The sequence below is a fragment of the Arachis ipaensis genome, chromosome B8 (assembly GCF_059453495.1).
Source record: "Arachis ipaensis isolate K30076 ecotype BB chromosome B8, ASM5945349v1, whole genome shotgun sequence".
Classification (NCBI taxonomy): domain Eukaryota; kingdom Viridiplantae; phylum Streptophyta; class Magnoliopsida; order Fabales; family Fabaceae; genus Arachis; species Arachis ipaensis.
Genome location: NC_142443.1, coordinates 16,615,461 through 16,686,685, shown reverse-complemented (window position 1 = coordinate 16,686,685; position 71,225 = coordinate 16,615,461). Strand labels below are relative to the sequence as shown.

Below are 71,225 nucleotides of genomic sequence, written 5' to 3'. Positions count from 1 at the left end.
TGGCAGATTCTTTTTGCTCCATTTTTTGCCCTTTTTTTGGCATAGAACATAAAACTGACATATCCTCATCTTTGGATGTTTCTTTTTCGAATTAGTGGATATTTTCTTCTTGAATTAGTGGATGTTTCTTTTTTGAATTAGTGGAAATTTTTATGTTGAAATAGTGGATGGTTCTTTTCTAAATTCGTGGATGTTTTTTCTAAATTAGTGGATGTTTCTTTCATTAGAGATTGGATGTTTCTTTTAGTTGCACTCTAGGTCCTGGATGTTTCTTTTGTTTGAATTTTGAATGTTTATTTTAGTTTTACGCTGCTCTCTCCAACATCCTGCAGCGGCGACCATGGCGCCGCGACCCAAGGAACGGTGACGCAGCAATAGTAGCTCCATGGGGGGCACAATCGCGTCACTCGCGCATAAGGATGGCAATCGAGCCAAAACCCGCTGGGCTGACCCACGTAACCCGCCAAAAAGGCAGGTTGGGTTGAAAATTTGAGACCACCAAACTTAAAAAGCTCGCCTAACCAGCACTGTCTAACCCATGGGCTTTGGCAGGTTTCGGCGGGGTGGGGCGGACTTCTCTGCTGGTCCAGGCGTTATTTTGGTCGGGCTATTTTTTTTTTACAAATTTCGATGATATTATTGATCTATAAGAGGATGAAGATGATAATTGAAAATGTTCTAAGTTATATTTTGGATTATGTTTTATGTTTGATTGATTATAAACTTAAAGATGTTTAATTATATGTTTTGGACAATATTTATTTTGCTTTGGATAATATTGGTTTTATTATTTTGTTTTTGACGGACTTGGCCGCCTACCCGCCAACTCGCCGTTAGGCAGAACGAGGAAGAATTCAAGATCGCCTCACTAGACGGAATGAGGAGGAGCGGGCTTCCCCATTTGCCACCCCTACTCGCGCAAGAACTCCCTGTAGCGGCAACGTGAAGGACGTGAAGGAACACACGTACAACAATTCGCGCGAGAACTCCCTCTAGCAGCGATGGCGCGGCACATTGCGGAGGCATAGATGGGACGGGAGCACAAGATCTATATATGCGACGACTGATTGACACTATGAAAGAACTCTTGTCCACACAATGATTTCTTCATATGTGTTTAGAGGATGTTACGTTATCTAATCTTAATTATTCAAAATGTGATTAATCCTATAAAATTTAATTTTTTAAAATATTTTAAAATTAATTTTTAAACAAATTATTTAAATTTGCTGGTAGGTATGTTGGTCCTTATATTTTTTCTGTCTTGTTTATTTTTTAAAGTGCTATTTGTAAATGGGTATTATATTTTTAAACATTTGATTTTAGCAAAATGTGCATAGTACCAATTTTGTTATGCTTTTGGTGGCTGTTTGATTTGATTTAAATGTGATTTATGCTTTGTTCTTATATGATTCACATCTAATTTATATTTATATATTAATTATACATATTAAATATATTTACTATCACCTCAAACTTATCTGATTCTTTTGGTGATTATTCAGTAATTCAATTTTTGTCAAAAATTACAAAAGTTATTGGCTACTCAATAAGATGTTATATCTTGTGAGAAACTAAGAATGAAAACTCCGGAAGAATTTTGTTAGTTATAAGATTTTTTCAACAATTATTATGCAGGTTGGTGATATCGTTCAACTTTCAACAATTATTATTGCTCTAGACATTGTTAAAAATATTAGGTATGCATTTCTATATCTTTTAACTATATTAAACTATTATTTTTAAGTAATGATTTGAAGTAGATTTTTTATGAATTAAAAGACAACCTTATTTAAATGATATTGCAGGCATTCCACTGAAAATGTTAAAAATCCAATAAGGATGCATTCTGATATTTAATTTTTTAATAGTTTCATTTGGCTTTTTCTTTTTTTTTTTTTTAACATTATACTCATTTAGTTCAAAATATTTATTTTTAGGATTAATAGTCAAACTAATTCCTAAAAAATAAAATATTTTTTAAATTCATCCGTAAAATTTTTTTTTCAATCAACTTGGTCATTTAAAGATTACAAATTAATCACATTTATCTTTCAGTGGCACCATTAACAATTTTTATCAACAATTAATGATAGAAAATATTAATTGACAACATACATAATACTTGACATGTCTAATTGGACGTTAACTATATATATTAATCAAAATCTATTAATTTAGTCCCTTTTTTCTAATTACATAAACTATATTTCCAATATGACTTAATGACTGAATTGATAGATTTTCATAAACATATTTGGTCAGCGTCCAATTGAACATGTTAAGTATTATATATGCTATTAGTTAATATTCTACATCATCAATCGTTAACAAAAATTGTTAATGAAGTCACTCAAAGACAAATATAATTAATTCGTAATATTTAAGAGATCATTTTAATTAAAAAAATCTTTTAGAGATGAATTTAAAAAATTCTTCATTTTTTATAAACTAATTTAACTATTAACCCTTTCTTTTTCAACATTATGTATATATTACTTAATTTAATATTTTTTATTATTGTGGATACTACTTATAGGAATGTGGGTATTCCCTATCATCTTGTATGATGTAATCCTGTGCTAAGCAATATCTATATTATGATCTTTTTTATTGTTTTTATTGTTGTAATTTATTTTTCATAATTAGCTACGATTTTTACTATGGTCATTTCAAGTTAGTCACAAAAATGTGATAAAACAATTTGGGTCAGTCACGAAAATAACATGGCTCACTATATGAAAAATATTGGGTATCGTCAAATTTAGCGTCGTAGAGTAGCAGCAGATTTACCAGTAGTAACTATGTCAGAGTAGCAGCAGATTTACCGGCAGTAACTATGTCAGATTCGTAAGGTTTTTCAATTACCAGCAGATTCTGTTTTTTGACGGTAAATCTGTCAATAATTTTTGGAGAAAAAATAAATTAAATTAGCGTGTCCTTTACCATTGGGTTTACTTAATTTAGTGAAACGATTCGTTGGTGACCCGCAATGGTGTACCATTAGAATTTTCCAACAGTAAAGGTGGCTGATAAACTCCAATTTTGTGGTTTATCTTGTGCTTAATTTAGGGGATTTTATCACCTTTTCTCATATTTATTCAATGAAATAGCATGGTTTTGTAATTCTCCCTTAATTTGTGCTTAAGTGTAAAAACATACTTTTTAGGCCCTTAAATTGGTGATTTTAATTCCATTCGATGCCTTGATGTATTTGTTGAGTGATTTCAGGTTCATAAGGCAAGTATTGGATGAAAGAAGTGAAGAGAAAAGCATGTAAAGTGGAGAATTCATGAAGAAATGAGCATTTAGAGAATTAAGGGCCACGCGCACGCGTCATCCACGCGTACGCGTGAGTTGAAGATTTGCAAGCCACGTGCACGCGTCAATCACGCATACGCGTGAGGAGGAATTTTGGCCAGCGATGCGCACGCGTCACCCACGCGCACGCGTGACGCTGATTACGTGACCTCATTAAAGTGAAAATGTTGAGGGCGATTTATGAGCTGCCTAGGCCCAAATCCAACTTATTTCTGAGGGTATTTCATGCAGAATTCAAGCTTGGGTAAAGGGGGAGCACTTAATTGTAGGATAGCATTATGTAGGTTAGTTTCTAGAGAGAGAAACTCCCTCTTCTCTTTAGAATTAGGGTTCTCAGGGTACTTTGCATCTTAGATCTAGGGGTCAATTCTTGTTTTCTTTTAGTTTGCCTTGTAATTTCTTGTTCCTACATCTTAATTCTCTTAGTTTGTAGTGTTAATTTCCCTTTTCATGCCTCCTTTATGTTTATGAACTCTTTGTTGGATTTGAATTTCCTTTTAATGCAATTAAGGTTTTATGTTTCTTTCTTGTTTAACTAAGTTGTTATTATTGTTTCCTTGCAATTGGAGGTTGGTAGATTTTATTCTTTCTTGCAATTTATTATGCTTTCTTTTATGCCTTTCAAGTGTTTGACAAAATGTTTGGTAGGATGTTAGAGTAGATTTTTTAGCATTCTTAGCTTGGAAAGAGAAATTAGGCAATCTTGAGTCATTAAGACCCAACATATGTTGGTGATCTAGAGTTGTTGGCTAGTATTGTTTCCATTGACTCTAATCTCTTGCTAATTTAATTAGTGAGTTGATTAAGACTTTTGGATTGAGATTAGCTAGTCTTATTTGACTTTCTCCCTATGTGAAGATAACATTATACCTTCTTCCATTGTTGGAGTTGATGAAATAAGATAAATTCTTATTAATCATTGTTATGATTAGTGACTAGGATAGAAAGTCTATATTCTCAATCCTTGCCATGAATGTCTCTCTTTATTAATTGCTTTCTTTAATTGTTTTCTTTACTTTTCTTGTCATTTATTTTCTGGCCCCTTTTATCAATCAAACCCCCTTGTTCTTCATAGCCAATAATTGATCAATTCATTGCGATTCCTTGTGAAACAACCCGATATTTAAATACTTCGATTAATTTTTATTGGGATTTGTACTTGTGACAACCAAAAATACTTTTAAAATTTGATGTGAGGATCGATTATCGGTTTGGGCTATGCTCACAACGAAATTATTTTGCTAAAATTTCGAACCGGTATCAATTCTTAACCATCAAATTTTTGGCGCCGTTGCTGGGGAATTACAATGGTGCTATATTATTGGCTATTGTATATATTGTGAATATGTGAATATGTTTGCCTTTTACTTCTTTGTTAGTTGTTATTAGTTGTAGGACTTTGCTTTCTTTGTTTCTTGTTAGCTTTTGTTTTTGTTTTCTCTTACTACTATGAATTCTCATCACTTTGGCTATGAGTTTGGTTATAATTATGTTGTAGGGAATGAAAGCTTCAATGAGGAACCACATTGTGGGAATGGATATCAATTTAGGGAGGAGCCACATGCTTATGGTCAACCTTTATGGCAACACCCTCCTCCAATCTCTCATGGCTACAATCCACCCCATGATGTACCCAATAATGAACTAAACCCTCAACATTGTTGTCAATTATGCTCACTGTTTCGAGGGTTACCTGAAACTATAGGTCGATCTCGGACGAGATCTTCTGTACTTGGTCGGAGCTAACGTGTCCGGCTGGTGAGTGGCGGCCGGAGCTGTGGTATCCGACTTGTTGGACTAGCTATGCCGCTGATCCTTTGTCACCGGAGGATGGTGGTACCTGCAAGGGACTCCGATGCTTAAGTTAGCAAGGGTATTAAGCAGGTTTCTAGTAGAATCAGAGTATGAGTTATACCTGGGTGCTCCAGTGTATTTATAATGGTGTGGAGTGACCTTTTTAGATAAGATAAGTTAGTTATCTTATCTTATTTTATCTTTGAGTGAGGTCATCTTATCTTCAAGGGAACCGCCCTTATCTCTACAGGCTCGGGCTGCCTTTGGATTTGGGTCGTGTTCCTCTATTTGGGCCCTTTATTGGGCTTTCCTGGCAATTTGGCCGAGCTCTTTGAAAAGAGGTCGGATAGTCTGACCTGAAGAGGTCGGTCGCCTTGTCGCTAAACATTCCGGGTCGGACGGTTCGACCTAGGGTATGAACAGTGCCCCTACTCGAGTTTGGTCCTTTTTTGAGGTCGAGTCTTGGTTTTAGGACTTCGATCCTTCTCTGGTGAGGCCGAACTCGAGCATTTTGTCGACTTCGTTGAAGCTTTCGAATGTGAAGCATTTTCTTCGTTTTCTTTTAAGCGCGCCCTTTTTGAATTTAGCATCCTTGCCTTGGGAATGCGTGAGGGTTTAATACCCTCATTAATTGATTTTAATGTCCCGTTTCTCTTCTTCCTTTATTTTGAATTTTACACTCAAAAAACGGTTTTCTCTTCTCTGTAACTTTCCCTCTTTTCTCTCTGTCTTTCTGTTTTGCATTTATGCTTTTTCTCTGCGACGCTTGTTTGGTACTTTGTTGGTGCGTTGCTTGAGAGGCGTTTTTTCCGGTTTTGTCGCTCCGGCTTTCAACCTTCTTCAGAGCTTTCCCCTTTTTTCAGGTTAGTTCTTCCTTCCGCTTCTTTACTTCCTTCGTCGCTTGCATTGTTTTATTTCTGGCTTGACTTTGTAAAGTTTGAACCTTTTTTATTTCGCCGTGCATCTGCTGATTACTGCTGTGGGGGTATTTTTTTATTTTGAAATGATTCTTCTGTATTTCTAGGGTTCTTGCCGTTTATTGCTTTCTAGTTTGTGTTCTTCTTTTATGAACTGCATGTTTGTTATTGGGGCTTATGAATCTGTTCGCTCTCTCAAAGATTGCTTCTTTGATGACTTTCGCCATGTTACTCTTTTCTTTGCTGATGAACTTTGTAGAAGATAGCGATTTTCTAGTGGCTTGTTTTGATTTTTCTTGGTGTCGCTGCTTTAGTTGAAAAAAGGTTATTATCTTCCTGTTATGACGTATAGAGATGTAGGCTTGTAGATTTTTCTTGAGCCCTTGTCCCCTGATTGCCTCCAAAGGATGCCCCTGGGTCTTTTGGTGTGGATCCTGGGGTGTCCTTTTGCTGTTTGTGTTGCTCTTAGTCATTTTTGTCTGAATTGATTTATTCGTTATGGTCGAGTTATTTATTTAGTAATTCCTCTCTTTTTCTTTGTTGTAGGATTAGTTGACTATGTCTTCCTCTCGCAAAAATATTGTTGAGGTCTCCTCCAAAGTCCCTGATGGCATGGCCGACTGGGTGGATTCTATGGTTCTTCTGTGTATTTCACTGGTTGATTCTGAATTTTGTGAGCAGCTTAGGAAGTTTCATAGGGTTTGTAGTAATAGTAGTGAGGAAAAGAATTATGAGCTTGTATCTCCTACTTCTGAAGAGAGAGTTTGTTTTTCTACTCGGGTTGTTGGAGACTGTCCGTTTTTCTATGCGTATGACTTCTTTTTTAGTCAGATGAATATTACTTTTCCTTTCACTCCTTTTGAGACCAACCTGTTGTGGTCTTGTAATGTAGCTCCATCCCAACTCCACCCCAACTCCTGGGGTTTTATGAAAATCTTTCAATTGCTGTGTCGTGAACTGGGTGTCCATCCTTCCCAATCCCTCTTCTTTTATCTTTTTGTTTTAACAAAACCTGGGGTGGTTAAGAAGAAGGCTACTTGGATTTCTTTTCGAGCTTCTCAAGGAAAGAAAGTTTTTTCCATGTACGACAAATCTTTCTGTGATTTTAAAAATTACTTTTTCAAGATCCGAGCTGTTGAAGGAGCTCGCCCCTTTTTTCTGGAAGAGAATGATGAACCTACTTTTCCTTTAGAGTGGCAAAAGAATGTTGTTGTGTCGAAGTATTCGTGGGAGATGTTGGACGAGGTCGAGCAGGCCTTTATGAGTGTGTTGGAGGAGAATTAGGGGAAACCTCCTTACCTTGACACTAAGAGGTTTTTACGGGACCCTTCGCTTCTCCGAACTGAGCTGGGTAGTGGTCGACTGCATTTTTTCTATCTGTTTTTACTTCTTTTCAAATTTGTCTTCTTTTCTGATTTGTAACTTGGCTTTGCTGATCTTCTGTTTGTTTCAGAGATGGCCAAGACTTCAGATTCTATGAAGGCCTTTAAGAAGGCCAAGAAGGCCACCGCAGCTCAGCTTGCTTCGTCCAAGGCTGCTGGCGAGGGATCTTCCCAGGTTCCTCCTAGGAAACCAGTCTCAGTTGCTTCAGGGCCGGGAAGGATAATCCCTACCCCTTCAACTCGTTTAGTTGATCCTCCTCAGTCTTCTGGTGCTAACTCTTCTCCCACCGGCGCTCCTCCTCTAAAAAAGCAAAAAACGGCCGAGCCTTTTAACCTTGATGCCCCTGACTTCGATGCTGTTGAGTTTGTCGACCAGCAGATCGGTCCTTATGGTACCATCCCTACTGATGATGTTTCTCTTCTTCGCCATCTGGATTTTATTACTCGAAGTAGCATCAAGATGGCACACATGGGGGCGGCCTTATATCGGACTGCCCAAGATCTTCCTCTTCATGCTACGAAGGCCTTTATAGAGGAGGCCAAGTTGGAGTTTGATCGGATGAAGGGTTTGAAGGAGGAGCTCGAGGTGAAGGTGACCAAGCTAGAGAAAAAGTTGGAGGGTGAGAAGGCTAGTTATGTTGCCTTGGCGGCTTCTGTGAAGTTGGCTGAAGACACGGCTTTGAGGCACAATGATGCGTCTCAGGGATGATCTAGAGTCTGCCCGAGCTAACTATACCGAGCTCCATGGTCACCTTGTAGGCAGCGTAAATGATGCTTATGAGAACCTGAAGGAGTAGGTTCGGGTTCTTGCACCCGAGCTCGATCTTACTCTCTTCAGTTTGGACAACGTTGTGAGGGACGGCAAAATTGTCCCTGATGACCCTGATGATGATGATGATGATGTCGAACCTCCTCCTGTGCCTGCCGTCAAGACTTCTGTTGTGCCGACTTCATCAATTCCTTCAGCTGAGGCTGGTCATCCCCGGTCGGATCCTGATTGCCAAATCTTGAACCGGGATGATGGGACAGTGGATGCGGTGCCTCTTCAGACTCGCCCTCCTTCACCCTGTGTTGATGCTGCTGAGAAGCCTTCAGATCCTCAATGATTATCCTGGACATTTGTGTAGATAGCCCGGCTTGTGGGCTTTGAACCTTTTATATGTTGTAATTGGTAGCTCTGACTTTTTGATACTCTCTTAGTTGCTTGTTTAGCAACTTTATTTTGAAAAACAAAGTGGTTTCTCAAGCTCTTTGGGGCTGACTTTTGATAGCCTCTTGAGTTTGTTATTATTATAACTTGTGCTTTTTCATAACATGTTTGTCTGTATCTGTTTGGGAGCGTTGGAGTCTTATTGTCTGACCTCTTTGGATTGCCTTTGTATTTTCGTACTTGTCGCTTGATTCTTTTGAGTTTGTGGATGTTTGAGTCCAACTTGTATGTTGACTTCCTCACTTCGATATGAAGTTATTTCTAGTAATCTATTTTCTGTGGGCCTTTGTTCAGGTCTCTTTCAGGGATTATTTTCATAACTTGATGTTCTGGGCCGACTTCATCATGTCGGGCCCTTCTAGGTTATTTTAGTAATCCTCTTTCTCTTTCAGGGATTACTTTTATGTTTTGGGCCGACTTCATCATGTCGAGCCCTTCTGAGTTATTTTAGTAATTCTCTTTTTTGGACCTTGCTCAGGTCTCTTTTCAGGAATTACTTTTATAACTTTATTTTTTGGGCCGACTTCGTCATGTCGAGCCCTTCTAAGTTATTTTAGTAATCCTCTTTTTTGGACCTTGCTCAGGTCTCTTTCAGGGATTACTTTTATAACTTTATGTTTTGGGCCGACTTCATCATGTCAAGCCCTTCTAAGTTATTTTAGTAATCCTCTTTTTTGGACCTTGCTCAGGTCTCTTTCAAGGATTACTTTTATAACTTTATGTTTTGGGCCGACTTCATCATGTCGAGACCTTCTAAGTTATTCTAGTAATCCTCTTTTATAGGGCTGGCCAGACCTCTTTCCAGGGATTTACTTTTATAACTTTGGTTTTGTGACTGATCCGACTTCTTTACGTCGGCCAGTCTTTAAGTTATTTTATAGCAATCCATTTTATTAAGACCTCGTCAGGTCCTTTCTATGGATCACTTTTGATAACTTCTTGCATTATTTTGTCTTCATCTTTGCCGATTTTGTAGAAATTGGGTTTAATCCCCGTTTGGTCGACCTTTTGAAGAATTTGGTTTTCATCTTTGTTGGTCTTTATCGTGATCGTGCAGTGAACTTGGTTTTCACTTTCTGCCGATCTGTGGCTTTATAATCGGACGATGAGCATTTCAGATTAATGCGTCTTGAGAATTTGTAGAGGATCTAAACAAATTTTATTCAAAAGAAAATGCAGATATATACATGTGGGGGTTTTATCCCTCTAAGTCGGGCAATTTGTAGGTCTTTGGCTTGGCACCTCATTAAAAAAATCTTTTCAGGAAAATGAGTGCGCCTTATCCTAAGATCCTTTATCACCCCTAACTATAGTACCTTCTCAGGTTGCAGGCGTGCCACGACCTAGGGAGCTCTCACCCTTCGAGTTCGGACAGTCTGTAGTAGCCCTTTCCAAGCACTTCTATGACTCGGTAGGGTCCTTTCCAGTTTGCTGCCAGCTTTCCTTCTCCAGGTCAAGCTGTTTCGATATCATTTTGGATTAGGATGAGGTCGTTCTCGGCAAAACTTCGCGGCACTACCCTTTGATTGTATCTCGAAGCCACTCGACGTTTCAATGCCTCTTCCCTAATTCGAGCTCTTTCTTGGATTTCTGGAAGTAGGTCGAGTTCTTCCCTTTGAAGTTGGGAGTTGGCTTCTTCATTATAGTGGATCACTCTGGGTGACCCTTCTTCAATCTCTACTGGGATCATTGCCTCCATTCCATAAGCTAATCAAAGGGTGATTCCTTTGTGGTGGAATGTGGCATTGTTCGGTATGCCCATAGGACTTGTGGAAGCTCTTCAGCCCAGGCTCCCTTTGCGTCCTGTAATCTCCGTTTTAGCCCAGCCAATATGACTTTGTTGGCAGCTTCGGCTTGTCCATTGGCCTGGGGATGTTCTACGGAGGTGAATTGGTGTTTTATGTTCAAGTCGGCCACTAACTTTCTGAAGCCTGCATCTGTGAATTGGGTGCCATTGTCTGTGGTGATGGAGTATGGAACCCCAAACCTTGTGACAATGTTTCTATATGGGAATTTTTGACTTCTTTGAGCAGTGGCGTTAGCTAGAGGTTCTGCCTTGATCTATTTTGTGAAGTAGTCTACCCCTACTATGACAAATTTGACTTGTCCTGTTCCCTGAGGGAAAGGTCTGAGCAGGTCGAGTCCCCATTTTGCGAATGGCCCGGGCGAGGTTACGCTGATGAGCTCCTCTGGCAGAGCAATGTGAAAGTTGGCATGTTTCTGACATGGTGGACACGTCTTTACGAACTCTGTGGCTTCCTTTTGTAGAGTTGGCCAATAAAATCCTGTCTGGAGTACTTTTTTGGTAAGTGCCTGCGTTCTGAGATGATTGCCACAGATGCCACTGTGTACTTCTTCTAAAACTTTCTTTGTGTTAGAAGTCGGTACACATTTTAACAATGGTATTGAAATCCCCCTTTTATATAGAGTATTGTTTATGATAGTGTAGTATTGTGCCTCCCTTTTTAGCCTCTTTTTCTCCTTCTCATCTGTGGGGAGTGTTTCTGTTTTGAGGTAGTTAATTATGGGAGTCATCCATCCTTGATCCAGGCTTGTTATGGCTAGGAATTTTTCTTCTTCCGAGATTGACGGGTTCTGCAGCATTTCCTGGATGAGGCTTCTATTGTTGCCCCCTGGTTTGGTACTGGCTAGCTTTGAGAGTGCATCACCTCGGGCGTTTTAATCTCGAGGTATGTGGCGGACCTCATATTCCCCGAGTTGTCTGAGATGTTCCCTGGTTTTGTCCAGGTACTTTTTCATGGTGGGATCTTTGGCTTGGTAGCTCCCTATTATTTGTGAAGTGACTACTTGTGAGTCGCTGAAGATGATAAGCTTTTGAGCTCCAACCTCCCTAGCCAGCTTCAAACCAGCTAGTAGCGCCTCATACTCAGCTTGGTTGTTTGAGGCAGGGAACCCGAATTTGAGGAAAATTTCGATTTGGGTTCCCTGATCGCTTTCAATTATCACACCCGCGCCGTTTCCAGTTTTGTTTGAGGAACCGTCTACATAGAGATTCCATTCTGTAGGGATTTTTGGGGTGTCTGTAAATTCTGCAATGAAGTCAGCCAAATATTGGGATTTGATGGCTGTCCCAGCTTCGTATTGAAGGTCAAATTCAGACAACTCGACTGCCCATTGTAAGATTCTTCATGCTAAATCTATTTTTTGAAGAATGCCTTTTATTGGCTGATTGGTCCGAACCCTGATGCTATGGGCTTGGAAATATGGACGAAGTCATCGAGATGTTAAGATGAGAGCATAGGCGGATTTTTCTATTTTTTGGTAGTTCAGTTTGGATCCTTGTAGTGCCTTGTTAATGAAGTATACAGGTTGTTGCCCACTGTCGCTTTCTCAGACCAATGCTGAGGCTACTGCCCGACTTCCTACTGCGAGGTATAATACGAGGGGTTCTCCTTCCCGTGGCCGAGTTAGGATATGAGGTTGTCCCAGGAATTTTTTTGAAATCTTGGAAGGCCTGTTCGCACTCCGTTGTCCATTCGAACCTTTTTCCCTTCCTTAGAGTAGCATAGAAGTGAAGAGATCTTATCGCTAATCCCGCTAGAAATCTGGACAAGGCTGCCAATCTTCTATTGAGCTGTTGTACCTCTTTGACGCAAGTTGGGCTTTTCATATCGAGTATGGCCTGGAATTTATCTGGATTTGCCTCGATTCCTCTTTGTGTGAGCATAAAACCCAAGAATTTGCCATCTTCTACTGCAAAGGTGCATTTTGCAGGATTAAGTTGCATGACATGCCTTCTTATAGTGTCGAATACTTGGGTGAGATCGGACAGTAACGTCTCTTTAATTTGTGTCTTTATTAACATGTCGTCCACATAGACTTCCATGATTTTTCTGATGTGATCCGTAAAGACCTTATTCATCAATCTCTGGTAAGTAGCTCCTGCGTTTTTAAGTCAAAAAGGCATGACGATGTAGCAGTAGTTTGCTTTTAGGGTTAAGAATGAAGTTTTTTCTTGGTCGGGTAGGTACAGTGGGATTTGATTGTATCCTGAATATGTATCCATAAACGAGAGGTATTTATATCCGGAGGAGGCATCCACCAGAGCGTCGATACTTGGGAGTGGATAAGGATCTTTTGGACAGGCTTTGTTGAGATCAGTGTAGTCGGTGCACATCCGCCACTTTCCATTTGATTTTTTTACCAAGACGACGTTAGCTAGCCATAGTGGGTACTTGACTTCTCTTATGAATCCTGCCTCCAGTAGAGCTTGTACCTGCTCTTCCACAGCTTGGGATCGTTCTGGTCCGAGCTTTCTATGTCTCTGTTGTACTGGCCGAGATCCTGGGTAGACTGCTAGCTTGTGGCACATTAACTTGGGGTCTATGCCTGGCATGTCTATAGCCTTCCATGCAAAGAGGTCGACGTTATCTTGTAAGAACTGTACGAGTGATTCTTTTGTGTCTTCTTTTAGAATTGTACCGATATTGGTTGTTTTGTCTGGGATATCTCTGATCTGGACTTTTTCTACTTCGCCTTCGGGTTTTGGGCGGAGTTCTTCCCGCCTCTGAATTCCATTGAGTTCGATGGTGTGGAATTCTTCTCCTCTGCCTCTGAGGTTTAGACTTTCGTTGTAACAGCGGCGCGCTGTCTTCTGGTCTGCTTTTATTGTAGCTATCCCTTCTGTAGTTGGGAACTTCATGCATAGATGCGGAGTCGAGACTACTACGCCGAGCTGATTTAAGGTTGTCCGACCTATTAAGGTATTGTAGGCTGAACTCACGTCGACCACGATGTAGTCTATCTTGAGTGTTCTTGACTGGGTTCCTTTTCCGAAGGTCGTGTGTAGTGAGATGTATCCAAGTGGTTGAACTGGAGTGTCTCCCAGTCCGAACAGGCTGTTCGGATATGCTCTGAGTTCTTTTTCTTCCAGGCCGAGTTTGTCGAAGGCAGTTTTGAACAAGATGTCGGCGGAGCTTTCTTGGTCTACCAGTGTGTGGTAGAGATTTGCATTTGCCAGTATAATAGTGATGATCATGGGATCGTCGTATCCTGAGATGATGCTGGATGCGTCCTCTTTGGTAAAAGTGATTGTGGGGACGTCGGGTGCTTCCTCTTTTCCCTCGACATGATATACTTCTTTAAGATATCTTTTGGGAGATGATTTGGAGATTCCTCCTCCCGCAAATCCTCCGTGTATCATGTGTACGTGTCTCTCTGGTGTACAAGGTGATCGCTCAGTTCGTCTGACATCTTTGTCCCTTCTTCTTTTTCTTTGCTCATTGACTCGGTCGACAAGGTATCGATCTAATTTTCCTTCTCTTACCAGTTTTTCTATGACATTTTTTAAGTCAAAGCATTCGTTGGTGGAATGTCCACGGATTCGATGATATTCACAATATTCAGTCCGATTTCCTCCCCCTTTTTTGCTTTTGAGTGGTCGAGTTGGGGGTATTTTTTCAGTATGGCAAACTTCTCTATAGACATCCACAAGGGACACCCGAAGAGGGGTGTAATTGTGGTATTTTTTGATTTTTTTTCCCATGTTGGTCTTCTTTCTTCTTGGACTATTTATCCTTATCTCGAGAGGAGTAGGAGAATCCAGATTTTGAGGTCTCTCCCAGTCGAGAGTTTTCCTCCATGTTGATGTATTTCTCTGCTCGTTCTTGCACTTTATTCAGAGATGTGGGATATTTTTTTTGATATAGATTGGCTAAAAGGTCCCTCTCACAAGCCATTGATGAGACCCATAATGGCGGCCTCTGTTGGTAGGCTTTGTATGTCTAGACATGATTTGTTGAATCTTTCCATGTAGCTGCGGAGACTTTCCCGATCTCCTTGCTTGATTCCTAATAGACTAGGGGCGTGCTTAGATTTGTCTTTTTGGATGGAGAATCTGGCCATAAACTTCTTGGCTAAGTCGTCGAAGCTTGAGATGGACCTAGGGGGTAGATTGTCGAACCATCTAATTGCTGTCTTTGTTAAAGTGGTCGGGAAGGCTTTGCAGCGAACTACATCTGAGGCGTCGGTGAGGTACATTCTACTTCTGAAGTTACTGAGATGATGGTCGGGATCTGCTGTGCCATCGTATAAAGTCATGTCGGGAAGTTTGAAATTCTTTGGAATTTTGGTCCTCATGATCTCTTTGGTGAATAGGTATTGGTCCTTACGGGAGTCGTCTTCGTGACCGGATCAAGTAGTCTTGGTCTTGAGATCTGCTTCGAGTTTTAGGAGCTTGTCCTCTAACTCGTGGCGTCGCCTAACTTCCCTTCATAGGTCTCTCTCAGCTTCTCATTGATGCTCCACCTCTTCTTTGAGTTGCTTTAAACGATCTTGAAGTGCCTCCACGGCTCCCATATTTGGTGAATCGTTGTTTTTGTTAGGTTGAGGAGTATCCTTTGGTGTAGTGTCCTCGTTCTTGTGCGACGTTCTATCCTCTAGATCCGAATCGTGGTCGTTGTCATGGTTGTCCGCCATGGTGGTGGGATGACTTCCAGATTCCCCGGCAACGGCGCCAATGTTCTGAGGGTTACCTGAAACTGTAGGTCGATTTCAAATGAGATCTTCTGTACTTGGTCGGAGCTGACGTGTTCGGCTGGTGAGTGGCGGCCGGAGCTGTGGTATCCGACTTGTTGGACTGGCTATGTTGCTGATCCTTTGTCACCGGAGGGTGGTGGTACCTGCAAGGGACTCCGATGCTTAAGTTAGCAAGGGTATTAAGCAGGTTTTTAGTAGAATCAGAGTATGAGTTATACTTGGGTACTCCAGTGTATTTATAATGGTGTGGAGTGACCTTTTTAGATAAGACAAGTTAGTTATCTTATCTTATCTTATCTTATCTTTGAGTGAGGTCATCTTATCTTCAAGGGAACCGCCCTTATCTCTACAGGCTCGGGCTGCCTTTGGATTTGGGTCGTGTTCCTCTATTTGGGCCCTTTATTGGGCTTTCCTGCCAATTTGGCCGAGCTCTTTGAGAAGATGTCGGATAGTCTGACCTGAAGAGGTTGGTCGCCTTGTCGCTAAACATCCCAGGTCGGACGGTTCGACCTAGGGTATGAACACTCACAAGCCTCATACCACCATTCACCTCTATATGACCTAACCCATATCCACCATACCAACCACCATATGAACCATACCTAGAGCCACCACATTCGAATACCAATACTCCCATGAACCATAATTTCCCTATACACCACCTCAAGACTTTCTTCAATATGAACTACCTTCTAACTATAATACCTTTCCCTTAAACAATGAACCCTCTCTTCCACCACCGCCCCTAATGGACGAAGGTCTCCATGCCCTCATGATAGAACAAAGGGATCTTAGATCTCGTATCCTAAGGCAATAAGAGGAGATGGAAAAGGAGTTCAAGAAGCTAGAAGTCGTGATTGCTACCGTGGCGGAAGCCGTTAGCAACATGGTCTCCTCCCGCCTAAGCCTATACGATCAAGGTACTCCCATTGCTGAATGTGGATAAGTAACTAAGGAGCTTAGTGAGGGAGTGAACTCGGAGCTTCAAGGTAAAGAAGAGGAGTTGAGACAAGAAGTGCAACAAAAGGAGGAGGTAGAGATTATTGAACAAGAGGAAGTAGTGGTTGAAGATTTAGGAGATGTTGAGTGCAAGAAGGAATTTCAAGTTGAAGAGCCTTTCTTCTATGAAGTGTGAAATTGGTGTTGAGGAGGAAAGTGCACAACCTCCAAGGCACAATGTGATTGAAGAATTGGAAGAAATGGGGCAAGCACCAAGTTCCCCTATATATGATGATTTCGCATCAACATATGATCCTTTTGAGTTTCATGAATCCTTTCCCTTTGGACTTGGAATTGATGATGAGGTAGACTTTAATAAACCTCTCATTTATGACTTGAGTGATGGGGAAGAGCTAGAGGACATTGGTGAAGAAGAATGTAAACTTGAGGAAGCTTGGTAAGAGGTAGAGCTTGAGGAACCTTGTCAAGTGGTGGAAGCCTCTACAAGAGGATGGACGGGAGTGGAGCGCGCTTTGTCAAGATCATTTGGAACTTCTCCACCTAAGTTGCCATCTAATCCTTCATTTGAGTGGGTAAAACTTCTAACTCTTAGCTTTATTATCCCACTTGAATTTGGTTTGCTTGAAACGGATGGTCAACTTAGGGCGCTTTGTGGAATTAAGCGTAAGAGGAGGATGTTTAGTGGTTGGTGTTGTAAATATAGGCTCATTGTGGTTGGAAGCTCGAAATTTAGGAGCATGAATTGGTGTAGTGCTCAATTGGATGGGTCTAGGAGGATAGTTTGGTACCCTCATAAGAATTCGGCTTGCTTACCACCCGGAGGAAATACCGTGATCAACTTGAAGACGGGTGTCAAAACAAAGTATGGGATCCCGGATTACAAGAGGAGGATCAACTTTGGGAGCCTATGGTTTGTGAAGAACTCCATCAAGGCTTGGAGATATTAACTTTGAATGATGGAGCTTATTGGAAGTCCAAGCATTGGTGGATGTTCAACGATAGATTCAAGCACAAGCCACCTTGATGGAGAGCTCCCCATAAGTCCAACTTAAGGACAATAAACAAAAGTGCTAGGTAGGAGACACCCCACTATGGTAACATCTTTTTCTTTTTTCTTTTTATAAATATTGGTAAAATTAGTTTAATTTCATGTTTTGTTTAGTTAGTTGAGTTTATTTGGGAGTCTAGTAGGTTAAATAAGATTTTATGGTGTTTTGGTAGCTGTTTAGAGGTTTGGAATGCTTGGTTTGGTGCAAGAACTTGAAAAATTTTGAAAAACAGAGCACCATGCCACGCGTACGCGTCACCCACGCGTACGTGTGACACCAAGTTTTTCAACCATCCATGCATACGCGTGGATCCAAATTTTTCACCTCCCATACAAATTCCAGAGAGTTGTGCGAGTTTTGGGCTGGAATTGTGCCTTTAGTACAAAATCCACCCACGCGTACGCGTCACCCACGTGTACGCGTCGCCCCTCTGGATAACTCATCACGCGTACGCGTGACCCACACGTACGCGTCGATCCCCTTTCGCCCCACCATGCTTACGCGTACGCGTGGGTTGACCTGTTTCACCACCCCTATTTTCTTCTCTTCTTTCCATTTCTTTCCTTCTTCTCTCTTCTCCCCCTTTCTTTCCACCTTTCAATCATCATCTAACACTACCAATCACCATATAACACCATTTCTTTTAGTTAGTTGTTTAGTTAGTTTAATTTTTGTTTAATTTTTTGTTTTCATTATAAGTGTTGGATTACTAATCTTGTTTATTGTTTATTGCTGCTGATTATTGATAAGATGTTAGTTTAACATCATTGTTGTTAATTGCCATTGTTGGATTTCTTTGATGAGGTTGTATTTTGTTACTTGGTTTTGAATTTTCATGTTGAACATTTGTGAATACCAAGTACTTGTAAATTGCCTTCAAGCATCTTAACTCTTTTGAATTGCATGTTTTGGCCACCATGCAATCATCATCCATTGTTAGGCAATTGTATATTATCAATGCATTTTTTTTATTAAGTGATGCTTGTTTATGATTGACCTTTATTTACATCACCTATTTCATGCATTGAGATTTTGGAATTGTGGAATTGGATCGAAAGCTTACCTAGTGACATATTTTTGAGCTTTTAAAGCTTTGTGGACCATGTTTGCTATGTGATCGATTTTTACTTCTATCTTCTATTTTAGTGAATTTAGGTGGTTAAGATAGTTAATTTAGATTTATAGGTTCTGGATTGTTGCTGAAAGTGTCCAGAACTATTATGAGTTTGCTGATTGAATTAATGGAAAAATTACTGCTGAGTTTATTTGGTTTGTTATTTGATTGTGCTTATTCATTGTGTTAATTGCTGTTTTGTTGTTTTGTTATTTTGCTATTTTGAATTAATTAGACTACTGTCTAATGAATGTATGATTAATGTTGCTGACTTGCTATTTTTTTTTCTTGTGTCATTAATGTTGAATTTTGTGAATTGGTGTTGCACAGATTACTTGTTAATGCTAAGTTATGTTGTTTATGACTTTGGATGCGAAATATTTGCTATATGCCTCAAAAAGCTTTTTATTGAAAATTTTGGTCAATCTCTTGAAATTATTGCTTGTTCTCCTCTTGTTTTGACTATTTACATTGATAGAATTTGATTTGTTTTTCCATTGACTGACATGTTTTAATTTTGAATATTTGAGGTTTCTTACCTAATATTGCAAGTTTGATACGCTTTACCCTATGGAATTTGATTTGTTTAATTTTAGTTGAATTTAGTTTAGGTTTGATTAGAATTTTAATTTTCAATCAGTTTCAAAGTTAGTTCAGTTTAATTTTTTAAAATTAGTGGATTTAGGTTGATTAAGTTAGTTTAGGTTTTAAATTGTTGAAGAATTTAGAATCGTCTAATTGTATTAATTACTACGTGGATGACTATTTTGCTTAGAAAAATGCTGCTGATTATTTGATAATTTGATATTTGCAGACATGTCGATAGGTAGAGGTGCTACGGATCAGGCTGCTGGTCGTGATTGTAGCCGTGGTCAGGGTAGAGCGAGGATTTCTTCCAGTACCCCAAGGACTTCTGGATCCTCTCCGTCTACTCCGACCACATCGGTGATGCCATAGGTTGCGGGTTTAATGGACCAGCCATTCATCATGGTCCCTAACCCAAACTACGTGCCTCCATCTATGATGACAACGCCGCTTTCTACTGGTCAACAGCCCGCATCCACGGTGACACCTCCTCCAGTGACGGATGTCGCGGCCCCGGAGTCCAGCCACAGAAGTGAGACAGTAGCTGATGCCCCTCCACCACCTCCCATCGTACGATTGACTATTTGGCCTGTTGGCGACACAAAATAAGTATTGCGTTTAGTCTTGTGTATTTCCTGTTTATGGTTGCCTGGTTATTATTTTAAGTTCCAATGATTATGATTTCTGTTTAGTGGATTTAGGTTGATTTGGTTATTATTTTAAGTTCAATGATCATGATTCCTATTTAGAGGATTTAGGTTGATTTGGTTATTGTTTTAAGTTTCAATGATTATGTTTTATGTTTAGTAGATTTAGGTCGATTTGGTTATTATTTTAAGTTTCAATGATTATGATTCCTGTTTAGTGGATTTAAGTTGATTCTTGTTTGTGGGTTGTTGTTAGGTTTGCGCCAAATAACAAAGCCTGTACTCAGGAGATGACCAATGTCATCAAACTGATGTACGACCGTTCCTGGCCCAGTTAAACGAAGATCCCTGTTGAGACCAGGGAGCGATGGTTTTAGAAATGGGCAATAATTACTATTTTTTTAGTTTCAAACCTTTTTAGCTAGTTTATACCTTCTATCTTGCTTAACTAATTTCAAAGTTTCTTTGTTGTAGTTGCACTTTATATGGGCCCCTGAGCACGATCTGACCATCAGAAAAATATTTGACCATAGCCTGGGTTGGCGGCTCTAGTAGATGCTAGATGATATTCGTCAAGGGAGGGACCATCTGACATAGTGGCTTTGACCGGACATAAAGAAAGTTCTGTTTGTTCATTGGGAGACCGATAAAGGGTTCCAGCATCGGCGTCTTACCAACAAAGCTAACAAGACCTCCACATCTAAGTATATTGGCAGCTCAGCGACCTTCATGAAGACGAAGGGCAGGTTGTATGTAAAGTGACTTTAATTTTGTTAACAACTTAGTTATATTCTTCTACATATCAATACTAGGTATCCTAATCATATTGTTTCAATGCAACATCTGTAGTCAAAGTCACTGGATCACGAGGTAATGTTGGTGGAGATGTTCAAGTACACCCACACATTGAAGGAGAACAAAGAGACATTTTCTAATCAGTGGTCTCAGGACCATTAAGTGAGTAAACATACATCTAATTATCTTCTGCTATAATATTATTAGAATTAACTATATATCTGTCAGCGTACTAATCACAATAACTTGTGTTAATTATACAAGAGTCCTACACATAGAGACTAGAGGCTGCGAGTCAACAGTCTCAGCAAGGTGGGGAGGACGCCTCCGATGGATCTGCAGCTACAATCGTCGATCTCGATGCGGTTTGGCGCGAGACCGTCTCGATACCATACAAGAACCGCATATACAGGATCGGGTCGTTCTCTGTCAGCAGCCTCCGCACATCCACGTTAAGGCTGTCGTTAGGCTCCGCCACCAGTCGAGCCATCAAGCTCAAAGAAGGCGTGGATTTGATGCTACAGGTGCAGGAACTCTAACGCAGCCTTCAGCAGTAAGCTCAGGAGCTTAACAATTATCGGGAGAGGTATTAGGAGATCCTCAACTGCGTGACGTCTACTGATGAGGTCAGGCTGGAATTTCAGGAGTCGGTGGAGCAAATGCAGCGTTTGGAGGCTCAAATGGAGGTGTACCAGGCCCAGATACGCACTGTTGGCATCGACCTTGCTGGTGGCAACACCGCTACTGATGGCAACGATCTGCTGCAGGTGGCAGCGGTCCTACGATGGCATACAGACATCATCGGCTTCTGCGTCGCCGACTCAGAGCCACGGGACCGACGACGATGACTACCTAGATCTGTAATTATTTGTTTTCCGTTTTATTGTTTCATTGTACATTTTTTATGTAGTTATCTTTAATATATTTGAACAGTGTATTATTTATTTTAATTAAATAATAGTTTTTTATTATTTATGAATGGACAACTAATTGAGTGAAAAAAATTAAATTTAAAATTAAAATTGGCCATGTATTGCAAAGTAAAAAAAATTGAGATTACCATCGAAACTATATATCATAAGAATAATCCGACGGTAACAGTGTGCAAAACAACATTTTTTGGCGTCAACAATATCGTCGGAAGAATCGGCCGGTAATTAATTGATTTTTCAAGTTGATGATCCGTCGCAACTTATCGTTGGAGGAAAAAATCCGATGGTAAACATTTACCCACAAGGTTTATATCGTCTAATTGTTTTTTACGGTATTTAAATTATCTTCGGATTTTATTTATTTTTCTATCGGTAAATCTAACGGTACTCAATGATTTTCTTATAGTGGCTAAATAATCTACCAATATTAACTACGGAAAAAAGTGTAACTAAAAAGTCTGACATGTCCAAATTGATCACAGATAAAATACGATAGAATTATACTTTTCGTCTTAATTATTTTTATTTATCATGTTTTGGAGCATGAATAATGATATCGAAACTGTGACTATTCGTGACTAATTAACTAAAAATTGTGACTGATTAAAAATGTATATTTTTTTTATTGCAGATCCTTATTCGCAACAAAAGCACTGTGGCTACAGTTTTTTTAGACTTTAACCACTTTTTTTTTCATGACTAAACTCTATTTTTATGGTAGTGATGTTACATAAAACTATTTTGTTATAGGAATAGCTAACTTTGTAGTATTTAAATGCAATACATTTATTATCTGTTAATACTAGAAAAAATGTGCATGTGGTAGGTTTTTTTATTTAAATAAATAAAAAATAGGTTAATATCTTATTATACTATTGCCATTTCCACAATTTAATTTGGTCAGCAGCCCAGCTGTCTCGTAATGGTTGCAAAACGATAAATGTTACTCATCGAATCAAAGGTTATTTATTTGTCTCCTAAATAATCCTTTCTCTTTTTCATTTTCTTATTCACATACACTAGCAATGCCATGAGCCCATGATCTTGTGTCAAGATAAAGACATTGATAGCACATGTTCACTTTTTAATTTAATAATACAAACACAACACGAGATGTGTATATTATTATTATTTGTTCATTGTTCATTGGTTTCTTCTAAACTAATGGTAGAAATATTTGGAGTTTATTATATTCAAATTGATTGAGCATATAAATGGGGTCATGTTCCATAGAACCAAATAAAAGAGATTGTTAAAAAATAATATCTAACTTTCAATTTCTTAAATATATATCTTGTAAAACATACACACACCCATCACCTCCATCTCTCTGGCGATGAGGAAGCTGATGAGAAGTTCGTCCTCTGTGGATCCGTCGCAGCCTCGGTCCAGAACTCCACTCACTGTGGTGTTGTCCTGCCGGTGTTCAGGCTCCGCCGCGAAAAAGACATGGAGTGCCCCAAGGCGGCTCCCTCTTTAGCGCGTTCCTCGCGCGCGACGCAGAGAGCCTTTTCCTTTGATTATGTATCAAACGCGGTAGATAAATTCATGTGGGGTCAAGCACTCACGGCATATAAATGTGAACCATTTTTTTATGCATGAGATAAATACTAGTTGTATTCGCTATGATTTAAGGAGATTATTAATATTGATATTGAGATGACATACGGAAAATGACTACTTATGGTTGAAAACATTCGGGTTGTTCATTCATTCACATCGATAATATTATATTTTTTTAGAGGAGTATTAGGGGCATCAGATTTTGTGAGTTGTAGTCATCAATTAGCTATTAATAATGTATTTAATAGTGCGAGATTTTATCTAATGATAAAGAATCACTCATTTTCCGTTTGCTAGTTAAGTGTTGGCCAAATTTTAATAAATATGCTGGTCCTCTATATTTTCCCATTTTTTTAAGTTTAGTTTTTTCAAAATTCATTGATTGAATTATTAAGAATTTGATTAATTAAATTTGAAGAATTTTAGTCATTTAAGTAAAATAATTTAATGCCAACAAATTATAGCTCAAATGACATATTCTCTACATACTTATCTAAAAGGTTGCGGGTTCGAGTTTCTATTTTCGATAAAAAAAATAAAATAAAATAACTTACTCCAAAGATTTAAGTTATAAGTAAAAATATATAATTATATATTATATATCTAATATTTTTTTTATATACAATAGTCTCTTTTGAATTTTAAAACTTAAATTTGGATTTTTTTTTATTTACCATATGTCTTCTTTTTAGACTAATAAAATTAAATTTTAGATATTTTTTATCATAAAAACTTTTATATTATGTTATAAAATTATATATTTTAAAAATTCAAGTATATATAACAACTTTTTCTTTAGAACCAACTTTTATTGCACAAAGTTGTAAATTTAAATTATTTAAGAGCAAATAAATTTGTCTACTATTTAGCTAGTCCAGCATGCACTTTTTTAATAAAATTTGGACTTTTTTTATATTATAAATAAGCATGTGATATACGTTGATATTTTTGTAACATTGTGTTTTACTCAAGATTGTGAGAATCGGATCGATCATTAAACCGATCAAGTAACTGTTCAATAGTTCAATAGTCCAATCGAGGTCGAATCGTGGTCGAACTAGTTTAATTAAATATACAATAAAATTATAAAAAAATCGATATATAATCAAAAATTGAATATAGCATTAAAAAATTAAACATGTTTTCAATTAAATAAAGACACTACTCATTAGTAATCATAATCATCATTAAGTATTTCATTGTTCTCATTATAAAGATAATCCATATTACAAAATTTGATGTAACATTCAAAAATCCAGAATTTCAGAATCTAGAATAAAAAATATTCTATATAGCATTCAAAATAAAAAATAAAAACTAAAAAGCAGATTTTGAGTGGACATCAAATTGCAAAAGAGCCTTTTGTACTTTCTGTAACAAACAAACCACACAAGTAATCAGCATCCATTGAAAATAAGATCATTTGTTCATAGCAAAGTTCTGTTATAGGGTTTGGACCAACGATGGGCTTGAACAATTGAACACACACTTATCTTCAATTGAAAACAAGATCATTCATTCATAATAAGATCATCCATTGAAAACTCTTCTTCCAATATCAAATCAGAGATAAATCCAGTTGAAGAGCACAAATATCTCAATTGCATATTGATACATTCATTCCCAATAAAGTACCATCAACAACTCAGAATTAAAAGAATTAGTAAAATCAGGAACCAACAACTCAAAAATCAGAATCAGTATAACAAAACAAAGCTCGGAAATCAGAATCAATATAACAAGCCAAGTTTTTTTTAAGTTTAACTAATTTCACTAGGCAACAAGCCAACAACTAGTAAATTAACTCAGAATTAGAAAAAAATAACACAAAAATAACTCAGGAAATTACCAATAATCAACAATAATTAACCAGAGGTCAGAACAAAACAACAACAATAATCCAGCTCTGTTAACAACAATGAACAGTGAAGAAAATTAACTCAAAAAATAACTAATTAACCCAGAATTAACAATTACCATCAACAATCAACAAAATTATTTTAAAAAATTTAACTTAAAAAAATTATCAAAAACCAAACAAATTAACAAGAATAATTAACTCAGAAGTATATATTAATTATAATTAATTTCAGAAAAAAAAATTAGCACTGAAGAAGCAATGGAGGAGTGCTTACTGGAGAAGACAAGACAGTCGAGCAAAAGAGCCGTCCGAGAGGAGGTGATGGCCGAGCAGTTAAACGGAGGTGACGGCTAGGAGGACAAGCGAGCAGAGACGTTCGCGTTTCGCGTGAGACGGAGTGAGATCGGAGAGGGAGAGAGAGCGAGCTTGAAGAGATAGAAGCCAAGCAGAGACGTCCGGGACGGCGACGAGAACAAGGCCGACGATGGCACCCTCTGTCGCTGCCGACGACGACGATCACAGAGGCGGGCTTCACGACTAGCACAGAGACGGTGAGGAGGAGAAGAGTAGCGGCGGTTGGTGGGGCTTTGCGACGAGCACAGAGAAGGTGAGGAAGAAAAGAGTGGCGGCGTCTAAGGGCTCATGGTGGCTGGTGGGGTTTCATGATGAGCAGGCAGGATGGGGGCTGACGATGGCAACATCGTTTGCTGTGCTAGGGTTAGGGAGTAAGAGAATTGGGACTGGGTGTTGATGGATTGGAAGGAAGGGAATGGGGACTGGTGGGTTACCGTGTTAGTATAGTTAGTGCTTTTTTTTTTTAAAGAGACAAAGCGACGCCGTTTAGCACTTTTATTTTCAAACCAAAAACCGCTAAAAAACTGGACGGTTCTCTCGGTTCATCGGTTAACTGTCGGTTCGATCGGTTTTTTACCGATTTTTTGTCAGATGATTTCTGATTTTACCTGAACCGGCTAAGTGACCGATTCTCGGTTAATCCGGTTGAATCGGCCAATCCGGTTCGATTTTCAGAACCATGGTTTTACCCTGTAATGAGTCTGATCCATTTTTTTGGAAAAGCACAAAATATGAATGACGTTTTGTCGATAAATAGCAATTTTTAATTAAATAATAATAAAACGGCTTCGATATTTTGTATTAGAAGAATATTTTTCATTTTTCATATATAAAACGCAACGACGTTTTGTATATTCTTTATTTCTTTTTAATTGACAAAAAGAAAAACGACAATAATATTTTATTTAAAGAAACATTTTTAAATTATTACCCGGTCAAAACGTTGCTGACGTATTAAAAAAAAAGTGAAAACGTCAATGACATTTTGTGTTGGTAGGAATAAAAAAATATAAAATCAACTATAAAAGGAGTACTGGATTGTGCTAAAATGAAAAAATGAAATGAGTATTTTGTTCTACATAGAAATGGAGTAGTGAGAGCTTTATTTTGTAGAGTGTTCTCAATTTGAGAAAGTGAAAAAAATTTGTAAGTGAGTGTGATAAGTGTATAAAATGGAGGACTATGTTAGTTTAAAAATATACTATAATTGTCAGATTTTGTCTCATACACATGAGAGTGTAAACTTTTTATGCCAGAATCCATATGTTATTGTTGTTTCTCTTTCAATAATATATGAAGGACTTAAGAGTATACTTTCTCAAAGTGTAGATCATCAAATGCAAAAGAGAGTCACAAATATTTTGTACAGGCAGCGTGTGCTTGTATTTGGTGATTTCGTTCAATTTCAAATAATGCATGTGGTTAATAAAGCTAGTATGCAAGAAATATTTTTGGCGTATCATCAAACTAGAGCACATGCATCACTTATTGAGTTGTATATTGAGTTCGAAAAAATCGATGATGTTGATTTTTCGGAACCCAACATAGACTGAATGGGTTATAATACTGAAAAAACAAAGAATTTAAAGGAAATTATGAAATTGTTAGTCCACATGAAGATGTGGAAGAAGATGAGATGATAGGTGGTGGAGATGTGACTGATGTTGTAAATGTACTAGCAGGCCAGTATCCATATGGGGAGCCATTTTTTATGTATACTTTGAATCTTGTTGCCATGCATGTACCAGAATTTTCTAAATACGTCAATACAGGTAATTTTATTATTATTATTATTATTATTATTATTATTATTATTATTATTATTATGGTTAAGTACTTTTTCGTCCTTAACATCTTGGGTCAAAATCAAAATTGTCCCCGACCTTTTTTTCGTATTAAAATCATCCTCAAAGTTATAAAACGTTATAAAATCATCTTTTTGTCTATAAACAATATTTTTTAAACAATTTTGCCCTTAAGCAAAAATTGAAAAACCCACCCTACCCTAACCACTAACCTCTGCATCATCATCACCATTGCTACGCATCTCTTTCTCCCTTTCCTTATGGCCACCACCATTACCACCATAACCATCACCACTGGCACCATAACCATCACACTTTTCTCTCTATTACCAGTTCATCATCCTAAATCACTACTACCCACCTACTACCTCCAACCCTTTTCTTTCCACCTAAACTTTTTTTTTTTTTTGCAACAATTCAGCATGAGCAACAACCACAAAATAAATTTAACAGAAATTTCAAATTAAACAACAATTCAGCAATCATCAACCGCAATTTCAGATTCAAAATCAGCAATAGAAATTAAAAAAATTAGAAAGAAAAAAAATGACGTTTATGTTCTTCAAAAATTAAAAAAACATAAAAAAGGAAGTACGAAACCCTTGCCAACGACAGTAGAGACAGAGCAGGTGTACAGCATTGATGGGGAGCAACGAAACCCTTGCCCAGTGACGACGGAGCGGTTGAAACTCTAGCGATGGTGACGTAGCAGAACATAGCGTGACAGGAGAGAACCAGAGCCCAGGCCCCGCGACAGCGAAGAGAAATAGCGCAGATGCATAGAGAAGATGAGGAGAGCAGCAGAGGGTTGCCTTAGCAGCGACAAAGCAGCTAAACCCCGGCGACGGCAGCGATGGGGAACACCAGCGACGGCGGTGCGACAAACCCCAGCAGAGAGAGAGGAAGAACGACAAGCCCATCGCAACAAGTCTTACAGCCACAACGCGACAGCGGCGGCCACCCTCTTCTCTGCCGTCACTCCCACTTCTTCCTTTCCTTTTCTTTCTTCTCCCTCTTTTGTTCCTTTTCTTCATTGGTTTTTCTGTTTTAGGTGGGAAGGGGTGGAGGTAACGGGGGGTGGGGATACTGGGTGGGGTGGGTAGCGTTAATAAGAAAGGGTTTTTATGTCATTTCAAAAATTATTATGGACAAAAGGATGATTTTATAATGTTTTGTAACGTTGAGGATGTCTTTAATAAGAAAAAAAGGTCAGAGACGATTTTGATTTTGACCCAAGACGCTAAGGACGAAAAAAGTACTTAACCCTTATTATTGTTGTTGTTGTTGTTTGCTTTATATTTATATTATTATTATTACTAATATTATTGTTGTTGTTATTATTATTATTATTAATAATAAAATAGTAATAATAACAATAATATTATTTCGGTGCATGCATAGTATCAAGATTTAAAGTATGCATAAAAATGACTCTCTAGATGGATGTTGGCCCGTTAGTGTATTTACAACGTCAACTACGTCTCCACCACCTATCATCTCATCTTCTTCTACATCTTCATGTGGACTAATAATTTCATAATTACCTCCAAATTCTTCGTCGCTTTCAGTATTATAATCCATCCAGTCTATGTTAGGTTCCGGAAAACCAACATCATCGATTTCATAATTACCTCTAGTTTGATGATACGTCAAAAACATTTCTTGCATACTAACTTCATCAGCCACATATATTACTTGAAATTAAACGAAACCACCAAATACAAGCATAAACTGTTTGTACAAAATATTTATGACTCTCTTTTGTATTTAATGATTTATACTTTGAAAAAGTATATTCTTAAATCTTTCATATGTTATTGAAAGAGGAACAACAATAATACATGAATTCTCATATAAAAAATTCACACCTTCATATGTATGAAACAAAATCTAACTATTATAATATATTTTAAACTAACATAACCCTCTATTTTATATGTACACTTATCACACTCATTCATAATTTTTTTTTTCACTCTTTCAAATTGAGAACACTATGCAAAACAAAGCTCTCACTACTCCATTTCTATGTAAAACAAAATTCTCATATTTTATTTTTGTGTTTTAGTATAACTCAATACTCCTTTTATATTTAATTTTATATTTTTTTATTCTTACCAATACAAAATATCACTGTTGTTTTCACTTTTTTCTATAATACGTCAGCAACGTTTTAACTGGTTAATAATTTAAAAATGTTTCTTTAAGCAAAATATCACTGATGTTTTTTTTTTGTCAATTAAAAAAATTAAAAATATACAAAACGTTGCTGCCACTTTATATATAAAAAAAATTAAAAATATTCTTCTACTACAAAATGTCGATGCCGTTTTGTTATTTTTAATTAAAAATTGTTATTCACCGACAAAACGTCATTTACGTTTTGTACTTAAAAAAAATGGATCATATCCATTATTGGGTAAAACACAAGGTTAAAAAATATCAACGGATATCATACATTTATTTATAATATAAAAAAAAGTAGCTTATTTCGGCATAATAAATAAAAAATTGATCTGTCACAAAAAAAAACTCAGAAATTGATCATAAAGGCAATATATCTGAGTTAAAATTATTATTTTGTCTCTTTACTCTATCAAACATCAATTTTTTTCACTTCTCACTTTCATCCCATTTAGCTGGTTTACCATTTGGAAAAGGAATAAAGCACCAAACGTGTCTGGATTCTGGAACCAGGTTAAAAGGAATTCTTTAAGAAAAAGAGAGAAAAGAAAAAGAAAAGAAATATTGTGGGCCATAAATGACCTTGAAATGATTAGCTGTTTAACCAAACCCTAATTATGTTAGCAAAATCCACTTTCTTCTCTACTGTATATTTATTTATTTATTTATGTCATGTCTCTACTGTATATTAAATCACTTCAAAGCGACTAAAATCATAACGTTAATTTTCGATGACGGAAAATAAGGTAAGATTAATGTAGTGTATTTTTTTAATTTCGGAAATTAAAATTTGGAGGACTATTTTAATATACGTTGTCAATTTTGATGACCACTTTGGATTTAACTCTAATATGTAATCGAAAATTAATTAATTTTGTTAACAAGTTATGTTTTTCTGGTAAAACTTTTTTTTGGTCAGGTAAAAAAAAGTTAAGCTTACAAAAAATATAATGTTTTGTGATTGAAATGAATGGGCCATGTACGATAACATATGGGCTGTGGGTTCACTATACACAAATTAAATTGTATTTCATATTTTTTTTAAAAAATATAATGACAGTTTATATTGTATTTTTTTTTTTACTAAGAGAAAAAATAATAAGAGTTTAATCTTGATAAACATTCTGTGTTTAGATGAGAATTTAAAAATTAGTTACTTTTACTGATATAATTAGTATTTGTATAAAATTATTTTATAATATATTAAAATTAAATTCAAAATTATAAGTGATAAAAATAAAAGATAATGACAGCTTATAATGTCAAATTGGGAATACATATATTAAACTGAACCTGATAATTGTAACTTGTAAGGCTACTTTATCTTTTTTGAGCATGTTATGTTACTACTATTATTATACTCTAATAATCAAGGAGAAAAAGCATGTTACATACTATAGAATACTATAATTTGCCTCACAAAATAATGAGTGTGACACTTATTGTTTTATGGGACTTAATCATGCAATTTGCAACTTGCCAGGTTACAATATGACTATTTTGTTTCATCTGCAATTTGCTCGTTGTTTTTTTTTTTTTTTTCGAATAAAGTGACAAATAAATATCTAAAAATTTATATTTTAAACAAATTAATTTTTAAAAAAATATTAATAAAATTTTTTATAATAACAGATATAGATATATTGTTTTTAGATTATTTTCTATGATTAAAATAGAAGATTTTAAATTGAATGTAATTTATTTACATTTGTTATTGGAAAGATTTTTTTGATATATTTTTTAGAAATTAATTTTTCCGAAGCGTAAATATTCAAGGTATATTTATCACTTTGCACTTTATTTGTTTATTGAAAACAGAGGTATGAAATTTATAATATTTAAATCAGTTACAGAGAATATATTACTGACTATATTCCATGGCGTACGAGTGTTTGAAATGTATGATAGAAAAAAGAAGCAAGGTGACCAATGTGTGTTAAGTAATAATAAGAATTATTGTATAAACTATAAAGTAATAAAAGTATGAGAAAATAGTCAAAATACACCACTAATTACAAGATTGCAACTAATCAATAAAGATAATCTTATCTGACTTGACGGAAATCTTGGGGAAACGAAAAGTAGGATACAAAAAAAGATATTTATTATTCTAACTAATTTTCATGTTTGTTATTTATAAATCTCAATAAATTAATTAACGAATAATTAATAACTAATAAGGAATAATAATACTTTTTATTTTGATAATAGGTTATTTTATTTAAATAAATAAATAAAAATAATTAATTCCCAAAATACACAGGAAATAAAATTGGGATAAAAATACGCATGATCACCTCATTTGCAACTCATGCGAAATGAGAAAACACATTAATTCAAGAATGACGACAGCCAAATGAAAACTAACATAGAAAAAGAGTAGACTGAGCATGGAAAATAAAGTCTGACTTCCCAATGCAGGATTGGCGGCGGCAAAATGGCCACTTCTGGTTCAGCACCCGCTAATTGGAGAGCATCAGCTGTGGTAGACACGAATTAGGCCAACACAGCGGCGACGCCAACGAATTGTGTTGCAAATCATATTCCATATTTTTTCATTTAAAAAAAAATTAATCTAATTATTTGAGAGTTTATTGGTCATTATATTTCTGCATATACAGCGGATTTGAGTTTTGTCACGATCAAAACTTATTATTAAAATCAGAACATAAACGTACACTTGTATATCAATTCAATTCTTTGTGTTTTTTTCCAATCAAATTTAGATGTATTTGACAAACACGTTAAAAAGGATAAAAATGCGTTTAAGTTTCTCTATTTTTTTGTGTTTGGTAACTTCTTTCTGTTCAACACGCAAACGTAATTCTCCATTTTAAAGACGCATTCACGTGAAACAAGAAGTTATGACTTCCACATTCACCCAACTTACGTTCTGTCCTTATTGGTTCAAATAGTATTTTAATTTTTTATAATGTATATTATTGTTTCTATTACAAATGATAAATTAAATAAAAAATTAACCATACATATTAATAAAATCATAACTAATAAAAGTTGAAATCCAAAATAATAATAAAAATAAAATTATTGAGAATACTTAAAAAGAATACTATAATATGTTATTTTTAATTTAATAAATAAATATTAATTTTTATTATAGTAATAAAAAATTATAGCATACTAAAATAGAATACTAAAAAAATTACTATACAAAAAATATATTAAAAAAATATAAAAAAAAGATTAAATACACTTAAAAAGATAATATTATAATTTAATATCATATTTTTTTTAGTAATACCTATTTAAAAATTATTTTAACTAATATTATTCAAACAATATTCATTTCATCAAAATCAATTTTAGTATAGAATTGTCAAACATAAATCATGCTGGCACAAATTTACTTCTACCCAAAATCAATTTTATAAAGTCGCTTTAATTCAAACTTCAATTTGACAAACAACAATCCAAACACACATTTTATCAATAATCTCAACAATGAAAAGCCTTAGAGCTTTGGACACTAGTCACTGTCATCACCAGTTTCAATTCAACTGGGATTCAATTCATTTCAATTCAATTAGTGTCAAAGTTAAGCTGCAATATAGTACGAATGTGCTTGAGCAGCTCATGAATTACGATATCCGGTGAACTCATCTGCTGGGAGGTACATGACCTCGACGATGGAGCTGCCGCGAAGGTGTTGGGTGCAGGTACTCCACCACGACCACCAAAACCACGAGGTCTTTCTTGTTTTGTATTATATGATATGGAACAGTAATGAAGGTTTAGGATTTGTCTCATATCGCTTTGGAATATGGTTTGCAACACAATTCGTGGGCGCCGCCACGGTGTCGGCCCAATTCGTGTTTGCCAGAGCTGATGTGCTCCAATTTGCGGGTGCTAAACCAGAGGTGACCATTTCGCAGTAGTCAGGTTTCGTTTCCCTTGCGCTGTCTACTCTTCTTCCATATCAGCCCCCATTTCACTGGCGCCATCCTTGAATTGATGTGTTTCTCCATTTTCGCATATGCGGTAGGTAAGTGGCCACGAGTATTTTCATCCCAATTTCATTCCTTGTGTATAGTGGGAATCAGTCATTTTCGTTTATTTATTTAAATAAAAAAGCCTTGATAATATTAGTCCTGACATAAATAATTAACTTGGATTAATTGAGTAATTAATTCACTCGTCCACTTAAGTAAATGTCGAGAATTTGAATCCCACCTTATGCAACCCATTGACCGAATTCCCTGACATAAATGTATTAAGTATAAATATACTATATATCGTTAATAAAAAAATCAATTCCTAAAATAGAGATCAATAATGACTAAATCAAGTTTTTTTAAAATAAAAAATATTATGTGTGTATGGAAAATTAATTACTATATATTTATATATAAATACATATGTAATTTAACTCATTTTTAATATATAGTTTATATTTTAATATATATTTTATACTAATAATTGACTTTTTTTTGTATGACTAAAGATGAAAGAAAGAAAACACACGTCAAATCACATGACAGAAGATCTATCGATGCTATCAAGATGAGCAAACTCATTCGAAGAGTGGAACCATTCTACATAGCAACTCGTATTAGTGACAATTTTTTTGTGTCATAAAGTCAACAACATTATTTAATCAAATTGATGCTCATCTTTCACTTCTAATCACTAATGTCTTTGATTTTTTCCACAAAATTCTACTATTGAATAGGTTCAACATATTGTCTTTTTTGTATAAATAAAAATGCATCCAAACAATCAGTTTCACAAATCATTTCCCAAAATCTACACTTCCAAATAAGCACCAAGCCTCTCTAAATCGTACGAAACTCGATATAAAGAACACAAACCGTTGCTAGGCGCCCATTGCACCCTTTCGCTCTACAATCATCTCAGTTATGAATTAAACAATAAAAACTAGTAAAATTGACCAAATCATTCAAGCTAGCATTACAATTAATTTTCACAGCATTAACAGAAAGATTAATCCATATGAGGCAGAAGAACGAAACACTTAAAGAACGATGAATGATAAAAATGCTATAGAGCTCTCGAACTATGCTACAAATTATAGGCTTTTTTATATAAATAAATATATAAAATACTTTAATTACCATAATGCGCACTGGAAAAATGTTAGACAGAAATACGCAAACCAATTTTGGGGCATCGCATGCGAAATGGAAATTGACTCCAACTCAAGGATGGCACCAGCGAATTGGGGGAACCATTTCTGGTGAAGCACATGTGAAATGGACACCCATATCAGCTGTGGCGGGCATGGTGCAAGCCTGCCTCCAACTCGCGACTGACACATGCGAATTGAGCGTGTCTGGTGCGCCACCCGCGAAATGAGCTACCCAATCCTAGTGTATTGCAAAGGAAATGGTCCATTTTGCTTGTACTGCATGCAAGGAGCAGATTTTCACTATATAAATGCTCATTTTTATGGACAATGATACAAGAAAATGGTCAACATTGATCCCACTATCACTCATTTTAATCCAAATTTTTTCTACCTGAATGTTAAATTTTTCTTTCACACCCCACCTCTCCTACTTCTTCCAGTGAAAATGGCAAGTGCTTGATTTGGTCCTCCCTCCCTTTTATATTGTGCACAATCTTAAAATCCAACCAATGCCACCCTCTTCAACAATGCATGCACTTCACGGAAACTGCAACTATTGAAACCAGCAGCTTTGACAGTAAGTAGCCCAACTCAGAGGCGCTAGAAAATTCTGCATTGGCCAATTCGCGGCCAGCACTCAGAAGTTGTCCATTTCGCAGCCGTCATCAGTGAGTTGGCCGACGGCTCCACTTCGCAGGTGTTAGGTCAGGGTCAGTCCCCGCAGCATCCATTTCACCGGCACCATCCCTGAGTTAGAGTCAATTTCCATTTCGCATGCGGTGCCCCAGAACTGGCCCTGCGTATTTCTATCCAACTTTTTTCCGGTGCGCATTATGGTACTTAAAGTATTTTATATATTTATTTATATAAAAAAGTCCAAATTATACTCACCACAGATATTAGTGCTTCAAGATTTATCACGATTGAATAAATCATTATTTCTATCTCGCCAAATCTACGAAAAAGTCAAGTAAAACAAAGTCGTATTACCATGATTATAGTCTTTTTTAATCCAATTCTTTAAGTCTGGATTGATGCAAATCTAAATAAATTCAAATCTCTTTAGTTTTGGAACCATCTCTAAGACAAATAACATAATTTTTAAAATCCTTTAACATTTATGACAAGAATCTAAAAAGCTAATTCCCAAAAACTAATTTTATCATACCTCTAATATAATTATAAAAATAATATTTTAATAAATTTAATTTTAATACGTAAATAATATAAAATATTTTAAAATTATTTAATTATATCTATTTTTTTTTATCTCACATCATCAATGTATGACCTTACATAATTATATGGACATATAAAACTGAATAGGGTATCAAAATTAATTTTTTTTATTTATCATTAAATTAAGATAAAAAGTTTACATAGAAATTATATATTTAAGCATAATTAAACTCAGTTCAAAACATATTTTGCGTATTTTCCCAATTAAGAGAGGACGCGAGGAACCATTGTTCACAGCACATAGAAAGAGAACAGAATAGCATAGAAAAGAAAAGAAACGAAAAGAAAAGGACAGAAGAAGAAGAGGTGCGCAGTTGCGATTCCAGAATTCAGACAGACACAGGTCCTCTGCTGTTATATTCTCACGTGCCGCGCACGTGCTCTCTCTCTCTCTCTCTCAAATCACCACCCCTAACAAACAAAGAAGGTGTCAAGGAATCAAACGATTGTTATTCAGAGTCCCCAAGTTCCTTCCATGATCTTGATCTGAAATTCTGAACTGAGAAGTAACTTGTCTTAGAATGGAGTCAATACTAGCTCGTGCACTAGAGTACACGCTCAAGTATTGGCTCAAATCCTTCTCCAGAGAGCAGTTCAAGCTCCAAGGCCGCACTCTAAGTCTCTCCAATTTAGATATCGATGGTGATGCCTTGCATTCCAGCTTGGCCTTGCCACCTGCGCTTAACGTTTCCACAGCTAAAGTTGCCAAATTGGACATCATGGTTAACCTTCTTCAATTCTCTTTCTCTCCGCTGCGATTTATTCATTTTTTAACTCTAAATTTGTTAATATTATTAACCAATTCTCTTCTTTTCTTTTTCAGCTTCCTTCCGTGAGTAATGTGCAAGTAGAGCCGATCATTGTGCAAATTGATCGGCTTGATCTAGTTCTGGAGGAGAATTCTGATTTTGATGCATCTGTTAGTAGTACCAACAGGTGAATTAAACTTGTTACTTGATTTTATTTTTGTGCGTTGATGGATGCTTATGCTGTTTTTCAATGCTTATTCACTAAGCTTGGTTTCTGTGCAGTGCCACTTCATCGGCTGCCACCTCGAAGGGTAGTGGTTATGGTTTCGCTGATAAGGTTTGTGACACTTGTCACTTTACTCTCTTTCAGTTTATTTTTTACTATATTTGTTTCCGTTGCTGTTATTGCCAATGGGGACTGGTTGTTTTACAATGAGAGATGAATATGATAAGGATTTAGTGTAAGGTTGATTGAATTGTGATTCAGCTTATAGCATTCCTTTCCATAGGTTTGGTAGTTTCATAGCGATGATCAATTACTTGTCATGCAAAGACATTTTTCATTTGAAAATGTTACTCATTGATAGAGTTACTGACGGTTTCAGATTTCTGATGGCATGACTATACAAATTCACACAGTTAATCTATTACTTGAAACTCGTGGTGGTGGGGGCGCGCGTCGAAAAGTGGGAGCAACATGGTAAATTCTTGTTTCTTGATGCTCAGAATTTGGTTTATTTGTGCTCTACCAACCCTGTCAACTGTTGTGATTTTGAATGAATTGAAATTGAAATTGAAACTGACGTGGACATCTTAGTCTCTGACGGGTCTATCAAGTATTTTTTAAGTATAAACCTAAAGAATTTCACTTTGTGTTTGGCTCAAGTACTATGTTTTTTTAAGTTTTCCCTGAAATCTATTTATAGGGCACCACCAATGGCATCTATCACAATACATAACCTTTTGCTGTATACCACAAATGAGAGCTGGCAGGTATTTGTTGAAACCCAGGCTTAAAAATCTGACACCCTTGCATATGGCATTTTATTGAAAGATTTGCCTTTACAGGTTGTAAATCTTAAGGAAGCACGGGAATTCTCCAGTAACAAGAAATATATATATGTCTTCAAAGTAATTACCTCCTTCTCTAGTTTTAATATGCTTATATGTGTAATCTGTATTGATTTGGTTTTATTTCTTTCATTTTGCTTATTTTACAGTTGTCATTTAGTTATATGATTAGAATACATAGTTCCGATAAGTTTTATTGAAAAATAAAAAGAATGGTTCATAAAAAGCAATTATATTTTTAGCTATACTCTCAAGGTTGTGGATGTTATGTTGCTTTTATTGGCATTACCATCTAATAATTCATACATGTTTTTCTTTTTTCTTTCTCAGAAACTAGAATGGGAATCTTTGTCTATTGATCTTTTGCCTCATCCTGACATGTTCGCGGATGCTGCATTAGGCTTCTCTGAAGAGGGATCAAACCTGAGAGATGATGATGGTGCAAAGCGAGTATTCTTTGGAGGAGAGCGTTTTATTGAAGGAATATCAGGAGAAGCATATGTAAATATAGTTCCTACAACTAATCTTATAAACATCTGTTTTATGTTTGAATGTTTGAGTCATGAAATATAGCTGGAATTTATAACTGCCAGATAACAGTTCAGAGAACTGACTTGAACAGTCCACTTGGGCTTGAGGTTCAGTTGCACATCAATGAAGCTGTTTGCCCTGCACTAAGTGAACCTGGTAAGTAAAAAGGGCACATGTAATGTTTCTTGTATCCACATTGAATTGATACACATGGCATCATTGTGACATCACTGACATGAGTTACTACAACATGTATGAGCAGGGCTACGCGCACTTCTCCGCTTTATGACAGGATTATATGTCTGTCTAAACAGGGGCAATGTTGATTTAAAGACTCAGCAGGTTTCACACTGTTTTTTAACTTTTCAGTTTTTCAGAATACCCATCCTCAGTAGTTTCCTTTGGATAAAAATATTGTTTCATTTTGACATCCTTTGAGTGTCTCTGTAATTGAATCATAGCAGCGATCAACTGAAGCTGCTGGGCGTTCTCTGGTCTCGATCGTTGTAGATCATATATTTCTTTGCATTAAAGATACTGGTTTGTTGCTAGCCACATAGCTTTCTTTTTAGATAAATTTAAACCTCTTTCAATTATATAGTCAAATTCATAGAGTTAATAAATGATCCAACCAATGACAATAACTTGCAGAATTCCAGCTTGAGCTTTTGCTGCAGTCCCTCTTTTTCTCTCGGGTAATGCTTTATTTTCATATTCATTTTATTTTTCTTTACATAATCTTACTATTCTTTCCCCCATTATTCTTTCTTTGGTACTTGTCCCATATTACTTATGAGTGTTGGTGATAAACTGACAACACCTTAGCCTTGTCTAGAGGGAAGGATAGAATTGGTTATATCAAAAGCAAATATAAAAACATAGGACAGAATATTTCCCTTCGATATTATTTTTTAATTTATATCTGTGCTTTTTTTTCCTTTTTTTTTGCGTGGGTTTTTTTTGTGTGTGTTTTTTTTGTGGGGGGGGGGGGGGGAGGGGGTCTTTGGAGGCTCCATTAGTAACAAGATATGCACTATGCAGAAACAAACAAGTAAACAAAAGGAATACAAAATTGTAGCTGCTATATTTGTTTTGCCAATGTGGTTTTAGTGTGATAAGTTTATTTCTTATAACTACAGCTAATCATTCTTAGAGAAAGGTAAGAAAAGAAAGCTCCTTATATTATCTGGATGATTCATGCTATGGTTGTATGTATGGTGCAAAGGTTAAGATGTCACATGCTTTTAACAAATGTGCTTTTAAGATGTCATATTGCCATGTTATTCCCCCTTATTGTGCAATGTTATCAGGCTATCAGTGAGTTATACTGTTTCATGTACTTTTGCAGGCCAGTCTTTCTGAAGGAGAGAATGACAATAACTTGACCAAGATTACAATTGGTGGAATAATTTTAAGGTTTGTGCCTTTGTGCTCTGTCCATAAAACCACTTTCATGGTTAGATCCTGCATTAAATCCTGAGCAGTTAATGCAAATCGACAAAAGGAGAGAAAAAAAAAGGGTTTCTCATATGCTCTAGTTGATCAATCATTTTGGTGGCTTTTGATAGTTTTAATGGCACAATAATCTGTTTTCCTTCCTAAGTTGACTGTACTAATCACTATAACGTAACAATGTAACTAGGTTGCTTGTTATCATTGGAATGCAGGGACATCTATTCATCTCCGCAGTGTACACTAGTGCAACCATCGATGCAAGCTGTCACAAAAGATGCTTTCCATGTGCCTGAATTTGGTATTAAGTTATGAACACGTTTCTTGAAAATAATATATCACTTTACCAATGCTTAACAACTGGTTTTTAAATCCTTTCTTTTGGCAGCTAGAAGCTTTTGCCCTCCAATATACCCTCTAGGAGAACAGCAGTGGCAAGTGATTGAGGGAATCCCTCTAATATGCCTCCATGCACTTCAAGTCATGCCTTCACCACTTCCACCATCCTTTGCTTCTCAGACAGTTATTGATTGTCAGCCTCTTATGGTATGTGCATCATCTTTCAATAAATATCTTGTTACAGACGTATAGTGCATCTTTTTTGTCTTTTTTTTTTTTTTGTCAATTATATGTTTGATGATCTTTGTATATTTGTTCAGGTTCATCTTCAGGAGGAAACATGCCTGAGGATATCCTCATTCTTAGCTGATGGTATTGTTGTCAGTCCTGGTGACATTCTACCGGACTTCTCAATAAAATCTTTTATTTTCAGTCTCAAGGGGCTTGACCTTACAGTTCCACTAGACAACATTGAAACTGATATTTCTAAAATCTATATGGATAATAATACAGTTCAGACCTCCTTCACTGGAGCAAGACTCCAAATTGAAAACCTTTCCTTTTCTGATTCACCCTCATTGAAACTAATAATGCTGAACCTGGAAAAGGATCCTGCTTGTTTTAGTCTTTGGGAAGGTCAACCGATCGATGCTAGCCAGAAGAAGTGGACTGCCAGAGCATCGCAGCTTACTTTGTCCCTGGAGGCATGTAATGACAAAATCAAACTTCAAAATTACCTTGGACAAACTGGAGGACTGTTGAGATGTGTTGATCTCAAAGATGCTTGCATTGAAGTAGCTATGGCAACTGCTGATGGCAGTCCACTGTTACATATTCCTCCTTCAGGGGGTATTGTCAGGGTTGGAGTTGCTTGTGGACAGTATCTATCCAACACTTCTGTTGAACAATTATTTTTTGTCCTGGACGTCTATGGTTATTTTGGGCGAGTTAGTGAGAAAATAGCTATGGTTGGGAAAAGGAAACAACTAGAGGACGTTAGAGACAAGTCTTTTAGTGGAAAGCTGATGGACAAGGTTCCCAGTGACACTGCTGTGAGTTTAACAGTAAAGGACCTCCAACTTAGATTTCTAGAGTCTTCGGTGAATGTTGAGGGAATGCCTTTAGTACAGTTTATCGGAGATGATCTATTCATTAATGCCGCCCATAAAACCCTTGGAGGGGCTATTGTTGTTTCATCTACTTTACGGTGGGAGAGTGTCCAGATAGATTGTGTGGATGCTGAGGGGCACTTACCATGTGAAAATGGATCATTCTTGAGTCCTAGCGAAAATGTTCCCTCACCAAGTGATAATGGATATCCTCATCTTAGAGCTGTTTTTTGGGTAGATAAGAATAAGAAACATCCAATGAATGGAAATGCTCATTCAATCCCTTTTCTAGACATCAGTATGGTTCATGTCATTCCACTAAATGAGCAAGATATGGAGTCTCATAGTTTAAATGTGTCAGCTTCTGTTTCTGGTGTTCGACTTGGTGGAGGAATGAACTATGCTGAAGCCCTCCTGCATAGATTTGGAATACTTGGACCTGATGGAGGCCCTGGGACAGGCCTTTCAAAAGGGTTGGAAAACTTACAAAAAGGACCCTTATCAAAACTTTTTAAGACAACACCTCTCATGGTTGATAATTCAGAAGATGGTATGAAGCAATTTCACCTGATTTTTTCTAGTTGCTATATTTGCTTATTACATAAAATAGATTTGTTTTGTGTTGCATAGACTTATTTTGCTAAGTATACATTTCTTACTTGCTGAACTTTTTGCTAGCTGAAAGTATGAGACAAGGGGAGGAAACCAGTTTTCCACACCTGAAGAAGCCAGATGACGTGGATGTAACTATAGAATTGAGAGACTGGTTATTTGCTCTTGAAGGTGCAGATCAGATGGCTGAACAGTGGTGGTTCTCCAGTCTTGAGGTTGTAGACAGAGAAGAGAGGTGTTGGCACACAACTTTCCGTGGTTTACGAGTAAATGCAAAAAGTAGCCCAAAGAAGGTTCTGGATGGCAAAGCACAATTGCATCGGATAAAACAAAATCCAATAGAGCTTGTTACGGTAGAAAAAGCTTCCTTCTGAGTTTCAAAGATTTAATGCAATCTGTTTGTGTAAATTTTTCTCCAAATTACTGCAGAATTGAGAATTTTCTTTCTCCTTTGAGAATGATAAAATTCAATATCCTTACTGATTGGTTTTCTACGTGTATCTCTTTTCTGTTTCTTGTCTATCATCCAGATATGTCTTACCCCTTTCATACACCTTACCTTATTGAGCCTGCACTTACAGGTAGGAATTGAAGGGCTACGAATATTAAAGCCTCATATCCAAAAGGGCAATCCTCCATCAATGTTAATTGCAAACGGGGATAAAGAAAATAGTAACACAACTGAGGGAGTTGGTCTTGAAGTTCGCTTGATATTATGTGAGGACAACACTGATGACATAGTGAATTGGGAAGTGGAAGACATAAAGTTCGCTGTTAAACAACCGGTAATGGGAATTTCATAGTTAGATATAGGTCATTGTCTCATGAATGTTGTGTTTGATGATGATTGTACCTTGCAGATTGAAGCAGCAGTAACCAAGGATGAGCTTCAGCACCTCACTTTGCTGTGCAAATCTGAAATTGATTCGATTGGCCGAATCACTGCTGGAGTTTTGCGGCTGCTTAAGCTGGAAGGTTCTGTTGGTCAGGCTGTAATAGATCAACTTGGTAACCTAGGTATGCTTTCCAGTTTCTAATGTTTCTGAATTAATTTTCATCGGACATATCTTGTTCTTTTAATTTCTATTTATTATTGTTATGTTATAGCCTTCAGTAAACTAAATATATAGGTAATGGATAGTGATTTGAAGCAAGGTTTCATGAATCCAAGTGGTTGGTTCATTGATGACAACTAGTGATCATGTCATGTATGATACTTAGAATGCTCGGCAAATCAATGGAAAACTATGATGCAACGTTATCACTCTCTAGGCCTTCTAGCTTTGGTTGATTGTATAGCTTATTGATCCTTTGGCTATACATTTGTGCTTACTTTTCCTACTCCCTTTGTTTCTAACTAAATAACTGTATACTCGGACAAATTATAATCAATAATGTTATGATGATTTGCAGGTAGTTTCTACTGTTTCTAGTAATGGTAGCAACAATGGTATAGTTATTTGTAGTAGTTTTCTAATATTCTAAACATGGTACGGTGACTTGCAGGAAGCGAGGGCATTGACAAGATTTTCTCTTCTGAAAAGGTTACCAGAGATGGTAGTGTTGTTGGTAATAGAGGACATTCTCCCTTACCAAGCGGGGTTAATGAAGGACCACACAAAACCATGGAAGAGACATTAACTCAGCTTGAGGAAGTAGTTGTAGAGTCACAGGCTAAACTCAGTGAACTAATCACTCATGTTGGTACTTCGGACTCTTCTTCCACTCAGCACCGTACCATTGTCAAACTAAGTCAAAAGATTGAGACCATGCAGGGCCTATTGATGCAGTTGAGGAATCAACTTTAAAGGCCCTATACCTTTTGTTGATGTACAATTTTAAGTTACGAGATTTAATTTACATAGGATATGATTCTTGTGTATATAGTATACAAAATTGCAAACTCTTGTTGGGTGTTGTATCAGTGAGGCAGAAATTAAGCTTCGTCTCGTTGGTATAACAAAGTTTTGTCTCATTGGTATAAAAATTTTGTTCCCTTGAAAATGTAGCAAAAAATTAAACGTAAAAAAGGTAGTTCTCAAAGGCCTTGGCAGTTTAATGAGGCAGGAGAAAATTCCAGATTTGAATGTCATATATACACAATTTTTTAACGATGTTCAATGCTAATAGATACCACAGCTACAAACTTACAACAACCAGGTGTGTAGTGCACAGCAATAATAAGAGGAGTTATTAAAGGACAATTCATAATAGAATACTTTAATATCATTTGATTCATATGGTCAACCTAATATTTGAAACATTTCTTGCATTTTTTGAAACAGCATTCAACACTTACCAAACTATTTCAACAACAAAATAAATAGAATACAAATAATCATGGTTCTGAAAATTGGACCGGACCGGCCGGTTGAACCGGTCGAACCGGCAATGAAAACGGTCCGGTCAACCGTCCATCTGCAAACCGTTCGAAAACTGTTGAACCGGCCGAGAACCGATCGATCGGACCGGACCGGTAACCGGCCGGTTCTTAATAAACGCACCGTTTTTATTAAAAAAAAAGGAAAAAAACCCACGTTCAGCCCCTTCACTCACTCACTCACCCCCCTTCCCCCAACAGTCCAACACACCCTCCTCACACGTTTTCTCTTCAGAGCTTTTTGGTTTTGCCCTCAAACAAACCCTAGCCATCTAACCTCCACCACCGGAGCAGGGAGTGAGGCACTACCGCCGTCCATCGCGCTGTCGTCGTGCTCCAGGTCTCCAACCCCTGTTCATTCTCACAGTCTCGCCAATTGCAGCTTCTTCGTTGAGATCGACATTCGCGTCTGGTTTTCGTCTTCTCAGCCGCACTTCTGCCGTCGTCAGTCGTCGTGTCCGTCGCCTGATCGCCATTGTCCGTCGCACTCAACAGATCTTCCTCACACTCTGCCCAAACTGCTCACTCCTCCACGCCGCGCGCCTCCTCCACGTCACCGGAGCCCTTGGTCCTGAGAGTCTCGTATTCGATTGTCACGGCGGAGGGCCATATACCAACGTTGCCGATGGCCGGATTCTAAAGTGGGAAGGAGATGAAGTTGGTTGGACTTAGTTTGCTGTCACCTGTTCCAATAGGTACCAAAATGTGAACTTGTTTCTAAAACGGTGAACTTCATGTGAATTTGAGGGTTGATATGCCTTAGTTTTTGTTGAAAATAGTGAGTATTTAAATCGGTCTAGATTTTTTTGGAGATTTATTAGTTTTAGAATCAAAAGTTTTGTTTATTGTGTTTTTGTGTTCTGAGTTTGCTAGTGGCTGAAGACTTGATATGAGGATTTGGACACCTTAATGAATATTCCTTCTCTGTTCTTAGTTCTGATCAGAACATTGATTTTTTTGGGGGGATTCTGTTAGTGCTACTAATTGAAACTTGAATCATGGAATGATTAGCTCTGTTTTGGATTGAATGATTACTGATTAGTTGATTCATTTTAGTCCTGTTTTTGTTCTTTTTGTTGTTCTGTGTTGAGTTTTGTTTATGAGTAATTAAATGCACGAAACAGGAATAGGATTGCTAATTTCTTTTGTGACTTTCATTGTTCTTTTCCCCTTATTGTGCTGCTGTTGTTGTTATGCTGCCGTTTTGTTATGGCACTGCGATTGTGTGATCACTGATCAGTGTTTTGAATTTGGAATTTGTGATTAATAACTTGTTAAGCTGCTGTTGTTGTTATGCTGCTTTTTGTAATAGTTGTTGCTGAATGCTAAAAATGGAAATCAAATCAAATGCTGGTTGTTGCTGAATGAGTAGCCTAGCTGCCTGCCAATGCCATATATAAATAAACTGATGAATGATGATGATGATGGTAGTGGAAGGAGAGTCAAAGTGTATAGGTAGTTGGTGATATGTTATGCTTTCTTATTCAATGACTATTTGTTAATTGTTATGTTGATACCTCAACTTGGAAACAACACTAGATCCTGTTTATGGCTTGCTCAGCAAGAAGAATATGTTGCTAAGGGAGCTCTCTTACAACAGATGAACGCAACGCTGCCTAAGATTAAACCGAAAAGGTCATCTTGCAAGATTCAGGTTCATATTCAGTTAGCATAATACTACAGAATGATCAACATTTTCTAACTGAACTAGCTCAACATTCTTTTGAAATTGATAATCCTTTGAGTATTTTTTTCACTATTTAACTTGAGTTTGTATTTTGATAAGATCATGTGAATTTGGTTGATGATTTTTTGTGTAGTGTATTAAATTTGGAAGATATTTTAGGATGTTTATTTATTTATTATTTTATTCTAAAACGGTTTTTCCGGTTGAACCACCAGTTAGACCGGTTGGACCAGTGAACCAGTGACTAGAACGGTTTGATGACCGGTCCGGTTTTCAGAACCTTGCAAAATAGTCGCGTTCTCTTCGCTGCGGCAAGAAGCACAATTTCCATTTGCCCGTGTTCCTTCAAAAGTGCTGTGAAAAAAATGCGCCATTCATATTTCTCCTACGTTAGAAATCTAACCCGATTCCGTTCACGTTCACGTTCTGCTGCATACTCTTCCTTCTTTTCGGAATTCGATGGAGATTCTACACTCGCAAGCCTCAAGCTTAAACAATCCCCTGCTTCAGGTAATTCTGCACTCTTTTGTTTTTAGGAGTGTTGTGTTTTCTGAAGCTGAATGAGCTAAATTTAGAGTTTTGTTGCGGAATTCGTTGATGGGTAGTGTTTTTTCAGTCTCAAATTTGTTTTTGGTGTTTGTGAATATTTTGGTGCAGATGATTCTTCTAATGTGGCGTTTAAGAAGATTTCTTCTATTTACTACGGTAAGTGTTTGATGAAATTCCTGTGAGACATTATCGGTTAATTGGTGTATTGTTCAAGTGCTGAGCTTGTCTTCTCTTTTTTCCTTTCCTAAAAGGTTATTTGTTGTATTGTTTCGTACTGTCAGGTGATAGTATCTCGGTGAAGAAACCCATGTCTAAGAGAAATGATAATGCAAAAGAGTCCCAAAGTCAGCCAAGTATATCATGGCTCTCAAACATATATAACAATAATTTATTGTTACAACGGAAAGGACATTCTCGCAAAAAGAAACAGAGACACTTGTTTGAATTTTCCCAAGAGAACCGTTTTAATAAGTTGGTTAGAATTTGTGCAAAGGTACTTGGACCGGAGGCTACCATTGCATTGTTTGGTAAAGTTGGACGAGATCCAGGGATCAAAGGGTACAACGCACTGATAGAAATGTGCATAGAAAAGGCTAGGGAAAGTAGTGACGAAGACATAGTGATAGAAGAGTTGGGGAAGGTTTTCCATCTTTTTAAATTGATGGGTGAACGAGGATTTCGGCTAGAAGAGCAATCATATCGTCCACTTCTTTTGTATACTATTGACATGTGTATGGTTGAAGAGTTTCATTTTTTCTGTGATGCTATCAAAGACCAGAATGCCAGTTTAATTACCAGACTCGGTTACTACGAAATGATGTTGTGGTTAAGAGTTAATAATGAAGAAAAGATTCAAGAAATCTGTAATCTCATTGCAGAGAATGATGGTGAAGAAATTTCTGATTTACGAGGTGGGTGGATATGCTTTTCTCCCTCAAATGCATTGGTTTGTCATAATTTGTTTCATAGAAGCTGTGTTCAAACATCTAGCTTTGGATTATCCGTAGCAGATGTTGACATTTGCAGTTTCATTTAATGAGACTGTGAATTTTAAGTGACATGGTCAGTGGTCAATTACTTCAGAAATGAATGTTAAGTGACAAGGTGTTGTTGCTGGTTCTGCACATCGTTGTTCAATAATGATAGAAAATTCTGTTTTGTGTAGCACCTTAAAATGGAAACTTACTTTATTCAACTTATGTTGCAGAAAATTATTTATTGGCTCTTTGTGAGAGTGAGCGGAAGAAGGAGATATTGGAGCTATTGGAAATCATAAACATAAAAAAGCTTTCATCTGTAGAATCTGTAGAAAAGATATTTCAGGCATTAGGAAGGCATCAATTGGAACCTGTTGCAGAGAACTTCCTTTTGGACTTCAAAACAAGTGGTATGATTACAATATTTATCTTCTCATCACCTATTTGGATTTTGCTAGACATCAAACAATGTTTCTGCTTGCAAAAAAGGAAAACAAATTGCATATGATATAGCTGTTGTATCTCTTGAATTATGTTACTTAAGTCTTTCGAATTTGGCTCCTCTAAAGTATAGGGGGTCAAAACTGCAGAACTATAGCTTCTTAAGTCTTTCATACATTCTGCATTTTACCCTTTATATTACACAAGGTACTCTAGAGGAACAAAATCCCAAGCATTATATGTATAAATGGACATATATTAAGATTGCAGGTTTCTTTTTTCTTTGTCAATTATTAATGTACTGAATATTGGTTTTTTTAATATAACACCAATTATCTAAGTCATATTGTGATTCTGCTGAAGAATTGGGGATTGAATTCCTCTATAAATCTTAATTGGTGTATATCTTGTACTGAGATTCTTATGCATTGCAGATTATGAAACAAATAATATTACAAACTTCATTGCAAGTTATGCTGTTAGCATCCCAAATTTATCGGTAAGAAAATTCTTGCATATGTCATTGATAATTTCCTCAAGTCCATGATACCATCAAGCGCTTTCCTTCATCCATTTTTCTTTCTCTAAAAATATATCGCCAGTTTTACATTTTCATGATACTTCAAATTGCAGTGATGATAGAACTTTTATGAAACCCATTTAAATTTCTTTTAGCATACCTAAGTTATGATTTTTTTTTGTTAACTTATTTTTAATTGTCAATAAAAATGGAACTCCATACAGAGGCATTTACAGGCTTGTAGCCTATTATACACAGCATATCGAGATGAATTCCCTGCTATAAGTAGAATTTGTATGTTTTTGAACTAACAAAAATAATGATTGAGAGTTGATACTCACACCTCAGCTATGGTTAGAAGCCAATATGGTATTTACAATAAATCAGTAATTGTTGCTCTTCATTTACTTTGCTGGACATGGTTCTTTATCTTTTTCCTTTCATTCTTGTTAATTTTTTTTTATTTCATTCTAGGTTGATTTTATGCAAATTTGGTGTATGGAATAAACTTCTTCAAAGTGGCTTTTACTGTAGATTTATTTTGGAGACATTCGAGGCTGCATTTTATTTAATAATTTCCTCCTTGTTCTATTTAGCAATTCCTTCGTAACTGTTGTGAGATTTTACTTCATTGTGTTTGTATATTAAACACTCCATAATTGCATGTGCATTTTTGAACACAATGATAAGATGGTACTAGTGCTTTTTTGTGAACATTTGGCATAATAATTGTACGTTGTAGTTATTGTTATGGACTTTTATGTGTGTTTGTGTGCATTCTCATATTTATTGTTGGTATTGTGAAGGTTGAGAATGTCATTACAAAATTCAAGGATTTGCACCAAACACTTGAAGTGTCACCTTCATCCTCATCATATGAGAAGCTAATTTTACATAGCTGTACGTTGCGCGAGGTATGACCATATGATTTTTGCACTTTCTGTAAGAGGAAATTAGAAAGTCCAGAATGAAATAAAAAAATTAGAAAAGTGTCAATGTGTCATCTCCAAAAACACAAGCCATTGAAAGTGCACCCATCCCATATCTTTAACATTTAGAGGTTGACATAGTGTGGCCATGTTACTTATCTTAAAATATATATTTTTATTTAATAGAAAGAAACATATATTCACATAAACAAGTAAATTCTTAAGCACTTTTTTCTATTATAGTGATCACAATGACATTGCTGGTACTTTCCTCTTCTGTGATTGGCATAATTCCTCTTTTCATTATCTTATCCAATATGCAAATTCACAATAAAAGTCCATGATGTGTCAATTTCTCTCGAGTGAATTTTGGAGATTAGTGATTTTTGTTTCTAATGCAGGTGCGTGTAGCTCTTGATATTGTTGATGAAATGTGTGAAGGGGGCTTGACTTTATCAAATGAGATGTTACAGTCCATATTACAAACTTGTGAGGAAACATCTGAATATAATTTGGTATGATCCATCATCCATGTAATCACTCTCTTCTTTCTTCATTCTCTCATAATTTGTGTTTTTACATGTTCCATCGATTTTCTCCGATGGATGTAAACTTTTGACCTTTAAGCTTATTGTTTTGTTGTGTTATGTCTATATCTTTGACTTAGAAAGTTTTGATGTTACTGTAAAGTGAAGATCCAGTAAAGATCATAATAATAAATAATTACTCTATCTTCTTCCGGTCCTGCACTGTATGTTCTTATTCAAGCTTGAAGGGAAGGTGAAATATAGCTTCTTCAGTCTTCACCATTTTATCTTAAAATTTATATTGGCATTAATTGGATTCTTTTCCTCTTGGCCATGAAGTTCTAATATCATGTCAAGGAATCAGTATACTTAAAAGCTTAGTATATTAGGCGAAGATCCAAGAATACTTTTGTCTCTATGCTCTATATCACACATTTTGTCTTTCTTGCAATTGTCTAGTGCAGAGAGGTTGCTTAGAATTGACCAGCTCATCTTTTGGATGACATAGCTTGCTCTACCCGCCTTTACCTTTTGGAAAAAACAGTGACGTAATTTTTCTTTTGTTCTCTTGCCATTAAGTAAGGATGCTTCAATTTGAAATTATTTTGCACCTCCATTCTTTTTGCATTCATCTCTTCTCATTAATTTTTTTCTCTTTTTTAATAAAAACGAAAGGTAAGTGATAGAAACAGGTTTGGTTGTCCCTTTTAAACTAGTTTAGCAGGTTTAGGAGCAGTAGTGCTAGGCCTAGCTGCTGCCTATGAAATACTAGGGGTTAGTTAATTTTTAGTCAATTAGAAAATTCTGTTCAGTTTGTTAGTTCAGGAGAAGAAAATTCTCTCCAGAGTTGGTTAGACCCAACAGTGTATTTCAATAAGGGGTTGTGATTTACAATCCCTAGTTCATCAATAAAATCCCCTATTTTCTGCTAGATCTCAGTTCCTGTCAGTAAGCAATATATGTAGAGCTGGAATCAATTATTCTATAACATCTTGGATAGTTTACTGTTCTCACATGTAGTTTGTTTTATTCTTTGGTGTATTCTCAAATAAAGGTTCATCGGATCTTCTCTACAATACGCCAGTACAATCTGGAGACAAATGATAAGACATTTAGATGTATGATAGACTTGTTCTTGAAGATGAAAGACGTAAGTTGTACCCATTCATTTTCATTCTTGTGCTTATTGTTCACCAGTCTTTTACTGATTTTAGCTTCATCTTGCTAAGTATCCAGTGTAGCTGTATTTTAGTGAGTTGCAGTGAAATTTAGAACGTCGTTGATGTTATTTTATTTCATAATACAGCTTGAAGGTGCATATAGAATGCTCGATGAAATGGGGGAACTGAATTTGAAACCATCAGCTAGCATGTACAATACCATAATGGCAGAATGTTTTAGAGAGGTGATGTTTCTTTAATGCCTCTGTTCTATACTTAATATGCTTTTTGTGGTTTTGCAATGAGATTGGAATGCTTTCGTTGAACCTAAAAAAATGGTTCCATTGAACCTTTGTTGTTATTTTTTCGTTTCGTCTTTTTAAATAGTTATAGGTTATGGACATGAGTATATGACACAAATCTTTGAGCAGGGTCATTCCGACTCTTGGGCTTTGGGCAAAGAGAAATTTTACCAAACTACACTGTAGAAATCAATAGTTGCATTAAGGGATAACTCCTTGTATCTGTAAAATAGTACGGTTATCTGGGCAATCCTTTGCATACAAATGATTTCTCATGAGTTGAAATATGGCTGCTGATAATGGATATAGTTTTGACAAGTTTTGAAATGCTGAGAAGTGCTTCCAAAATGTATTTGAATCAACATCTATCCTACTTCAGCATTAATGCATTCCTTTTCTCACCATTTTGCTGAAATTTTTCAGAAAAACACGAGTGATGGGGTCAGGGTCCTTGAGCACATGCAGAATGCTGATGTAATGCCTGATTCAGAGACTTTTAGCTACCTGATTAGCAACTCTGAAACAGAAGAGGATATAGTCATGGTAAGTTGGGATTTATAACATCATAATAAACCCATTTCAGTCATTTTTTGATCTTCAATTCTGTGTGTGTTCAGAAGTTTCTAATATTTCTTATGTTCTTTCTTCTAATAATAACTCAGACTATAAGATTGATTGCTTCAACATTTTTATCTAAGAAATTTACTATCTTAGTATTTCCATTGCAGTATCATGAACCAACTCTTAAATTTTTCGATAGACACATGAATGCTCTTTATATGAAATATGTTTTCTAATGCATGCATCTCTTTTGGGTTTGATGTTGAACATTGCATAGGCTTATCTTGCATTTCGCATGTATAACTTTTGTCTACATGATTTTTTGTTTTTTGGGGAGGGGGGAAAGAACAATGATTTAACTCTAGACGGTTTTGGTCATTTGAAGCTCTCATTATGTCCAGGGACGGATCTAAAAATTTGATAGAGGAGGGGACGAAAATTAAAATATTATATAATCAAATATAATATTATATATTCATTAATATATATAATCATAATTAATATTTTTTTGATTAAAAAAATACTAATAAGTGCTTGTTATATAAAAAATTTAGTTTTTGTTTTGGATTTGATAAAATATAAAAATTATCTAATTTTTATTAGCTTACTTTGTTAAGTATTATTGTGACAGTAAGTTATATTTTTATGCTTCATATCATAAAAAAATATACTATAAAATAATATAAATAAGTTATTCTAATAACTTTGTTATATGCATTTAAAACATATTCATGAATAAAATATAATTGTTTTAATGAATTTACTTAATATGTTATTAATATAATATCATGAGAAAAATAAATAAATTCTAAAATAATTTACTTTCATGTATGTACTATAAAGATTTGTTTAGTTATTATAAATATTAAAGTATTTTTATATGATAATAGGTGTGAAAATTAAGAGAAAAAATATTTAAAAAGAGAAAAAAAGTTTAAAGATTTGGAAATTTATTTAATCGAAAAGTGATTGGCAATAATATTTTTCTCAATTTAAGGATTGTTACTTATTTTTGAGTTTAATAATTTAATTATTTATCTAAGATAATTACTTACTCTATTTTTCAAATAAAATTATATAATATATAATTTTATATACTTAAAATTGTTAACTTTGTCCAAAAAAGTTGGGAGGGGGGGGGGGGGGGGGAAGGCCTATGCTCCCCCCCTGTAAGTTTGATTTCTATGTTAGAAAATAATTGCACCACAGAAAATAATCTGTTTGGATATGCCTACATCATTGGAGCTACATAAAATTAGTTTTAACTTAGGTATGCCATTTTGATAAGCTGTCTATGGATGAATGCTTACAAATGTATGTTCAACTTTATGCTTGTAGTATTATAAAGAACTGAAGGAATCTGGAATCAAACCTACAAAGCAAATTTTCATGGCCCTTATAAATGCTTATGCTGCTTGTGGACAGTTGGAGAAAGCAAAACAGGTACGGGTGCAAGCAGCATATGCTGCTGCTTGAGCTATCTATCATTTGCTTGAAAGACAAGTAACCTTTATTGTGACTAACTAATCCTCCATTGTAGGTAGTGTTAGATCCATTGATACCACAGAAGAACTTGAACCAAATCAAGTATGTGCTTGTTTCAGTTCTTGCAGCACATGGGCAACTGTCTGAAGCTATTCATTATTACGAGGAAATCAAGAAAGCTGGACATAATTTGGAGCCAAAAGATGTTATGAATCTCATTGTAAGGTTTTGAACATATTATCGGCTTTTATAAAATTTTTAACTTAATATGATTCATAATCAACGAATTCAACATCCATAGGAGAAGACTCGGTCCGATGTAGAGCTGGACAGGTTGCTTCTTCTACTTGAGGAATTAAATGATACAGATTACTGGGATGGAGCTTGCTGCAGAATCATCTTGTATTGTATTTGGAACAAGGATATAAGGTTCCATCTTTCTATTCCCACTTTATTGAAACTTTTTTTCACCAGAAATGCATTCTATAGTTTACTGATGCTCACTATATTTCGTGTCAGTTCTGCTGTCAACTTGTGTAAGCTCCTCAAGAATAAGTACCAAAGCGACGAACTGGTTACAGAAGTTCTCTGCGATAAGCACCACAGCGATGAATTGGTTATGAAAGTTCTCTTTGATAAGGTTCGCCTTTGCTTCCTTCCCTAAAAACATTCCTAATCATACTCCTATTACTATAAAATAAAGTATTAAAAACAGTAGATTTTTTTTGTCTTGGAATCTCAAAAAAAACCAATGCTTCCCTTATTTAGTGTTTAGGAGGATTTTTAGGAGAATCTATTAGTAAAGTAAATCATTTATCTATCTCTATTGTGTGTCATTATTATATTCACAACAATTATGTCTGTATTTGTATAGGTGTTCTCTCTCATCAACGGGTCAGAGTCAAGCCATTTGCAAGCGAGCCTCGAACTGCTTTCTGAAATCAAGGATAAGCTAGGCCTTGTGCCTCCAAAGGAATATCATGATTCTCTGCTAAGTGCTCATGCCAAAACCTCTGAATTACATAATGCTAACAGCACAAAACATTGAGCTAAACTAAGAAGGGTGAGTAGGTGAAGTACTCTTCAGTCTTCACTTGAGTTCCTATTAATAGGGGCATTATATCCAAATGTGTACAAATAACTCACAAATTTTGGGGTTGAGGTGATAGATAGGTAGGTCTTTTCTAAAAGGGCTGTTCCAGAATTCAAACATCTGATATAGCAGCTAAAGTAGGCATGAAGTTGTGGTGTACTAACATTTTTCTCTCTTTTCTTTGTTAATATAATATCAGAAAAATATTAATCATACTATGTTTATTTTTGATGATGTACTTATGAGTAATTTTGAAACTTGCACTGAATATGCAAGTTGATAGGGGCATCTATAACAACAGTCGGATAAAGTGGAAACTGGAAAGTGCGCTGCATTTTGAAGAAAAGAATTGCAGTTAAAATCTTAAAAGAAAATCATTGTTCATTGTTGTGAATTGTGATCATTTGTTATTGCGACAATGCTCAGGCGCGGTAGATTTTTATAAAAGCCAAAATTTGCACAACAAATTTGGCCATCGAAATTGTTACACTCGGCTATAATTTTCACAATTTTTTATTTCATAGCTAAGCATGCTGTTATATTTTTCAATTGAAACTACATGTATCTTCTATATGAGGCTGTTTTGTTTGAGTCAAAAACATCTACTAGGAACTAGTTTTGTTAACAGAATTTTTTTCCATCCATATTATTCAAAATCGAGACTTTTGCTCAAGGGGAATTAAGTTTGTATCACTTGAATCAGATAACTAAATATATGCTAAAAAAAAGAAAAAGAAAAACATTTTAAGAGTGTGAAAACTATGTGTATACCTAAAGAACGATAAAATTGTAATAAAGTTATGCACAAGTTTGTGTTGGGATCTTAGCAATATTTTGCTTCTTTTAAGTGCTAATATCCAGTAATCTATAGAACTTGCACCAATATATATCAGAAAAATATATTAGATGCTTTTAATGATCATCTAAAATTTAATTTGGTCCAGAGTTTAAAAAGTTTTAATTTTGTCACTTACATTTCTAAAGCATTTCAAATTTCTAAAATAAGAGTATCAAATGAGTACTTCAAAAAAAAAGTCAGTCAAGAATTTATCTACATCAATTTCATGTAAACCTTAATTACACCAACAAAGTTACATTCCCATCATGAAAGAATCTGAATCTGATTCAAAATGAGTAAGCAACAAGAATGGCTTGCCTGCATCTAGCCTTAGCCTGTTTGAGCCTCTCATCCAATGTCTCTTCCTTCACAGAAGCCTTCACCATTGCCAAATCCATTTCCATCAGCTTCAACACTCTAAACAACTCAGTCACCATTCTCTCTTCCACTTTCCCTTCATCCATCAGTATCTCTGCCTCCTCCCTCGCCCTCTCGGCCACAATCTCCCCGGCCTTTGCTAGCAACTCAGTCGACCCGAATTCCTTCCCCATTAGCTCCTCTAGCTTCTCCAAGAAATCAGCTATGACATAACCTATTGGCAGCTCTAAATTAATCTCTTTTGTCCTCTTCCAACCAACCTCAAAATTCGGTGGCTCGGCCTGTGATATTTCAGTTTTAGGCCTTCTTCGCCTCACTATTTCTGATCTTCTTCTCTTCTCTATGGGAAATGTCTCTGGACTGTTGACTGTGCTGGAATTCGGATCTTGGGTTGGAAATTCTTCATTAGAATCATCATTGGAATAATCACTAGCTGGATAATTGGTGCTTAAGGCATTATTGTTATTATTATTATTGGTGCAGTTGATGGAGTAGTGCTTTCTTGGGTGGATTTGAATATTTGAAATCTCTATAAATGGTCTATGGGAATAGAGATGGTTTTGGTTTTGGTTTGGATGATGAGAATGAGAAGTAGGATATGATGAGAGAAACTGGAGGATTGTGGAAGCCATTGCTACTAGTTTTTGAATGCAGCAAAGTGAAATAAAGATTAAAGATAAGGCTCTTTTGGCTTTTATATCTGGTTGGTTTGGTTTCTATGATGATTTTGTTGTAGCTTTTCATTTGTGTCAGATAATACAGTTAAATTTTGTAGTCCAATAAGCATAGAGTAATATGCTAAAATATCCCATGAGGAAGGAACATTTCACTTTTTCAGATTCATTGCAGTGATAACTGATAACAATAGACATGATTTACATAAAGATTAATAAATTTTCCATTAGTTGCTTTTTTGTTCCTAATTTCTTTTTATATTTTGAGTAATATCCAAATCAATTTAAAGGATAACAAATTTTAATTATTAAATTAGTCTCTAATATTTTATTTTGTTAGATAAATTAATCTTTGCATTAAATTTTGGTTAAAAATATCGACAAATGAATCATTATCATTTTAATAAAAATATAATAGTCTCTAAAAATTTTTAAAATTTTCATATCATTCTTTTTATAATAATTTGATGTGAATATTAATTTGTCTAATAAAATAAAAAATTAAAATATTTGCCTAAAATTTTTTCAGAGACTAATTCTAAAAATTATTCTTATGTTTTTTACTTTTTACATTCTCTTTATCTGACTTTTATATATTTCTAACACATATAATCATTTAATATATTTGTATTTATATAATTTATGTTAGGTTTAATTACTCTGTTGGTCCTTATAGTTTTGCAAAATTTTTAATTAGATCCTTGTACTTTTTTTCCTTTTGATTGAGTCCTTGTACTAAATATTTTTTTTAATTTGGTCTCTACACATTTTTTTCCTTTTATTTGGATCCCTGTACCAAATTTTTTTTTGTTTGGTCCCTATAAAATTAAGCTAATTACTGTTAAGAGGGATCTAATTAAAAAAAAAAAAAAATTTGGTGCAGGAACCCAATTAAAAAAAAAAGTACAAGGACCTAATTGAAAATTTTGCGAAACTATACGGATCAACAGAGTAATTAAACCTTTATGATATAATAAATAATGTCATCTAAATATACTATTTTATGCATATAGCGTTACTAAATTAAAGTCCAAATCTACTATTTCATGCATATAACGTTACTAAATTTGATATTTGTGTAGTAAATATAGTTAGAAAATGCATGAACTAATACTTTTTAGTGTAAAAAAGAGAAGAGTTTATTGATTTAAGTAAAGCAAAAATAAAAAAATATTAATCACCTAAAATCTCTTAAAAGATAACTTACAAGGTATATAAAACAAATTTATAAAATAGTTTCTAAATACTAAAGAAAATATAATAACTCTAAGATATGATAAGATTATACTAAGTGGCAAAACTGAAAAAAAAAAAAAGTCTTATGCCAAAAAATGTTAAAAATTAAAATTAATAAAAAAATATTGTTTTAAATTTAATTTTAATATACTGAAAATATAAAATATTTTATTAATGTATTATATCTATTTTTTTAAGAAGATCAGTCATATAATTAATAAAAAATAATTATTTTTATTAATCTAATATTATTTAATTAAATATATATTAAAATTAATTTAAACTGTGCATCAAAATTAAATTTTTATTATAAATATAAAGAAATTAGAACAAAGGGAAGAAATTATAAAACAAAAGTAAAAGCTGTTAATTTTTACAGTGACGGAGAGAGTGGGAAACAAACAAAAGAAGCGAATTTTGGTGTTAGAAGAGAAGAAAAAATGGCGAAGGTTTTTGGTTTGGGGAGTGAGCCAGTGGTGGGTTCACTAACTCCATCGAAGAAGAGAGATTACAGAGTCACCAACCGCCTCCAAGAGGGTAAACGCCCTCTATACGCCGTCGTTTTCAACTTCATCGATTCCCGCTACCTCAACGTTTTTGCCACTGTTGGCGGCAATAGGGTTTTCTTCTCTCACTCTCTATCTTCTACCTTTTTTTTTTTCGTTTAATTGTTATTTTCTAAAAGAAAAAATTTGAATCAGCGGTTCAAGATTAAGACTAGGTCTTTTAACTTGTATTCTTGTCATTGCTGTTAGATTCTGTAAAATTTTGTAACTTTTCACTTTGTTATCCTAATTATGGTTGAAACCATAGCTTGAGCTTATTATCTTAATCTTCATTTTGTTTATTCATTTATTTATTTATTTATTTTGTGCAGATTACGGTTTATCAGTGTCTTGAAGGAGGAGTTATTGCTGTTTTGCAATCTTATGTTGATGAGGATGTAAGTCCAACACTGTTTTTTTTCCTGACATTTTATTATTTGTTTTGAAGAATTTAATTGTGTTTCAGCTTTGAGGTTTGTTTTTTAAAAATTAAATTTTAAGGAAGTTTGAAATTCTTATTGGAAAAATGCTTCAAATTTCATCTGTTATGTTGACCAGAAGGATGAATCCTTTTACACAGTGAGCTGGGCAAGCAATGTTGATGGTGCCCCATTTCTGGTGGCTGGAGGAATCAATGGCGTAATCCGAGTCATAGATACTGGTTCTGAGAGGATATACAAGGTATACCACACCTTTCAAGGGTTGGTTTATTCTTTTTTACATACAATAGACCAAAATAATTATGGTTGTTTGATTTTATATTTAGTGTTAGTTGTTAGTTCACAGTTATGTAGGAAGCATTGGGTGCTGAATGTCTTGAAAATGATTTCTTTTATTCATGTGATTCTTGACGCAGTGCTGTTTTTTCATTAGAGCTTTGTTGGGCATGGAGACTCCATAAACGAAATCAGGACCCAAGCATTGAAGTCATCGCTTGTGATCTCTGCAAGCAAAGTGAGTAGCTTTCTTTTGTATGAAATTTTGATGGTAAGAGTAATGGTTTCCTTTCAACCGTTAACATCTAAATTTGATTAGGATGAATCTGTCCGGTTATGGAATGTTCATACTGGAATATGCATTCTGATATTTGCCGGGGCTGGAGGGCATCGTAATGAAGTTTTGAGTGTTGTAAGTGCATTCATATCTATGCAATGTATTTCTCTATACTTTCTTGCTTAATTAGTAGTTCTTTATCTTAATTCTTTATTGTAGCTCTTTATCTTTTTGCTTTTTATAGGACTTTCATCCATCAGATATATACAAAATTGCTAGCTGTGGCATGGATAATACTGTAAAGATATGGTCGATGAAGGGTAAGAATATATTTCCATGCCATTATTTTATTAAACCTGGATATATACGATCTGTGTAAAACAATCTCTCATCTATTCTTGTCAGCAAAACAGAATGGTGTGTACCAATTGTAATTAAATATTATTGTCTTTCTCATTTAAGTGATCCCGGCTTTTATTCTGGTGCAGAGTTCTGGACCTACGTGGAAAAGTCATTCACATGGACAGATCTTCCATCTAAGTTTCCCACAAAATATGTGCAGTTTCCTGTAAGTAAAATTTTATTTGTAGAAGTACATACATATATGAGATCTTTTCTAATAGTAATTCTTTTCAGGTATTCAACGCTTCAGTTCATTCAAATTATGTCGACTGTAATAGGTGGCTGGGTGATTTTATCCTTTCAAAGGTGAGTAATCACACTTTCCAGAGTTATTCTACTTCCCTGTGGCAACCAATGGTTGCATTTTGGCTTCCTTCACATGTTATAAAATGATCTTTGTGAAACCAAATACTAGTAAAAGAAAATGTTCAACGGTATTTCTGAAACTCCTTACCAAATCCTAGAAAACTTGGTATTCAACTGAACCACACTGCTCAAGAGTTTTATAATATTCTTCGAACTCAACTACATTTCATATTAACTAATATTATTCCCTTTATATTACATAAATTTATCTACCGATTCTGAAATTAATGGATTATATTGCATTTCCAGAGTGTTGACAATGAAATTGTCTTGTGGGAGCCTAAAGTGAAGGAACAAACTCCAGGAGAGGTTTGTTAGAATTAAGAATTATTATCTTGTTTTATTTCATTTTAATTTAGACTTTTCTTTTTTTAATTTCAGTAATTATTTGCAGATACAGTTTCAATTTTTTAAGTTGAAAGCATTTGTGTTTGTTGTTTAGGGTGTAGTTGACATTCTCCAGAAATACCCTGTTCCTGAGTGTGATATCTGGTTCATCAAGTTTTCTTGTGATTTCCATTACAATCAAGCTGCAATAGGTAATAACTAACTGCAATTTCTTCTTAAGTCATATTTTGTTTTCTTCTTGTAACTGTGTATTACACAATTTGTTCATTGTGGTTTGCTGCCACTTCGTCTTTTGATACAACATTTGCTACATTTTATTTACAATTTTCATTTCCTTTTGGCTTTGCCCAGGTAACAGGGAAGGGAAGATTTTTGTTTGGGAATTGCAGTCAAGTCCGCCGGTTCTTATCGCAAGGTTTGTTTATCATGTTATAATGATGAGACGTTTTTATCTTAGAAAGTTTTTTTATGCTCAATTCATCACCTTTTCCAGGTTGTCGCATCCTCAATCGAAATCTCCAATCCGGCAAACTGCCGTGTCTTTTGATGGAAGGTAAATGCCATATTCTTATGTTGCTCTTTTGATGGAAGGTATTATCTTCTTCCCTATGTTTCTTTTCTCAAGCAGTTCCTTCTGTTATGCTGCAGTATTATTTTGAGTTGCTGTGAGGACGGCACAATATGGCGCTGGGACGATGTTACAAACGTGCCACCAGCTTAGCTTAGCCTCCATGACTGGTTTGGCCAGTCGTCGGAAAATAATTATTATTTTGCAAGGTTTTGAAAACCGGATCGGTCATCAAAGCGTTGTAGTCACTGGTTCACTGGTCTAACCGGTCTAACCAGTGGTTCAACCGAGAAAATCGTTTTAGAATAAAATAATAAATAAATAAATAAACATCCTAAAATATCTTCCAAATTTAAAACATTACACAAAAAATCATCAACCAAATTCATATGATCTTATCAAAATACAAACTCAAAAGTTATATAGTGAAAAAAATACTCAAAGGATTATCAATTTCAAAAGAATGTTGAGCTAGTTCAGTTAGAAAATGTTGATCATTCTGTGGTATTATGCTAACTGAACATGAACCTGAATCTTGCAAGATGACCTTTTCGGTTTAATCTTAGGCAGCGTTGCGTTCATCTGTTGTAAGAGAGCTCCCTTAGCAACAGATTCTTCTTGATGAGCAAGCCATAAACAAGATCTAGTGTTGTTTCCAAGTTGAGGTATCAACATAACAATTAACAAATAGTCATTGAATAAGAAAGCATAACATATCACCAACTACCTATACACTTTGACTCTCCTTCCACTACCATCATCATCATCATTCATCAGTTTATTTATATATGGCATTGGCAGGCAGCTAGGCTACTCATTCAGCAACAACCAGCATTTGATTTGATTTCCATTTTTAGCATTCAGCAACAACTATTACAAAACAGCAGCATAACAACAACAGCAGCTTAACAAGTTATTAATCACAAATTCCAAAGCTCAACAAGTTATTAATCACAAATTCCAAATTCAAAACACTGATCAGTGATCACACAATCGCAGTGCCATAACAAAACGGCAGCATAACAACAACAGCAGCACAATAAGGGGAAAAGAACAATGAAAGTCACAAAAGAAATTAGCAATCCTATTCCTGTTTTGTGCATTTAATTACTCATAAACAAAACTCAACACAGAACAACACAAAGAACAAAAACAGGACTAAAATGAATCAACTAATCAGTAATCATTCAATCCAAAACAGAGCTAATCATTCCATGATTCAAGTTTCAATTAGTAGCACTAACAGAATCCCCAAAAAAATCAATGTTCTGATCAGAACTAAGAACAGAGAAGGAATATTCATTAAGGTGTCCAAATCCTCATATCAAGTCTTCAGCCACTAGCAAACCCAGAACACAAAAACACAATAAACAAAACTTTTGATTCTAAAACTAATAAATCTCCAAAAAAATCTAGACCGATTTAAATACTCACTATTTTCAACAAAAACTAAGGCATATCAACCCTCAAATTCACATGAAGTTCACCATTTTAGAAACAAGTTCACATTTTGGTACCTATTGGAACAGGTGACAGCAAACTAAGTCCAACCAACTTCATCTCCTTCCCACTTTAGAATCCGGCCATTGGCAATGTTGGTATATGGCCCTCCGCCGTGACAATCGAATACGAGACTCTCAGGACCAAGGGCTCCGGTGACGTGGAGGAGGCGCGCGACGTTGAGGAGTGAGCAGTTTGGGCAGAGTGTGAGGAAGATCTGTTGAGTGCGACGGACAATGGCGATCAGGCGACGGACACGATGACTGACGACGGCAGAAGTGCGGCTGAGAAGACGAAAACCAGACGCGAATGTCTATCTCAACGAAGAAGCTGCAATTGGTGAGACTGTGAGAATGAACAGGGGTTGGAGACCTGGAGCACGACGACAGCGCGATGGACGGCGGTAGTGCCTCGCTCCCTGCGCCGGTAGTGGAGGTTAGATGGCTAGGGTTTGTTTGAGGGCAAAACCAAAAAGCTCTGAAGAGAAAACATGTGAGGAGGGTTTGTTGGACTGTTGGGGAAAGGGGGGGGGGTGAGTGAGTGAGTGAAGGGGCTGAACGAACGTGGGTTTTTTCGTTTTTATTTCCTTTTTTGTTTAAAAAAAAAACAGTGCGTTTATTAAGACCCGGCCAGTTACCGGTCCGGTCCGATCGACCGGTTCTCGACCGGTTCAGAGGTTTTCGAACGATTTGCAGATGGGTGGTTATTAGTAGCAGATCGGATCGTTTTCATTGCCGGTTCTCGGTTCGACCGGTTCAACCGGCTAATCCGGTCCAATTTTCAGAACCATGATAACAGCTATATCAATTATTATTATTATTTTAAAAATATATATAAAAACTCCTAAAAGTTCTCTATTTTTTTAAATTAGTTTATTTATGTATAAAAAAATTTAAGTAAATATCGATTTTCTGAGAAATAAAAATTTAAAAACTAGTTTGTTAAATAAAAATTATTAAAAACTAAGTATTTAACAAATAAAATTGTTTGGACAGAGGGTAAGGATAGTTTGTGGGAGAAAAAGTGTGACTAATGAGCATTGTAAGAGTAGATTGTTCATGAAAGGTTTATCAAAGAGAGACATGTTAACGAAATGAATTTAATTAGAGAGTTAATTTTTTTACTTAATAATATCAACAAATTTCTTAAATTATTTTTTATCCTAAATTCTAAACTTTATATCCAAAATTTAAAATTCGTAATCCTAATTTTAGACACTAATTCTTTTAAAAGATCAAAATTTTTTAAAAAATAATTTTACAATAAAAAATTTACTAATATTAACTAATTAAAATTTTATTTTTTAATTAAAAACTTGTTTCTATTTATTCATCACGGCCTACAATTCCTTGATTGCCAGTCAATGACGAACTCCAACATTTAATAATGAATGTAACTGCATCCAAAATAATGAAATATCCAGCAGCAGCATCACCAAAAATGTGATCATACTACAAACACAATATACTATCCAACCTCTTACTCATCGAATGACTTTGGCATTCTCATCAACAACTTTGATGAGAATAACCCCAAAGTCACCATTATCAAATCATCTTACAACTGAGTATCAAGTATCAACGAAACATACACCAACAATCTTCCTTGTGATTTAGCACCATTGATTAATGCCAGAGTTCCTATTTTCACTCCATCATTGATTAGTCAAACTGCACGCATTAATGTATAGCAGTATACAAGTGCATAAGGTAATAGTTGACAATAAATGAGACTGGGAACAGAACTAATGGCAGTGAAATGAATACTAACCGCTAAAGTAAATAATTAATGTTCCATTTTTTGGGTTTACATGACACAATGATGAATGAATAAAACAATAGAGTCTACGTGAGGCTAAAATTTTTATATATGATTAATTTTAATGTAAAATATAAAAGTATTTGATTATTTTAGTGTTTTACATAATTGTGATAATAGCACATGACGTTTTGTAATAAAAATAAATTTTTAATTATAAAAAGACAAAATGTAACTCACGTTTTGTAATAAAAAATATTATTTTAATTATTAAAACACAAAACGTCATAAACGTTTTGATAAAAAATATTATTTTAGTTGTAAAAACACAAAACGTTATTGACATTTTGTAAATAACCATAACACTATTTAACACATAGTTTGGTCCATCATAAATATGATTTTACACTTAGTAATACAATATAAAAAATAAAAAGTTCTCTACGGGGAAAAAATGGCAGTGAACTTTAAGTTTCAGTGTTTCCCTGCTTTTTTAAAAATAAATAAATAACTAAATTAAATTAATTAAAATAATTCCTCCAATAAAAATACAGGACTAGTGAAGTCAAGTCAAGTCAAGTCAACGAGTGCGCATTATCCACGCAGCTAGGAATAGCGGAAGAAGCGCACGATAGCCTCCATGGAACTCCGGTGCGCCGTTCACGATCCTCGGTGGCTCGTTGCCAAGCCTCACCGGTTTCGGATACACCTTCACACCCCCATTGTTAATTTCCACATTTGCCCCTCCCCACATACCGTGTCGCTTCGTGTACCAAAACAAGATCTTGTACTTCACCGCGGTCGCAAAATCCACCCGGAAATACACCTTCCCGTCCATCCCCGCCGCCGGCGTAGGGTTTCCGACGAAGGAGGCAGAGCTAGGCTTATGCGCCTTCTTCTGGCGGCCCTGGTAGAAAGGAGCGACGGCGGTGGAGTTGGAGAGTAGGCGCGTGGTATTTTGGGAGAGGAAGACGGAGATGTTGACCCGAACGGCGTCGTATTTGATCCCTTTGTCTTTGTTAGGGTTCGTGAACTTCATTTTGAATAAAACAGTGTCGTTTTTTGTTGTTGACGGAAGGGATCTGTTGAGGGCAGGAACGTAAATTGACTCGAGATAGAATTTTGGTTGGTCAACACGGAGGGAGAGCCAGAAGAAGAGGGCGGTGAGGCCCATGGTTATTATGAAGCTGAAGCAGCATGAGCAGCAGCTGTGTTGCTCCGCCATCTGCCGTGGTGGGGGTGGTGGTGACACCGCCGGGAATCTAGAGAGAGAGAGAAAGAGAGGGAAGGAAAAAATGTAGAGATAGAGTTTTGACTGTTGAGTGCGTGCGGGGTTTCTTTATTTGCTGCAGCTTTTTATTTTTATTTTTTTAACGGCTTCCTCAAAGAGAATATATACGGACCGAGAATCAAATTTAAAAGAAATTGCGCAATTTTATTTTATTTTTAATTTTTTATTCAAAGTTTATAGTTTCTGACCAACTTTGTTTAATTTTGCTTTCTTTTTGTTCATTGTGTTTAAATATTCAATGTCTTGTTAACACTCCCTACTCTACTTAGTGAGTTAGTGTGTGTTTAGATTTCAGTTTGCAAAAGTGAGTTTGCATAAAATTGATTTTATAAAATTGATTTTGATGAAAAGTAAGTTTGGGTTACCGTGATTTATGTTTGTAATATTTGTATCAAAATTGATTATAGCAAAATAAATGTTGTTTGGATTATACTACTCAAAATCACTTTTAGATGAAAAATTATAAAAAAAAACATCAATTTAAATTATTTTTTTTATATACATGCAAAAACAGAACCTAACAAAAATAATATAAAAAATATTTATTATATAAATAAATAAATACAATAAAAAATATAAAAAAGAGTACTATAAATTTTATAATGTTAAACAAAAAAAATATTCTATAATTTTTCTAATATTACCCGTACTCTTTAATTTAGTATTATTTTGGACTATAAATTTTCATTATTTATGACTCTGTTGTTACTTATAATTAATTTTTTATTTATTTTGTCTTTTTTATAGAATCATAGTTTATATTATACAAAATTTTGATAATAAACGTAGTATATAATAATTACAATTACAAATTTTACAAAGTCAAAATAAAAAATAAAAAAATTAATATAAAACAAAGATAGAGTACATCAAAGAATAGAAAAAAAATCATACAGATAAAAAATAATAAAAATTTTATAAAACCAACAACATATATCATATGAGTTAATACTCAAAATCGTCCCCGAAAGATACCTCGATCTCCATATTAGTCCCCGAAAGATAAAGTTAATCAAAAGAGTCCCTGAAAGTTACACGAGTTAATCACGTTTGTCCTTCCGTTAACTCCGTTGGTGACCTGACTAACTCTTGCTGATGTGTGTGGTTAGCTTCCAACGTGGAAGAGGCCCACGTGTGATGACGTGTTGCTGACAAGGTAAGTTTGAGAAAACAGTTCAAATGAGTCCCTAAGTGTTTGAAACCTAATCCTAAATTCCACGATAAATAGGTCGCCTTCATCAATCAGATGGCCATATAGCTGGGTTCGTGTTCAAGTTGGTGGTTTGGGGCAACGATGGAGGCCGGAAATGGAGGCCGTGGTGGCGGTGTGTCGTTGTTCTCGAACGGGAGTAATGGTTCCAGCGCCTCAATGCGAAGCCGGAGGAAACCCATGAGGAATCATGTTTCTGTGGGTTGAAGGCTGCGATAAGAAAGTCGGGGACAGCGGAGAACCCAGATAGACTATTTCGTGCATGTCCAAGGTACCGGGTGAGTATTGTGTAAGATTTTAAGGGTTTTTGATGTTGTTTTGTGTGTTGGGATTTTGTTTGATTTTTTATTTTCTGATTTCTGAATTTTCAGAAGGGCAGTCACTGCAACTACTTTAAGTGGGTTGAGGATGATGAGTATGAAGGGATGGGCCAAGGTGCAACGAAGAAAGATTATGGGGCTGAGCTGCAGGTTGATAGTGACTGTGATGAATGGAGGTTGAAGGTGGCATGGAGACTGGGCAGCTTGGAAGCTGAAGTAAAAGCATTGAAAATGTTAATAGTTTTCCTGTTTGTGGTAGTTGTGCTTAATGTGATTGTTTGTAGTTTGTTGTGTCGTTCCAAGTAAAGCAAATTCCAAACACTTGATGGTGTAATGAGATGAATCCATTGAATGAGAATAGATGTTTCATTTGGTTGTTTTATATGAAGACAACACAATCCAATTGAAAGGTTCCAAAGCAATTCAGTTGACTATTAAAGTAACATGTACTAAGGAATGGACATAATCAGTAGTGAAAGTAGTGTTAAACATTGAGTAGATAATGTAAACATAGGAAACAGACCAGATCAAAGTCATAAGCTTTTACATGAGGATACATAACCTAAAAAGTATCCTAGACCAAAATAAAAGGGCATAGTACAACTTGCATTGACATAGATAACCAAAATGTAGATAATGTAACTCCAACTACCCTGTGCAAAATAACAGAAAGTATCCTCACACAAAAAAATGAGTTCAACCACAATACAATTCAACACTAATCAAAGTTATTTATCAATCTTTCTTGGGGGCTTGAAGGCGGGAGTAGGAACGAGGGTCATAAAGTCGGCCAGTTTTTTAGCAGTGGCTGAACTAGTCCCCTTGATTGTCTCAGCAGAGATAGCGACTGGTGCGGCTACAGTAGCTTTAGGAGACGACTGAATTCTGGCTTTCCCTTTAATGACCTTTAGTTTCGATGGCCTAGCAGCGAGTTGTTCCTACACAAATTAATGGTACATCTAGATTTAGATTTAGCTTATTAAATAAATGAGAGTTATGAAATAGCTAATGTTTAAAATGAATCACATATGGCTGATTACCTGTTGTGTTTCTTGGGTTGGTGGTATACTGTCACACTGGCTAACATCAATAACTGTCGGGGTCTGTGTTGGTGCTGGAGCTGGATTAGGTTCAGCTGGGACAGTAGTTGCTTCAGGGGCAGCCCCTTCTGCAGCAGGGGCAACCAGAGCTAGTTGTAGCTGCAGCTGCCTAGCATGCTCCTCAGCTTCGGTTGCTTTCTTTTTTGCACAGCTTCGCTTGTTGTGTCCTATCTCACTGCAATACATGCATCTGATAGGGTTGTATTTTCTCTTCATCTTTGTTTTTGACCCAGTGGGTTGTTCGTCCTTCTCTCTTCTCCTTTTCTTGGTTGGTCTTCTAGGCTTTGCTTTAAATGGTGGTGGGACGGGTGCTGGGTGTGGAGTTTTTTCCCACAGATCCTGACCTTTCACTGGATTCACATTGAAGCAATAAGTCTTCCTGTACGCTTCCATCTTCAACCAGTCGTGACAATAGTCTTCAGCACGTTTGTCATTCTTATCCTGTATAGCTGAGATTGCATGCATACATGGCATCCCTTACATAGATAAACCAATCATTATTTTAAACTCGTGCATAAAATTAAATTAGAGTAACTAAATGTTGAATTTTTTACCTGTTAGTTGCCAAAAACGACAGCTGCATGTATGCTTTCCCAGGTCAACCACCATATTGGTTGGCCAGCCATGAACTTCATACAGTTCTTCCTTTTCATCACCAGACCATTGAGGAGCCCAGTGGCTAGACAACGCTGTCATTGCTTAGTCTGCTCTGCTGAACAGGGGGGAGAATCCCTTGATAATTCTGTAGCTTCTTCCGATTGTCAACAATACTCTTCATTATGATTCTTCTTACTTCCTCAGCTAATGTCAGAATCGGCTTGCCCCTATCATGCTTGATTTTTGCGTTGAAAGACTCGCAAGCATTGTTGCATATGTTATCCACCTTTGGTAGTTCACTGAAGTGGGCCTTTGTCCATGCATCTTTTGGCCACTTCTCGAGATATTCCCATGCTTTTTGATTAATGAGCTTCACTCTGTTCATGTTTCTGTTGAATTCAACTGTTGTCCTAGACCGAGCACATTCCCAAACCATATCCTTCAGTTCAGTACTAGACCACTGTTTTGAGAAATTGTGCCATAAATGCCAGACGCAGAATCGATGGTGTACCCTGGGAAATACTTTCTGAACAGCTGGTATTAATCCCTGCAAGTTGAAACAAACACGAGAAGATAACATGCCAAATTCGTCCCTACGATAACTTCATTAAATCAAATACATCCCTCAATGTTACTTTATTAAATCAAAATAGTCCCAGTATTGTCTTATCAGAATCAAGAAAGTGCTAACCTTCTGCATGTCTGAAATGAAGCACCACTTATTCTCCCTGTAGTCTCCCAGATCATTGTGCAATAACTCAAGGAACCACTTTCAGTTGTCCTTGTTTTCAACACTGACTATGGCATAGGCAATCACAAGTATGTGATTATTAGCATCCTGCCCACAAGCTGTTAAAATCTGACCCCCATGTAGTGTTTTCAGAAACGCTCCATCAAGACCAATTAAGGGTCTGCAACCAGCCTTAAAACCCCTCTTGCAGGCATCAAGGCAAACATAAAAGCGATCAAACAGGGGAGGACTCTCAGGCATGGGGATAACAGACACTTGAACTGTGGAGCCGGGGTTACTAGTCAGCAACTCATTGGCATAGTCCCACACCAACCCATATTGAGCTATCTCATCACCCTCAACTATTTTCCTAGCGGCTTTCAAAGCTCTTGTAATGCATGTGCTATTGAGATAGACGTTGCACTTTCTAACAAACCAGTCATAAACCTCTCGATGCTTCATGGTTGGGTGTTTTCTAAGCTTAGGAACTAGTTTACTCAGAGTCCAGGTTTGGGTTGCAGCTCTGTTTTTCCTCCTTCTAGGACAAGTGTGATTATCTACTAGTGTCTTAATTTGCCAAGAACCATCTTGCTTATTACATGCACAGTAAACTACCCAGGGACAATCTTCGGACTTGCAGACAGCCCTAACTCTAACTTTGTCATTTTTTGAAAACAAAATATTTCTACCCCACTGGATTGTATAATCCCTAGTTGCTTGCATGAATTCAGACTTTGACTTAAATACCATACTCACCTCGAATTTCAACTCTCCAAACTTTGTTTTTTCATTGAACTGACGGTACACAGCTGGTGCTTCTTCATCAAACTCCAACACCTTATCAGAATCCTCTGAATGCCAGGAATCAGCATCTGAGGCAGCATCACTATCATCTAAATCTGCTAACAAAGAAGTTTAACACATTAGAAACCCTAATATTTGCATAATAATTTACGAAACAAGTAACCCTAATGGAATTAACATACCAGACTCAGAACTTTCTTCATCTTCAGACCCCTCATAGTTGGAATCATCGGTGTCTATCTCTTTATCAGCTAGTCTTTTCTTAGGGGGCTTCTGCTTTTCTCTGACTTCAGACCTGCTGTCTCTTTTTCCACTTCTTTTTCCCTTCCCAGAGTCACTGTCACTCTCACTGCTATAGAGGTTGTCTCCTACAACCTTTGGAGGCCTATACAGTTCAGCTTCAGTACTCTCATAAGAGTCATGAGAGTCAGTGTCATCTTCCTGGAGTTGAGCTTCCTTCACTTGTCTTCCAGATCTTGTGACTCTGCAGCCACTGCTAGTTTGTTTGTCCTTTGTCCCTTGTGAGTTATTGCCTGCCTCTGATGATGAATTTGATTGAGGTGGGACTGATTTGGCCTGATAACTGGTCTTCTTGGCCTCAGGAACAGGCTTCATGGGCTGAGCAGTTGTCTTCTTGGGCTGAGATGTTGTCTTCTTGGGCTGCTGGGCTGCTTTATTGGGCTGAGACATGGGCTTCACCTTTGGTTGACTGGGCTCAGATATGGGCTTCATTGTAGGATTGGGTTGTGACTTGGGCTGTGACTTGGGCTGTGAGGTTGTTCTGTTGGGGTGACAGGTTTGCTTCTGGGACTGAGGATCAATTCTTGTGGGTTTCTTCACAGGTTGGGAGCTGCACTTCCCCTGTTTCAACCTTGCTGCTTCCACATTCACTACTTCATCCTCAATCTGGTCTACTATACAAGGCTTAGAGATACAATGCTCCAGGTAGATATTGATCAGATTGTGGTTTCTCCTGCAATCCCTGCACATGGCAACCAAGTCTGCGTCTGTGACCAAGCTTCTCAACCCTGATGAAAGAGGAACTCCAGGATCTTTCCACCAACAACTTCCAACTTCAATGTAACCCAACTCCCTATAATAACCCCTTACAAAGAAGACGTCAAGCGTGTCTCCTTCAACCCCCATCAGCACCTCTGTATTATCGGGTTCGTATACCATATCTCCTTCAGCATTCTTCTTAAACAGTCCCCCATGGTGAAATACAAAGGTCATCGGAGGACCTTCCATCTACAAGCAGAAACAAGAAAACCTCCTTAGCCCACACAGATTGCAACTGCCTATTCTCAATCATAACATAAGAAACCCTAACCCCAAAACAAACATGCAACAACGAAAACTAACTCCCATTAACATCAAACACCCATAACACAATATCATCACAACGGCATTCAAAGCAATGTATTCTAACCTTAAACAACACTCACACAAACCCCTACCCCTAAAGACAGAGATATACAGAATGCCACCCCTAAGACATCAGCCTACAAACTGACTTCAAAAAAAAGGAAAAAACTTTAATGCTTACCTCTAACCATCACGCTTGCTTCTTCCACAAACAATGTTGCTAACAGCTGACGACCGCTCTTCTCAGTACCTACAACTACTCGGTTTTGATCGTCAGCCAACGAGGACAAACGTCGATGGCGATGTTCGAATGCAACGTGAAGGGGTTAGGGCATGGCTTGACGGAGACGAAACAATTTTGGAGCCAAACGTGGAGATACTCGTTATGGAAGAGGGTGACTCCACTCTGCA

At 36.1% G+C, this 71,225-nt stretch overlaps 5 protein-coding genes across 15 annotated transcripts; 3 read left to right on the top strand and 2 right to left on the bottom strand.

The window, feature by feature from the left end:
* The first annotated feature begins 35,500 nt into the window (after positions 1–35,500).
* On the top strand, positions 35,501–43,184 carry LOC107613025 (amino-terminal region of chorein). 2 transcript variants are annotated; one of them, XM_016314851.3, is made up of 19 exons: positions 35,501–36,039; positions 36,141–36,253; positions 36,349–36,403; positions 36,672–36,766; positions 36,993–37,059; positions 37,135–37,197; positions 37,468–37,638; positions 37,731–37,824; positions 37,931–38,010; positions 38,133–38,208; positions 38,320–38,363; positions 39,017–39,084; positions 39,336–39,421; positions 39,509–39,666; positions 39,780–41,118; positions 41,247–41,533; positions 41,762–41,965; positions 42,041–42,197; positions 42,687–43,184. In XM_016314851.3, exons 1-19 carry the CDS (start codon positions 35,839–35,841, stop codon positions 42,986–42,988), a joined length of 3,660 nt encoding a protein of 1,219 aa, XP_016170337.2. In that variant the 5' UTR covers positions 35,501–35,838; the 3' UTR covers positions 42,989–43,184. The 2 variants fall into 2 exon arrangements, with proteins under 2 accessions (XP_016170337.2, XP_016170336.2); XM_016314850.3 differs by having other exon boundaries at positions 35,508–36,039; positions 38,130–38,208.
* Positions 43,185–43,721: 537 nt separating this feature from the next.
* Positions 43,722–54,004, top strand: LOC107612717 (pentatricopeptide repeat-containing protein At4g04790, mitochondrial). 10 transcript variants are annotated; one of them, XM_088496228.1, is made up of 18 exons: positions 43,722–44,255; positions 44,873–45,015; positions 45,122–45,214; positions 45,463–45,757; positions 45,905–45,952; positions 46,078–46,707; positions 47,004–47,183; positions 47,649–47,713; positions 48,541–48,648; positions 49,065–49,178; positions 50,245–50,340; positions 50,497–50,595; positions 51,076–51,195; positions 52,552–52,656; positions 52,754–52,918; positions 53,000–53,127; positions 53,218–53,338; positions 53,573–54,004. In XM_088496228.1, the coding sequence occupies exons 4-18, from the start codon at positions 45,505–45,507 to the stop codon at positions 53,744–53,746; spliced, it is 2,406 nt and encodes an 801-aa protein (XP_088352354.1). In that variant the 5' UTR covers positions 43,722–44,255; positions 44,873–45,015; positions 45,122–45,214; positions 45,463–45,504; the 3' UTR covers positions 53,747–54,004. The 10 variants fall into 10 exon arrangements, with proteins under 10 accessions (XP_088352354.1, XP_088352357.1, XP_088352353.1 ...); XM_088496231.1 differs by having other exon boundaries at positions 45,100–45,195; XM_088496227.1 differs by having other exon boundaries at positions 43,739–44,255; positions 45,100–45,214.
* A 780-nt stretch (positions 54,005–54,784) lies between these two features.
* LOC107612719 (protein CHLORORESPIRATORY REDUCTION 41, chloroplastic) lies at positions 54,785–55,713 on the bottom strand. The gene has a single exon (XM_016314432.3). It carries the CDS (start codon positions 55,637–55,639, stop codon positions 54,917–54,919), a length of 723 nt encoding a protein of 240 aa, XP_016169918.1. The 5' UTR covers positions 55,640–55,713; the 3' UTR covers positions 54,785–54,916.
* A 1,575-nt stretch (positions 55,714–57,288) lies between these two features.
* FIE (Transducin/WD40 repeat-like superfamily protein) lies at positions 57,289–61,292 on the top strand. Its single transcript, XM_016312613.2, has 13 exons — positions 57,289–57,537; positions 57,795–57,860; positions 58,021–58,143; positions 58,336–58,416; positions 58,498–58,590; positions 58,700–58,775; positions 58,944–59,023; positions 59,092–59,163; positions 59,473–59,532; positions 59,666–59,762; positions 59,923–59,986; positions 60,065–60,124; positions 60,220–61,292. The coding sequence occupies exons 1-13, from the start codon at positions 57,358–57,360 to the stop codon at positions 60,290–60,292; spliced, it is 1,125 nt and encodes a 374-aa protein (XP_016168099.2). The 5' UTR covers positions 57,289–57,357; the 3' UTR covers positions 60,293–61,292.
* Positions 61,293–63,765: 2,473 nt separating this feature from the next.
* On the bottom strand, positions 63,766–64,754 carry LOC107612026 (protein NDR1-like). The gene has a single exon (XM_016313868.3). It carries the CDS (start codon positions 64,620–64,622, stop codon positions 63,978–63,980), a length of 645 nt encoding a protein of 214 aa, XP_016169354.1. The 5' UTR covers positions 64,623–64,754; the 3' UTR covers positions 63,766–63,977.
* Positions 64,755–71,225: the final 6,471 nt, after the last annotated feature.

What these genes read in the sequence shown, in the direction of transcription:
- LOC107613025 (XM_016314850.3), top strand. Translation starts at nt 35,839, where the DNA reads ATGGAGTCAATACTAGCTCGTGCACTAGAGTACACGCTCAAGTATTGG. An exon ending in TTGCCAAATTGGACATCATG is followed by an intron (nt 36,040 to 36,140) that starts GTTAACCTTCTT and finishes TTTCTTTTTCAG; the next exon opens with CTTCCTTCCGTGAGTAATGT. An exon ending in TTTCCATGTGCCTGAATTTG is followed by an intron (nt 39,422 to 39,508) that starts GTATTAAGTTAT and finishes TTCTTTTGGCAG; the next exon opens with CTAGAAGCTTTTGCCCTCCA.
- LOC107612719 (XM_016314432.3), bottom strand. Translation starts at nt 55,639, where the DNA reads ATGGCTTCCACAATCCTCCAGTTTCTCTCATCATATCCTACTTCTCAT.
- FIE (XM_016312613.2), top strand. Translation starts at nt 57,358, where the DNA reads ATGGCGAAGGTTTTTGGTTTGGGGAGTGAGCCAGTGGTGGGTTCACTA. An exon ending in AAAGATATGGTCGATGAAGG is followed by an intron (nt 58,776 to 58,943) that starts GTAAGAATATAT and finishes ATTCTGGTGCAG; the next exon opens with AGTTCTGGACCTACGTGGAA. An exon ending in GCCGTGTCTTTTGATGGAAG is followed by an intron (nt 60,125 to 60,219) that starts GTAAATGCCATA and finishes GTTATGCTGCAG; the next exon opens with TATTATTTTGAGTTGCTGTG.
- LOC107612026 (XM_016313868.3), bottom strand. Translation starts at nt 64,622, where the DNA reads ATGGCGGAGCAACACAGCTGCTGCTCATGCTGCTTCAGCTTCATAATA.
- LOC107612717 (XM_088496228.1), top strand. Translation starts at nt 45,505, where the DNA reads ATGACCGGTCCGGTTTTCAGAACCTTGCAAAATAGTCGCGTTCTCTTC. An exon ending in ATAGCTGTACGTTGCGCGAG is followed by an intron (nt 48,649 to 49,064) that starts GTATGACCATAT and finishes TTTCTAATGCAG; the next exon opens with GTGCGTGTAGCTCTTGATAT. An exon ending in ATTTGGAACAAGGATATAAG is followed by an intron (nt 53,128 to 53,217) that starts GTTCCATCTTTC and finishes ATTTCGTGTCAG; the next exon opens with TTCTGCTGTCAACTTGTGTA.